Source organism: Oncorhynchus kisutch, linkage group LG6 (genome assembly GCF_002021735.2).
Source record: "Oncorhynchus kisutch isolate 150728-3 linkage group LG6, Okis_V2, whole genome shotgun sequence".
NCBI classification, from domain to species: domain Eukaryota; kingdom Metazoa; phylum Chordata; class Actinopteri; order Salmoniformes; family Salmonidae; genus Oncorhynchus; species Oncorhynchus kisutch.
In genome coordinates, this window is record NC_034179.2 from 11,919,627 (window position 1) to 11,982,479 (window position 62,853).

Below are 62,853 nucleotides of genomic sequence, written 5' to 3' on the forward strand. Positions count from 1 at the left end.
CAATCTGACCCCGTGGTCAGGACTCAGGTGTGGACCCCCTGCACCAGCATCACAAAAACTTGTAGAAACAAAGGATAGAAACAAACCTCAATGGACTGACAATAAAACGGCAATTAGCATTTATGAAAATATAAATATAGTCTAGACGAGCTATATTAAATTAAAGGGATATTTTCCGTGTGTATAATTTTCCATGAAAGCAAAACAATGTCTGCCAGAGAGCGACGGCTTAAAGTATCGTGTTTTCTAAAAGACGTCATAACCCTCTACAGCTAATTGCTGATGCGAGGGGAAAGAACGCTTCTGTTTGATGAAGTCTGGATCAAACTGCCATGTTGGAAAAAGCTCATGGGTTTCATTGTTGAGCTTACTTAATTTTTTATATTGTCATTGAAGTGGCTGTTAACATAAGTGAGCCATAATGTAGCTCTACAACTATATGGTGTTGAAGATCACAACCCATTCTCTCTGAGCAACGTCGTGGGGGGGGGTTTCAACACAGTGACCGACTGGCATCATCACTGTCTCTTACTACAAGGCATTAACCCTTGAAGTGTTAGAAATTGGTCAAATGTCAGCCTTTGCAGGATGTCAATGAATGTATTGCCTGAAATTCAATTGTTCATTTGTCAATAATTTACAACTCAGAGTTACTACTACTGAAGCACCACATAGTTCTAGAAACCTATAAGAATTCTGTGTGGGAATTAAGTTATGTCTCTTTTATAGACTATAGCAGTATATTCTGTCTGTGTAAAGAAACCTTTAGATTGCTGAGTGAACAAAGTCGCAAAGTAAATTGGCTAGCCAGAGTTAATTAGTGGAAACTCCTATAAAGGAAGCAGCAGCCATTATTTCTGTGATAGCAGTGGAAAAGCTGTGTACCCATAGCGTGTTCTACAACACAGCATGTAATATATCACACGTTTATAGGCTCATGATAAACAGAATTAGAGCAAGCAACATTCTCAGATGTGAGTGAATGATTTATAGAGATGTTCTTTTAAGTTTCTAACTTTATGAGTGTAACGGCATCTCGTTGGTAGAAGGAAGAGTGGACAAAAGCGCAGCGTGGAAAGTGTTCATGATACTTTATTCAAAAACACTCAAACAAAAATAACAAACGCGAAAACGAAAGCGTACAGTTCTGTCAGGTACAGACACTAAACAGAAAACAAGATCCCACAAAAACCAAAAGGAAAATTACAACTTATATATGATCCCCAATCAGAGACAATGATAGACAGCTATCGGAACCATGTGTGGTTCCCCTCTGATTGGGAACCACACATGGCCAAAAACAAAGAAATAGAAACATAGACTTTCCCACCCGAGTCACACCCTGACCTAACCAAACATAGAGAATAATAAGGATCTCTAAGGTCAGGGCGTGAGCCAATCATTTGTCTGATTTAAAACATAGGCATCTTTACCACAGACTTTACATTTATATTTTTGTTTTGTTTGTAACTTTCAAATAATCTTTTGCTTATTCCTTGTACTTTTGAACCTTCGTAGCACCTGCCATAATCACGTTGATTTATTTCTCTCCGGACCAGCTTTCTTTTAAAGCGCAATGAATGGTTTGTTTGATAGAGAGGAGAGTTAATATTACAAACAGGATATAGTTCAAAAATAGGATTTGTTTTTTTTTTACCAGTGAGTGTTAATAACTCAGTGTCAGTGTGAAACTTACACAAGGTGATGGTAAGCAGTAATCTTATGAGAGACTAGGGTCTACTTTGATAATAAGTTACATGCTTTGACACATCTTTGTATGAGTTTATCAACAAATGACATTATTTTAACATAATAATCAATTGACAACATTACTTAATGGTACTCATAACTGTTCAAAAGTATCTTTAAAGAATACCTAACGACTGTTAGGCCTATATCTGAGGTAGTGTCCTCATGGGGCCTCTAACTACACGTGGGACAGGGCAGATATACTATAGACAACCAAGGTCCAAAATAGCTGGTTATAATTTCTACCGAACAAGCAGTTCATTATAGCACACAGAGAAGACGCTGACTGCTGATATTTCTGTTTGTTTAAACTTTTACTCGCAGTGAAATGACATTAATTATGGTTTGTGGGATGTTGGTGGTTTGGGGATTATGGAGTCCGTGTTAAAGGGACAGTACAATCAAAATCATGATTTCCTGTGTTTCATACACACTGAGTATACAAAGCAAGCTCTTTTCATGACATAGATTGACCAGGTGAATCCAGGGGATTATTGATGTCATTTGTGTTAAATCCACTTCAATCAGTGTAGATGAATGGGAGGGGACAGGTTAAAGAAGGATTTTTAAGCAATTGAGTATGAGACATTGAGTGTGTATGTGTGCCATTCAGAGGGTGAATGGACAAGACAAAAGATTTAAGTGCCTTTGAAGGGGTTACGGTAGTAGGTGTTTGTGTCAAGAACTGCAACGCTGCTGGGTTTATCACACTCAGCAGTTTCCTATGTGTATCAAGAATAGTCCACCACTCAAAGGACATCCAGCCAACTTGACACAACTGTGGGAAGCATTGGAGTCAACATGGGCCAGCATCCCTGTGGAACGACACCTTGTAGAGTCAGTCAGTATTAGAAAGGTGTTCTTAATGTTTTGTACAGTCAGTGTACAATGGTTAAATGTACATATACAGTGCATTCGTAAAGTATTCACACCCCTCGACTGTTTCCACATTTTGTTACGCTACAGCCTGATTAAATTGTTTGTTTATCCTCATCAATCTACACACAATACCTCAAAATGACAAAGCAGACACAGGTTTTTAGACATTTTAGCAAATTTATTAAAACAAATAAAACAACTGAAATATTACATTTACATAAGTATTCAGACCCTTTACTCAGAACATTGTTGAAGCACCTTTGGCAGTGATTACAGCATTGAGGCTTCTTGGGTATGACGCTACAAGCTTGGCACACTTGTATTTGAAGAGTTTCTCCCATTCTTCTCTGCAGATCATCTCAAGTTCTGTCAGGTTGGATGGGGAGCGTTGATGCACAGCTATTTTCAGGTCTCTCCAGAGATCAGGTTTAAGTCCAGGCTCTGGTTGTTCCACTCAAGGACATTCAGAGACTTGTCCCAAAGCCACTCCTGTGTTGTCTTGGCTGTGTGCTTATGGTCATTATGGTCTCCCAGTCCTTGCCGCTGAAAAACATCCCCACAGCATGATGCTACCACCACCATGCTTAAACGTAGGGATGGTGCCAGGTTTCCTCCAGATGTGACACTTGGCATTCAGGCCAAATAATTCTATCTTGGTTTCATCAGACCAGAGAATCTTTTTTTCTCGTGGTCTGAGAGTCCTTTAGGTGTCTTTAGGCAAACTCCAAGTGGGCTGTCATGTGCCTTTTTACTAAGTAGTGGTTTCCGCCTGCCTCTCTACCATAAAGGCCTGATTGCTGGAGTGCTGCAGAGATGGCTGTCCTTCTGGAAGGTTCTCCCATCTCTACAGAGGAACTCTAGAGCTCTGTCAGAGTGACCATCGGGTTCTTGGTCACCTCCCTGACCAAGGCCCTTCTCCCCTGATTAGTCAGTTAGGCCGGGCAGCCAGCTCTAGTCTTGGTGGTTCCTAACTTCTTCCATTTAAGAATGATGGAGGCCACTGTGTTCCTGGGGACCTTCAATGCTGCAGAAATGTTTTGTTCCCCTTCCCCAGATCTGTGCCTCAACACAATCCTGCCTCAGAGCTCTGCCGACAATTCCTTTGACCTCAAGGCTTGGTTTTTGCTCTGACATGCACTGTCAACTGTGGGACCTTATGTAGACAGGTGTGTGCCTTTCCAAATCATGCCCAATCAATTGAATTTACCACAGGTGGACTCCAATAAAGTTGTAGAAACATTTCAAGAAGGATCAATGGAAACAGGATGCACCTGAGCTCAATTTTTGAGTCTCATAGCAAAGGGTCTGAAAACGTATATAAATAAGGTATTTTTGTTTTTGTATTTTTAATACATTTGCATGCATTTCTAAAAACCTATTTTCGCTTTGTCATTATGGGGTATTGTGTGTAGATTGATGAGGTTTTATTTCATCCATTTTAGAATAAGGCTGTAACGTAACAAAATGTGGAAAAAGTCTAGGGGTCTGAATACTTTCCAAATGCACTGTATTTGATCCTTGATGAAGATGAGCAAAAACAGACTGTATAAAATAAATAATACAAATACTGAGCTAAATTCTCACAAAAAAAGGAAAATGATATTATTTTATAACAATACACTTGCTCAGAGAAAGAGATTTTGTTAAACAACTAATAAAAAATCGAAAAAAAGATAAGTGTCAGAATTCCTGCCACCCCTTAGTTCAATATTCCGGCACCCTCCTTGCAACGATAATGACCCTGAGCCTTTTCTAACATGTTTTATGAGATTGGAGAACACATTGGGAGGGATCTTAGACCATTCCTCCATACAGAATCTGTCCAGATCCTTGATATCCTTCATCTGCGCTTATGGACTGCCCTCTTCAATTAAAACCCCAGGTTTTCGATGGAGTTCATGTCCGTAGTATCAGATATGAAGGTAAGACCCAGATATAGACAACGTTGAATTAACAATGGTTTAATAATCCAACAGGGGCAATAGACAGGTCAATGCAGGCAGGGGTCAGTAAACAAGAGGTGGGGCATCGATACCGGATGGCAGGCAGGGTCAGGGTAGCCAGTGGTCAGGCAGGTGGGCTCAGAGTCAGGACAGGTAAGAGGTCAAAACCAGGAGGGCGAGAAAAAGAGAGACTGGTAAAAGCACGAGCTGAGACACAAAAACACTAGTTGGCTTGACAAGCAAAGACGAACTGGAACCAGACGAACAGAGAACACATGTATAAATACACAGGGGACAATGGGGAAGATGCGCGACACCTGGAGGGGGGTGGAGACAATCGCGAAGACAGGTGAAACAGATCAGGGTGTGACAGTACCCCCCGTCTAGGGGCCGGCGGTGGAAGTCGGCGATGAGGGCTGGGTCCAGGATGTCTCTAGCGGGGACCCAGCCCTCCTGAGTGTTCAACCACAGGGCAGGAAAGGTGGAGCTGGGTCCCCGCTAGAGACATCCTGGACCCAGCCCTCATCGCCGACTTCCACCGCCGGCCCCTAGACGGGGGGTACTGTCACACCCTGATCTGTTTCACCTGTCTCCAGGATGTCTCTAGTGGGGACCCAGCTCCACCTTTCCTGCCCTGTGGTTGAACACTCAGGAGGCATCTCACAGTATACGCCGGATGGCCATCGATGGCCATTGATTGATGTTGTTGCACAAAGCCCAGGGTCCGACGAGAGCCCTGGTGACAGGCAAGCCTGGAGGAATGGGCCCACTCCGGGACCGCAGAGCGGATATCGTCAAGCACAAACATCCGGTTATCTGGGCCCCCCAGGGTTTTGCTGGGACTGCTGCGCATCCCGGACCTGTTTCCCTATACCCCAGCTAAGTGCCGTCGCCAGGCACGAGGTGGGAAGGATGGTCTCTGTCTCCGGGGTGTAAATCTTGGGGTTATAGCTGCGAGACAGGGCATCCGGCTTGACGTTCTTGAACCACGGCCGGAAGAGAGGGAAAAGTTGAACCGGGTAAACAGCAGGGCCCATCTCGCTTGCCTGGAGTTGAGGCGCTTGGCGGTGCGAAGATACTCCAGGTTTTTGTGGTCGGTCCACACAATGAACGAATGTTACGCCCCTTCTAGCCAGTGCCTCCATTCCTCCATCGCCATCTTCACCACGAGAAGCTCCCGATTCCCCACATCGAAGTTCCTCTCCGTGGCGTCGAGACGGTGGGAGAAGAAGGCGCAGGGATGCAGCTTAAGGTCCAGGGCAGAACGTTGGGACAGGACAGCCCCCACTCTGACATCCGAAGCATCGGCCTCCACCACGGGAAGGGTCAGGATGAACCAGGATAGGAGCAGTAGTGAAGCAGTGTTTAAGGTCCCGGAACGCCCGGTCAGCAGCAGATGACCACGTGAAAGGAACTTTGGTAGAGGTGAGCACAGACAGGGGGAGGCCAGGGTGCTGTAACCCCGGATAAAGTGGAGATAAAAGTAGGTGAACCCCAGGAAGCATTGCACCCTGGATGTAGGCTGAGGCGAATCCACCACCGCTCTCACCATCTCGGGATCCATCTGACACTCTCAGCAGACATGATGTAGCCCAGAAAAGGAATGGTGGAGTGATGGAACTCACACTTTTCCGCCTTAACAAACAACTGGTTCTCCAGAAGGCGCTGGAGAACCTGTCGGACGTGGAGCACGTATTCTTGGGGGGAGCGGGAGAAAACGAGGATGTCATCAATGTAGCCGAAGATGAACCGGTTCAGCTTGTCACAGAGAACATCATTCACCAGAGCCTGGAACACGGCAGGGGCGTTGGTGAGGCCAAAGTGCATGACCAGATATTCGTAGTGGCCACTGGCCATGTTGAAGGCGGTCTTCCACTCGTCCCCCTCTCGTATCCGCACCAGATGGTAGGCGTTAAATAGATCCAGCTTGGAGAAAACAGTGGCCCCCTGGAGCAGTTCAAAGACAGAGGAAATTAGTGGTAGCGGATAACGGTTGCAGACAATGTCGAATTAACAATGGTTTAATAATCCAACAGGGACAGGCAATAGACAGGTCTAGGCAGGCAGGGGTCAGTAAACCAGAGGTGGGGCAACAGTACCGGACGGCAGACAGGCTCAAGGTCAGGGGCAGGCAGAGTGGTCAGGCAGGCATCTCAGAATCAGGACAGGCAAGAGGTCAAAACCAGGAGGGCGAGAAAAAGGGAGACAAAAACACTGGTTGACTTGACAAACAAGATGAACTGGCAACAGACCAACAGAGAACACAGGTATAAATACACAGGGGATAAGGGCAATACCTGGAGGGGGGTGGAGACAATCACAAAACAGGTGAAACAGATCAGGGTGTGACACGGACACTGAGATGGCCTTTGCAAAATGTTGATTTTGTGGACAATTAACCATTTCTTTGTGGATTTTCATGTGTGCTTGGGGTTATTGTCTTGCTGGAAGAGCAATTGTATTAGTACATAATACTAAAATGTAAAAAAAAGTTTTTTAAAAAGTGAGTACAATATGTTTTGCATTCACTGTTTCATACAGTCTTTATTGCTCATCTTCATCAAGGGTGGCAATAATTTCGCTCGTGACTGTATATAATTGTATGTTGATTTTCAACATTCAAATGGTAAAATTATAAATTTAGCAAGACAACACAACATCATGTTCCTCGGTAGTCCTTTTACATGGGAATCCTCAAAACATTTACACAAAAGATCCAAAGACTGTTCAGGCTCCTGGTTGAAGAATCATTGAATAGCAGAGCGAATGTGAGAGTCCCATTCCCAGCTAGTATCATGAGGTTTCGTTCCCACTAGTCCCAAAATAGTCCCTGAGGACTTTTCAATTATATGGACCATTCTGTACTATGGAAGGGGGCAATCATAAAGCCAGTGTTTACGTACCCTGAATCTTATGTTCCTTTGATGGAGTCGAGGAGAAGAAGAAGAAGGCTTGGATCTGATGCGAGTAGGAAACACTGTACAATGACATCTGTAATTGTCAACCATCTTTGACATGAAGCATAAGAAACAAAGCTTTAGTGCACCACTACTTTAGTTCAAACTATAAACCAGAATTATAGAGTACTCCAAGTTCAGCCGTGATGAAACGGTTGAGATGTGGCTCAGTTGGTAGACCATGGACCTCTCGTCTCCATGGTTGTCGGTACACTTCCCATGGGGGACCAGTACGAAACAGTATGAAAATGTATGCATTTACTACAGTAAGTCGCTATGAAGAAGAACTTCTACTAAATTACAAAAATGTCAAATGTAGATATACAGAGAAACTTCAATTAATAGCCTGGCTGTTTATTTGCTTAAATCACAACAGGCGCTTATTAGAGACAGGTTTAATTTTGAGCCAGGTGTCTATTTCATTAATGTACACAGCTTTTGCTAATTTGCATAGTTAATTGCTTAATTCCAGCATTCACTTTCAGTATTTGAATCCATTTCTTCATTTCCTGCACTAATGTGTTATCGTGTACACACTGTGTCGCATTTCTTTTCTCTCATGATGACTCCATAAAAAAAGAATAATCCTTGCCAGAATAATTCATCTCCTTTTTTGACTGTGCATTTGTCAGTTCTTACTTTCGTCACTAGAAGGTGATCAGACAACTCCCGAAACCTGTTGATTGTTTTTGTGCTTGCCAGTTAGCTAGCAGTAATAACTAAGCTGTTATTAGCCAATGGCTAGCAGTATCTTACTGGCGATAAAAACGGACGATTTGCCATAATTCTTTCAAGTCATTAATTAATTGTTTAATGTAACAAATCAAACGCTAAACCTCGTAAACAATTCATGGTAATTCATGGTAACCCTGTAAGCAATTAATTTAAACCCGCCTGTATTTGAAACAGGTGTTTCTTTTCTGAAATGTGTGCCATTGCACTGCTATTAAAAGGGATTGGGGGGCTATTTGAGACTGCGTTTATCTTAAGTTTTACATTAGATAGGTCAAACTAAACAGAGGCCTTGCCTTAAGTCTCAAGCATTGTATCTTCAGAAATATGGTTAATTTAGCATCATGCTAGCACAAAGATGGTTAAATATGATTCAAAAATAACTTTAATGTACAACGCTGTAAAATAGTCTTTTGTGATTTGAAGACAAATGGTGGTGTCAGAATATTCCCTCGCCGGCATCATGGAACATGAAACAGGGCTGCTCTGACAGACACTCAGGTAACACCTGACTGTGTGTGTGTGTGTGTGTGTGTGTGTGCGTGTGTGTGTGTGTGTGCGTGTGTGTGTGTGTGTGTGTGTGTGTGTGTGTGTGTGTGTGTGTGTGTGTGTGTGTGTGTGTGTGTGTGTGTGTGTGTGTGTGTGTGTGTGTGTGTGTGTGTGTGTGTGTGTGTGTGTGTGCTTGCGTGCGTGTGTGTGTGTTTGTGTGTGTGTGTATAATGAGTGTGTAATTACACCTTTGACTGTAGCGTAGCGGGGTGGGGCTTTAGAGGTGGGAGGAATTTTGCATACCGTACTAATTTTCCCATGATTCATAGTCATGTTGTGCTGCTAGATACCTGTAGGACCAGATGAGTAAAGGCTCTCTCATTGTCTTAAATCAGGCGGAATCACTCCCATGAGACGCTCGTATCTGTACTAACATAATGCTCTCAACGGCCCACACGGTACAGTAATGGTGATGTGTTGTCTAACTAAGGGTTTCCCTGAGTGTGAGCCTTGATATTAGAAGGCAATACCATTTACTATCCATATACTATAACCAAGAGTACGCCAAGTTAAAGTACAACTGACTCTTACGTCCACCGATATTGACAGATGATGCCAAACTGTAGCCAAGTAGTAAAGAATACATTTAAATCTTCTAGAAGAAAAGGCTTTGATACGCCATAAATGATTCATGTGCTATTTTAAGGGTAACTTTGATTTGTTGATCTTTTATTCAGCAGGTCAGTGGCAGGATTAACAGCCCTGCAGGTCTATGTCTCATGGCTGGGTGCTATGAGGACTGTATACGTCCCAAATGGCACCCTATTCCCTGTATAGTGCACAACGTTTGACCAAGGCCTATAGGGTTATAGTGTGCTATGTAGGGAATCGGGTGCCATTTGGGATGCACCCTAGGTATTTTAACGAGCTCATGGGAGTAACGAAGATAGGTGGTAAATTAATCCTAATGAATATTTTAAAGCCAGGCATATATCAACATTATCAAAGTGGACTAATTGCTGTCTATCCACAAACGTTTTTTTATAATTTTTTTAAACGTGCTTAAACTATGGATCAGAACAGAGCAAATCAGAGACTTAAAGTTGATCTGATTCATAAAAAACAAATGGTTTCTTTCAATGCATTAGGCCAGTGAACTAGAATGTTACAGTATAATGATGCTGTATCTACATTACACTTTCAGGTCATCAATGGCAGGCAGTGTTTTCTTTACTTTACTTTGTATGCCGGGTCTTTGGTGTTGGGATTTTTGATGTATTGCACCTAGGGGCCAAATCAGGAAAACAAATCATATTTCTTTCACAACGATGAGCATCAAACACTTTTCCCATTTTCCTCAGTCGCTATTGAAACATGAACATTGCAACCAGTGCCCTCTATAAAACAGAATGTGACATCAGGCTTTTGAATTCATTAGTCTGATCTGTTTGATATTGTGCAGAAAATGCTGATGACCATGAGAAATACTTAGCCGTCAATACCGACTGTGCAGATGTTTCTGCCGAGGTCAGAATCTAACGTCCTAGGTAAAGCAGGACAGATGTCAAATAAGGATTATTCATGTTGATCATGACATGACGAAAGCAGCCCTTTACACTGCTGGAATAAGGTATAGGTTTTCACAGTCTTTTTACTGTTGTTTTATTTCTTCACCTACCCATTGTTCACCTAATACCTTTTTTGCACTGTTGGTTAGAGCCTGTAAGTAAGCATTTCACTGTAAGGTCTACACCTGTTGTATTCAGCATTTCACTGTAAGGTCTACACCTGTTGTATTCAGCATTTCACTGTAAGGTCTACACCTGTTGTATTCGGCTCACGTGACAAATAAACTTTGATTTGATTTGACATGGGGTTAGTGAGAGAGCTGGGAAGCAGGTATCAAAGGAGGGAGAGGGAGAGTGAATGTCATGCCTACTCCTGCTCCCCCTGTCCAGCACTCGATGGTCTACTAACCACCGGTCCTGGCAACCCATCACTACGCACACCTGGCAACCCTTCATTAACCATTATCACTTCCCTGATTACTCCCTCTATATATAGCACTCAGTTGTCATTTCTCGTCAGGCACTATTGTCTCTGTTTATGTTCTCATGTCCAGACGCTTCTCTTGTTTTTGTATCATTACGTGTTCATTTATATTAAACTCTCCGACTACACCTGCTTCCTAACGCCCTGCGCCTCCATTACAGTGAGAATCAATCGAGCCAACTCCTGTACCGATGCTGATAGAATAGAGTGTAGCATGTGTGAGCCAAGTCCCCGAGGCAGCTCGTTAAACACATTAACCTTATCAGTCCCAAGATTCCAGCAAAATAAATGGACTTTTAATAGATCTGACTTTCATTTACAGTAGCTGCATGTCCAGCCCTTACATTAAAACCTCACAATGAAGTGTTTCAGCATTTTCTTTTCAGAATAACCAGGGCGACAAAAAGAACACTAAACTATTTGCCATAAACAGTTTCATTCATGAGTTTTATTAACAAATGTCAATGAAAAGTAAGGTCAGCCAAAGCAAAAACCTGATAAAAATGGATTTATATGAATGCTATATGAAATTGTTTACTCGCTGGAAAATGAATATAACAACTACCCAGTGACAACTGTGTGGAGTCTGGAGTTTGTGACAGCAACTATGTGAGCTTATAACAGTATTATAGACAATATGTCCTGGGATTTACTATGATCTTCTATGTAGAAGAACCCCTTACTGCCTAACGACTCTTGTATAGCTTGTGAGTCTCAGATTTTCATAGATAGCTTTTAATAGTTTGTAGCTCAAACTATTCGGACTCTTCAGACGTTTTTGTACTCTTTGGTCCCTATAAAATCTGTTTAATTTTTTTGCCTGATTCTGTTTAGTTTTTAGAGCAACTAAATTGGATGCTCTAAGTCCACAACGATGCTTAAACCACATCAGGAGACCACTTTTGATTTATTTTGGGGTGTAGTTACCCTAGCAAGAGGCTGTTGTTTAGCAATGTTTTTGTAGCGCACGTAATGGTAGAGTTATCAAAACGAATACCCACTGGATTGATGCTAATAATCATGATATCATGGTGCCAGGTAAGCATATGCTACTTTGTAGTTAACATTTACTTGAGACGGTTTTTGGGAAAGCTTTTCCATCTACCAGAAGATTTTTTATTTAGCATCATTGCTAACGGCTACACACGGTGGTAGCTGCACGCACCGCACATACACAGACGGTTCCGTGATTTTGTCTGCGTTCTCTGTATCACAGATTTGATAGGGCCTTAGACCCTGCCCAGGGCCCCTTTGGGATACACCCGCCTCACAAACACCGCTCAGCCCCCATTAATCACATAGATTGATACCAACAGAGACATAAGAAATACACTCTTGGGGAAAAAAAAGTGATATCTAGAACCTGTCTCTTTCTCTCTCTCTGTCTCTCTCTCACTCATAGTAATGTCTGAGATAGTTCAGTGTTACTGCATGGATCAACTCCAGCTTTATGGGACTGGCTAAAGCTAAGTGAAGATGAGTGATATGAAAATGACAAAGGAATCACTCTCATACCAGAAACATGCCAGCGAGACAGAAGGAGAGAGAGAAGGAGAGAGAATAGGATAATGAGAAGAAGAAAGAGAGAGAAGGAGAGAGAGAAGGAGAGAGAGAGAAGGAGAGGGAGAGAAGGAGCGAGATCAGGAGAGAGAGGGGAGAGAAGAGAGAAGTAGAGAGAGAGAAGGAGAGAGAGCAGGAGAGAGAGAAGGAGAGAGAGAGAGAGCGCGAGAGAGAGACTCACTCATCAGAGACAGAGGACTGGCACCCAGTCAGCTATACTGTGAGACGAGCCCCATTAACAGATCCTCATGACAGATTTAACACTCCAAAACATCACAGGGGAAGACTGGAGTTGCGTACCAAATGACAGCCTGTTGCCTACATAATGCAGTGCTTTTCACCAGAGCCATATGGGTCCCTGTCAAAAGTAGTTCACTATATTGGGAATAGGGTGCCATTTGGGACACATCCTAGTATCCAGAAGACAGCTTCATATTGCAGTAACCAAAGCAAAGAGAGAAACAATGTGTTGATGAGTGTAAAGACTATAATCTACAATGTAAAAAAAATCTAACTATAATTTGGCAATGAATTTGTATGGAAAGAGAAGTGCAATAATGGTCATAAAAGAATGATGACATGCCAAGGCACACTGTGAACTGTCCTCCAGTTGGACAGGGATATAGACTGTCACTGTAAAACCATTATAGACACAGCACATCATGAAAAAACAACAAGCCGATGATAAACATCAAACCAATCAAAAGCATCATGCTTGTTACCAGGATCAAGTAGTTTGACAAAGATCAATGTCGCTGACATGGTCAGCATGTAGTCTACATAGATCACACTGATGATTAAACGATTTGAGTGAGCAGGAGCCTCCCGCGTGGCACGCCTGCGTTTCTACAGTCTGCATCACTACAGATCCGGGTTCGATCCCAGGCTTGGAGTCCCATGAGGCAGCCAGCGTAGTCCGGGTTAGGGGAGGGTTTGGCCGGCTGGGTTATCCTTGTCCCATCGAGCTCTAGCGACTCCTGTGGAGGTCCGGGCGCAATGCACGTTGACGCGGTCGCCAGGTGTACAGTGTTTCCACCGACACATTAGTTACGGGTTAAGCGAGCATTGTGTCAAGAAGCAGTGCGGCTTGGCGGGGGTCGTGTTTCGGAGAGCGCACGGCTCTCGACCTTCGCCTCTCCCGAGTCCATAAGGGAGTTGCAGCGATGGGACAAGACTGTAACTACCAATTGGATATCACGAAATTAGGGAGATTATTTTTTACAAAAATAAAATAAAATTTCAGTGATCTCAAACTCAAATGTTTTGATGTTAAATACTAAAAACACAGCATCTGCGATCAACTGTTTGTCGACCGACGGCCCGGGGCCACTATGTAGGCTACATAAACCTTATTGTCATCACATACTGCCGGTTGGTCTATGATAGGTCAGTGCTATCTGAACCCTAACTCTAACCTACCCTAACCTTTACCTTAACTTCAATGGGGTAGGGATGTCCCAGGGATCCCGGATAGCAAGGACGAAAGTTCTTTGGACTATAACATTAAAAAAACTAGGCCTACTTGCCAATTTCTGATCAAAAAGTTTCCCTCATAGGGGACAGTGGTAGGCTACTACATTTTGATCGAACAGGATTGGCTGAGGATGATCAAAGAGTAGTTTTGACATGTCTTCAAGCAGGGACGTGAGAGGAGCAATAATTCACCTGGCCTCCGTAGTTCTGTCCTCTCCTCCCCTCCCACTGGGTTTGTGAAAATGTTTCTGGGAGCCAGGGAGGATTGGAGGCGGTGAGGATGGGAGGGGAGGTTGGGTGTCTGACTGGAGCTAAGCTGGCTTTGGTCTGTCTGACAGGTAGTTCTTCTGACTACCACAGGTGATGCAGTACAAACTGCTCGTCTGTCATCGTCGATGTGATTAAAACTGTAAATTCAGGCTGAAGGCTTTAGGGCCCTTTAAGCCCTTATTGTATTTGGAGCCTGGGACGATTTTACATCTGTTGCACAAGGTACTGTCAGCTGATACAGTTGGAGTCGGCAGTTTACATACATTTTAGCCAAATACATTTAATCTCAGTTTCTCACAATTCCTGACATTTAATCCTAGTAAAAATGCACTGTTTAAGGTCAGTTAGGATCACCACTTTATTTTAAGAATGTGAAATGTCAGAAAAATAGTGGAGAGAATGATTTATTTCAGCTTTTATTTCTTTCATCACATTTCCAGTCGGTCAGAAGTTTAAATACACTCAAATTGTATTTGGTAGCATTGCCTTTAAATTGTTTAACTTGGGTCAAATGTTTCGGGAAGCCTTCCACAAGCTTCCAACAAAACGTTGGGTGAATTTTGGCCCATTCCTCCTGACAGAGCTGGTGTAACTAAGTCAGGTTGGTAGGCCTCCTTGCTCGCACACGCTTTTTCAGTTCTGTCCACAAGTTTTCTATAGGATTGAGGTCAGGGCTTTGTGGTGGCCACTCCAATACCTTGACTTTGTTGTCCTTAAGCCATTTTGCCACAACTTGTGCTTGGGGTCATTGTCCATTTGGAAGACCCTTTTGTGACCAAGCTTTAACTTCCTGACTGATGTCTGGAGATGTTGTTCAATTTATCCACATCATTTCCTGCCTCCTGCCTCTATTTTGTGAAATGCACAGCACCCTCACAACATAATGCTGCCACCCCCGTGCTTCACGGTTGGGATGGTGTTCTTCGACTTGCAGGCGTCCCCCTTTATCCTCCAAACATAACGATGGTCATTATGGCCAAACAGTTCTATTTTGGTTTCATCAGACCTGGGGGCATTTGTCCAAAAGTACAATCTTTGTTTTATGGCGGTTTTGGAGCAGTGGCTTCTTCCTTGCTGAGCGGCCTTTCAGGTTATGTCAATATAGGACTCGTTTTACTGTGGATATAGATACTTTTGTACCCGTTTCCTCCAGCATCTTCACAAGGTCCTTTTATGTTGTTCTGGGATTGCACTTGGAAATTGTACAATTACTTGTCATGCACAAAGAAGATGTCCTAACCAACTTGCCAAAACTCTAGTTTGTTAACAAGAAATTTGTGGAGTGGTCGAAAAACTAGTTTTAATGACTCCAACCTAAGTGTATGTAAACTTCCGACTTCAACTGTAGATACTGGGGTTTTGACGTGTAGAAAGTCAATGTGAGAGATTTGTCAAAAATGTTGCTACTTCAGATAATTGTGCAATACATATCATGGTTGCACAATCAGATGCATTTAGCATACAGTAATGCTGGTTTGTTACACATTCAAATGGGAAAAAACATTATCATGTATATAGAGATAGCGTTACATGACACATGGCTGCACATACACACACACACACACACACACACACACACACACACACACACACAGAAAAGCTATCTGTGCTTCCACCTTAACCAACACAAGGTGCGGCATCCGGCTTGTTGGCAGGTTGGTTCTACCTCCATGGCCTTTGTACCGTGACAATCCCAGCGGCAGCGTCAGCAAGACATGGGTCTTCCCTCAGACGGCCTCCCGTCGCCAAGACAACCTCATTCCAGACTCTACAAACATCAGGGCAGACTGGAGCTTAGCATTCCAGAGGAACTCCCGGGAGGCAGGGTTCTCTCTCTTGTTGTTGTTATTGTTTGTTGTTGCTAAGGAAGTGCAAAGCTGGCAGGTCTACTACCTCTACCTACTGTACGGAGGCTATCCCTACTTTATTAAAGCTGATATTGCTGCCTTTGACAGTGTCGTACATGTACTTGCAGAGCTAACCACTATGGGAAAGATGTGTGTTCTTTCTAAGGGTAATCCTTCAGGGAGTATTGCAGAGCGAGGCGTTGTGTGACTTAACAGTTAGTCTTAACAGTTAGTCTTAACAGTGCCATTTAATAAAAGCACAACCCAGAACTCTTTGTGGAGTTAGCTGACTCGACCCAGGGCCTGCTGGGGTAGAGTAGTCTGGTGTGTGTGTGTGTGTGTGTGTATGTGTGTGTTTCGTCATGTTCACTCGGGAGGCGTGAGCATCACAGCCGTTTTGCACAAACACAAACCAGGACCATCTGCAGCTCTGGCTCTGGTCCAAGAGCAATACTAAGACCTGTACACTTTCCCTTCATCTGCTCTCAATAACACACACACACTGCATGCCTGTGATGTCATGGTTCTGGGTGTACATGTAAATGGCTGCCTGCCTCTCTGTGTTTAAACGTCCATCTAGCTACAATGTCAAAGGTTCAGGAACCAGAACCTTGTAATTATGTAGTCATTTACACTCTGGGTGAGTTTTATGACTATAGTGACTTATTCAGCTGGTAGAGAGGCCATTTGTAACCATTACGATTATAGTTCTGGTATAGGCAAGAAACAACATTCACACAGAGAGGTAAAGTATTAATGATACCTCTCCTCTCCTCACCAGCTACAGTTCAAGAATTTACCTCCCCAATAGCTTAATTCAGCAAGGTAATGTTGTTGAGAGGAGCAATGGGAGCATTAGGCACTATCCAGAGAGTTGTAACAGTATTTAGTAGCAGCAGGCCTGAGTGAAGAATACCACAGTCAAAGCCAGAGTTCCCATCCGGTTCGCATGCTGCAATGTTTTTCACAGAACATTTGAAACTTATACAAACCACAGAGCCAGGGCACAGTTTCTGTCACATACCTCTGGCACTCCACAGTCTGATCTGTACAATGTAGAGCAGGACACTTTATGTGTGTGTGTGTGTGCCTATCAACGCACACTCAAGGGTCTCCAAAAGGGTCATTTGGTTTCAATTGTATCTGGCGTGTTGTGTCGACTTCATAGCTGTGAATGAACATAAGATAAATGACCTACACCAGGTTACCATGACACCTAATGGACTTCTGATGTTCCCACTGTGTCATGGTAAAATTTGGGAGCGGGCCTCGCGGTTGAGCGGTTGGCAGTTTAACTGGTATGCTGGGATCCAGAGAGGGCTATTGGGCTCAGATTTTAAGAAAAATTGGCAGGGTTTTTTGTTTTTTCACAATAGAACCTACACATAAAGTCAACGGAATTTTCATAAGCAAGCTGCTTAAGGGATTTGATAGAGTAAGAAAAATATTTCAGGGATATGTTGTATCTAGGCTGTATTCCCCAATCTCAACTAAAAACTGCCCTTCACAGTCCTTTATAGACCATAGCCTTCCTTCAGACTGCCTCACCATCCAGCAGTAAGTCTGGGAAAGAGGGGTCCTCCCTGGCTCTGGCCTTAGACAATAGATGCGGTAAAGAGGTCAATGGAACTCGACCAAAACAATGGAAATGCCATGGGGAAGGTGCGGTGAGATCCCTAATCTCCTCATTGTCCCCCAGCAGAATTAGGCTACATTTAGGCTATTACTTGTGTTTATTTCACTCTATGTTGTGGTAAAAATGGGGGGGGGTTGCCCTTTTTAAGTTTGAGCACCTGTCACCAAAAGGCCTGCGCACGGGCCTGTCTAAATCCATTATATTTGGACATGATCATGAATGGGAAAGATGTCATGCTTGAGCGCTACAGACAGATGAGTCACCCAGGCAGGTTGATGTACCGGGAGAAAGTCGATGTTTAGGTAACAATCACACAGAAATCTGCTGGTACCTGCGCAGAACTGAGGGTATTATTTATTGGTACTGAAGAGGGCTAGACATGCGCAGGGTTAGGGTGACGTTATCCTTAGACACTAATCCTGGGTCAGCTTTGCATTGCTCCGACTTTCAATGCGTGGGGGGGAAGCTGATCCTAGATCTGTATAGGGGCCAACTTCTGCAGAACACTTGTGTCATGTGTTTTTATAACTATCCTAATGCAATCTCCCTTCTCTGAGTGAAATCATATACTTGACTTGAATGTTTGCCATTTGACTGACTGATCTTGACGAAGACTTAACATTCAAATTATATTTAACCAGGCAAGTCAGTTAATGGCTTAGTACAACGTTCTCTTTTCTTATGTTAGATGATCACACGCTGTTCCGTCAAAATTGGTCTTGCATAAATCAAAATGTCTCCCCGGCTTCATATCATAGTTTGAATTAAAGTAAATCAGGGCCAGCTTGCATTATAGTGGTGAATTTTGATGTCAGACAGTTACAACAAATGTTGACTTGAAAATAACTTCCATTCGGTTTCTGAGTGGAAACAGAGAAGGCCCATTTAATAGTCATAAATCACAAAATATCAAACCCTTGAAAATAACAAAACACTAGATATTTAATTGCCAAAGTTCGTTATAGAAATGTCAATAAGCAACACAGATGTACGATGCCGAACTTCACTTTCAAACGGAACACATCTCACAGTACAATAATGTACCAAGCGTTGTTAAGTCAGTCAAAAATGTCTTTCATTGAGTGTCAAGTGACATATAACATGTGGAACGCCGGTTCTCACACACGCACACCTAGTGGTCTGGCTCGAGCATTTCAATGTATGTTGGTCAATACTGCCCCCTGCTGGTCTATGTAGAACAGTCTGCTCGGGGAGGGAGGATTGTTTACATGTGATCGAGTACGGTCGCATGGCTTCCTCTCATGTAGGTATTGTTTTTTATACCTTCATTTAACTAGGCAAGTCAGTTAAGAACAAATTCTGCCTGTTTGCCACTTTCACCGATTATCACGGGTTTTCAGATGACAGCATACCAATTAGATAAAGACTGTCGTGTAGAAGACTATGGTGGTACAGAACCTGACCAAAATCCATTTTTAAATAAGAACAATATCCTATTCCTAGTCTTGAGTATTATTCATGGGGTTAACTGTTAAGTCAATAGGAGGTTTTTACACCCACCAACACAAATTGGGCATTATTCATGTTGAAAAGTTTTATCTATGGAAAAGTGACAGTAAATCAAGTTGATAGTAACTGTAAACACTAGGCTACTATAAGCAAGGGAAACCATATACATGCCTCGGATGACAAACTAGGTTCAATTTCTTTTTTCAGGTTGCATAAAAATACATCAGTACTTCCCATATTTGTACAGTTGCCATGGCAACTCATTTTAGATGCTGTATCACACTTCTCTAGAAGTTCATGTCAGAAGTTTAATACAAATTTAAAAGTTAACAATGTTGCTCGTTTAAAAACTTTCACTGTAATTTCAAATTGCTGTTTTTTTTATTATTATTATGTACTGGGATCCCTATACTGGTAAATTGAGACACAGAAAAAAAGCAAGAACAATTATGTATAGGAATGAATACACCATAAACTTCCCAATCACATACAATCTCCTCTTTTATAACAACATTCTGCAATCAACCCTTTAAACCAGTATTTATTTCCTTGTGAGAAACAATCATGTTGGTCTTTGGCTGAATAAAATAAAAACAGGTAGTACACTGGTGATCTGATGAACTAAGTAGCTGGTACTCAATTCAACCATTAAGGTGATTAGAAAAAGCTTTTATTTCTCACAAAAACTATGATCCACTGTTACCAAGAAGATGTATCATGTATTTGTAGGAAAATTCAGGAAACCGTGAAGACCCATGTTTTTATGCTTTTATGAGATATTGATCAATCAAAAAAGTAGAGGGGGAAAAGGATCAAAATTACTATCATGGCTCCCTTTCTAGTCATCGTCAAAGTTCTGTTGTAAAAGGAAGTTAGCAGCCAAGTTCTCGTTCTTCTCACAGGCAAAGTAGGCCTGTATAACAAGTCCTTCTGGGAATCCTAGGGCTTTTAGCTGAAGAGGAAGCAGACAAAGTCAACATGGAAATTAAATTAACAAAGATCAGAAATTACAGGATTTGCATGACTTGTTCAGATAGATAGATATCTATGTAATGGAGTCATTCGTCTTCAGTTGAAAACAACGCAGTCAGAAATCAACACTTGGCTTTTTGTTATTAGGTTTATTTGACATGGAGAATGCAGATTAACTGACATTTCTGTAAATGTTCCAGATTCAGCTAACTAGCTAATTTTTAACTGTAGCCACATATCAACAGCCATCATGACCTGTGAGATTCCTTCCTTACCCGCTCAATGGCCTCCTTCTCCTGGGGTGTGACCTGGATGTAGTTCATGCCACTTCCAGCCTCCCCACCAACCCCCACTCCACCACCACCACCACCACCACCACCACCTCCTCCACCACCACCCTGTCCCCCCTCCTGGGCTGGCTCGTTCAGCATCTGGATAAACTGCTCTTGGTGGCTGCTGATTTGCTGGGAGGGAAACAAACAAGACATGGTCGTGTTCATTAGGGCACACTGTAGCAAAACATTTCCAACGGAAAAGAACAGCCATTTCTTAAAGGGATACTTCGGGATTTTCACAATGAGGCCCTTTATGTACTTTATTTTTTAAACGTATCCTTTATTTAACTACGCAAGTCAGTTAAGAACAAATTCTTATTTACAATGACCGGCCTAGAGTCAGATGAACTTGTGGATATCATTTTTATGCATCTGTGTCCAGAATGAAGGAAGTTAGTGTCGCATGGTAATGCTAACTAGCACTAGTGCAATGACTGGAAGTCTATGGGTATCTACTAGCATGCTAGTAGATGCCCTGGTCAAAAGTAGTGCACTGTAAAAGGGATTAGGGTGCAATTTGGGACACACAGTGTTTTAGACAGTCTCCCAGTGGGGGTCTGCTGCAATGCCTTCAGGCTCTGATCTCATCACTATGTAGGCCTGAAGAGATGAAGGATACAGAGGGGAATTGATTTGGAAGACAAAACTATCTGGAATTCAGCATTCAACTAGTCTATCTACTGCTCATTTTAACCAGTTCAACTACAAGATTGTGGAATAATAGTCTGGATCATGAATTCAGGAGTATATCGTAAATAGCAGTGTGTGTGTTGTGTCTTTGGTGGCGGTAAGAGTGGAGCAGCAGGCTCCCGAGTGGCGCAGCGGTCTAAGGCACTATATCTCAGTGCTAGATGAGTCACTACAGACCCTGGTTCGATCCCAGGCTGTATCACAACCAGCCGTGATTGGGAGTCCCATAGGGCGGCGCACAATTGGCCCAGCGTCGTCCAGCTTAGGGGATGGTTTGGCCGGAGGTAGGCAGTCAATGTAAATACGAATTTGTTCTTAATAACCGACTTGCCTAGTTAAAGGTTAAATAAACACAAAAATAATAATAATATAATAATAAAAAGAGTAGTGTGCGAGTCATCCATACTTGCAGAAGCTGGGGGTTCTCCCTCCCTATCTGCTGTAGTAAGGCAGGGAGCAGAGAGGGGTTCTGCTGGATGATCCGTCTCATCTGGAGGAACTGAGGCTGGTTAACCAGGAACCCCAGAGGATTGGCTGGATACACAGAGGGGAGAAGAGGGGTTCTGTTTCCACAGTTCAACATTACATGTCCACACAGGTCCTTGTACTATACTGAAATGTAAAACGCAACAACTTCAAATATTTTACTGAGTTACAGTTCATAAGGAAATCAGTCAATTTAAATAAATGAGGTCCTAATCTATGGATTTCACATGACTGGATCAGAAAAGCAGTATCTGGTGGGACCATCATTTGCCTCATGCAGCGCAACACATCTCCTTTAGAGTTGATCAGGCTGTGGAATGTTGTCCCACTCCTCTTTAATGGCTGTGTGAAGTTGTTGAACATTGGTGGAACTGAAACACACTGTCGTACACGTCAATCCAGAGCATCCCAAACATGGCGTCTGGCGAGAATGTACACCATGGAACTGGGACATTTTCAGCTTCCAAGAATTGTGTACAGATCAGATCCTTGTGACATGGGGCCGTGCATATCATAACCCGACCTCCACCACACGGCACTCTGTTTGCAACGTTGACATCAGTAAACCGCTCACCCACAAACCAGGATAAATCTGTGAAGAGCACAATCCTCCAGCATGCCAGTTGAAACCAGGATTAATCCGTGAAGAGCACACTCCTCCAGCATGCCAGTTGAAACCAGGATTAATCCGTGAAGAGCACACTCCTCCAGCATGCCAGTTGAAACCAGGATTAATCCGTGAAGAGCACACTCCTCCAGCATGCCAGTTGAAACCAGGATTAATCCGTGAAGAGCACACTCCTCCAGCATGCCAGTTGAAACCAGGATTAACCCGTGAAGAGCACACTCCTCCAGCATGCCAGTTGAAACCAGGATTAACCCGTGAAGAGCACACTCCTCCAGCATGCCAGTTGAAACCAGGATTAACCCGTGAAGAGCACACTCCTCCAGCATGCCAGTTGAAACCAGGATTAATCCGTGAAGAGCACTCCTCCAGCATGCCAGTGGCGATCAAAGTTGAGTGTTTGCCCATTGAAGTCGCCTTACGACGCCAAACTGCAGTCAGCTCAGGACCCTAGTATGGACGACTAGCACGCAGATGAGCTTCCCTGATACAGTTTCTGACAGTTTGTGCAGAAATGATTTGCTTTTGTAAACCCACAGTTTCATCAGCTGTCTGGGTGGCTGGTCTCAGACAATCCCACAGGTGAAGAAGCCAGATGTGGAGGTCCTGGGCTGGCGTGGTTACACGTGGTCGGTGGTTGTGAGGCTGGTTGGATGTACTGCTACATTCTAACATTGGAGGCGGCTTATGGTAGAGAAGTTAACATTAAATTATCTGGCAAAAGCTGTGGTGGACATACCTGCAGTCAGCACGACAAATGCATGCTGCATCAAAACTTGAAACATCTGTGGCAATTGTGCTGTATAACAAAACATCACATTTTAGAGTGGCCTTATTGTCCCCAGTACAAGGTGCACCTGTGTAACGATCATGCCGTTTAATCAGCTTCTTGATAAAGCCACACCTGTCAGGTGGATGGATTATCCTGGCAAAAGAGAAATGTTCACTAACAGGGATGTAAACAAATTTGTACACAACATTAGAGAGAAACAAACTGTGTATGGAATATTTATGGGATCTTTTATTTCAGCTTATTATCCTCCAGTATGACAAACCGCTTACGGCATGGAACAATCGATCCAGTGCAACATGGAGGTCATCTCAGAATCTAGCTGATGCTGAGAATGGTCAGTCAATATGTTACCAGTTTCTTATTATTTCAGAGAGAAAAAAAAGAGAATAAAAATGCATCAAATGTTTTCTTAGTGTCCACAGCATACATACAAGTGTTGTTACCCAGTGTAGAGGCATGCGCGCCCACCCACACTCACCTCCTGTTGCAACGCTGGCGGGGGTTGTCATACTGCCTGTGTTGAGAGCTGGAGTTCCTCCACCCACAGAGGGCACCACTGGGTCAGCACCCGCATGGCTCTCCTCCCCAGCTGGGATCCCCTGAAGAACACACACACGACAACGTTCGCTACCGCATTAGCGACCCAACGTGAGAATTGTCCGACTGTGGAGGAATCTAGCTTCCAGCTCTAAGTAACATGTGGATGAAAACCATCATAAAATAGAAAACCTGAAGTACTTGAAAAACAAGGGGTATTTTGTTTGTTTTACTATGAAATAACCAGTCAATATCATGTGTGACTCATTTCAGGAAACTCGGCGTATGGCGCACGACACTACTTCACAGGAGAGGTATTTGAACGTAAACATAATTATATAAAAATGTGTTTTTTTTGTCGTTGCAGAAATGCCTACTGGAACATGTGAACTTTCATTTTCCATAATAAACTTGTATGCCATCTGTAAATACTAATAAAATCGTTAAATTACGAAACTAGATGATTTAGCCACGGAAAAAGCCAGGAACCTTCCCGCTAGCCATGATTGGCTGAGATAATGGATGGGCTGGACATGCCGAGAGATGAGTTCGGATTGGTCTGCCATGTAGCACGCTTCTGTCTATAGCATGAGCTGCTCAGTATGTGTAGATAATCCTTTCCACTGCAGCTTTTTTGAAAGATATCATGAATAACCACAAAAGTGTTGTTTCTGATGACAGTGATGGGGAAGAAATGGCAATCACAGAAGTTGAGTTTTGAAATCAGTCAAATGCCCGGTGGAAGAGTATGATAGCTAAGGAGATGGAGATAATTTTGGCATTTTGATTGCAAATATGTGGAGGGAGTTGAAAAGAGAACACAGAAGGCTGTTGGATAAAACACCTGTCTCCAGATAACATCTTCAAACTAAGGGCAACCACGGCATCGTGACAGAGGAAAAATCGTTAATTCATACGGGTAAGAATCTAGATAGCTACATTTTCAGATATTATACACATCTAATTTTGTCAGAAAGTCATTAATCATTCATTGCAAGTTAAAGTTAGCTAGCTTGCGTTGCCTGGCTCGCTAGCGTTACATGTATGATCTCTGAAATGATATTATTTAACATTGAACCTAGTTAGTTAGCTTTAGCTACCTGCAGATTCAAGCTTGGTGGCTAGCTATGACAATCAGTTTTTATTGCTAGTAGTATGGGTTGGAACTATTGCCCCATTCAAAACAACTGGCAAGTCGGAAATCTCTGACTTCAGTGCGTTCAAGACAACTGGGAACTCTTGGGGGTTCCCAGTTGGTAGCTAGCTACCTACTTGTCTAAACTTGTCTAAACAAAATACTCAAATTCTCTAGATGATTACATGACCCATCCGGTTAGCCAAGTGTGTCTGTGGGTTATTACGGCCATCTATTGTATTTAACGAAGATGTGTATACGTCTAGACAATAGTTACCCATCCATTAAGCTAGATGTGGCTGGGGGTTGGTTAGAGCATTTCTTTCACATGACCATTCACACTGAATAAAAAGGCGTGTCAGACTAGAGAAGTGTATGGTGTGATGGGGAGATACTGTTAGCAGGTACTCCACAGCTGTCTGGGTTGTTAACCTCTTGAACCTCTGGGGGCAGTATTTAATTTTTGGATGAAAAACGTTCCCGTTTTAAACAAGATATTTTGTCACGAAAAGATGCTCGACTATGCATATAATTGACAGCTTTGGAAAGAAAACACTCTGACGTTTCCAAAACTGCAAAGATATTATCTGTGAGTGCCACAGAACTGATGCTACAGGCGAAACCAAGATGACATTTCAAACAGGAAATGCCCCAGATTTGGGAGGCGCTGTGTTCCAATGTCTCCTTATATGGCTGTGAATGCGCAAGGAATGAGCCTACACTTTCTGTCGTTTCCCCAAGGTGTCTGCAGCATTGTGACGTATTTGTAGGCATATCATTGGAAGATTGACCATAAGAGACTACATTTACCAGGTGTCCGCTTGGTGTCCTCCGTCGAAATTATTGCGTAATCTCCAGCTGCATGCATTTTTCCATTTGGTACAGAGGAGAAACTAAACTGCCACGAATGATTTATCATCGAATAGATATGTGAAAAACACCTTGAGGATTGATTCTAAACAACGTTTGCCATGTTTCTGTCGATATTATGGAGTTAATTTGGAAAAAAGTTTGGCGTTGTAATGACAGAATTTTCGTTTTTTGTCTTAGCCAAACGTGATGAACAAAACGGAGCGATTTCTCCTACACAAATAATATTTTTGGAAAAACGGAACATTTGCTATCTAACTGAGTCTCCTCATTGAAAACATTCGAAGTTCTTCAAAGGTAAATGATTTTATTTGAATGCTTTTCTTGTTTTTGTGAAAATGTTGCCTGCTGAATGCTAGGCTTAATGATATGCTAGCTATCAATACTCTTACACAAATGCTTGTGTAGCTATGGTTGAAAAGCATATTTTGAAAATCTGAGATGACAGTGTTGTTAAACCTGTTAAGCCTACCCACTACTTTTTCGATCATTCTGTTAAAAATCGCGCAACATTTCAGCGTCCTACTCATGCCAGGAATATAGCATATGCCTATGATTAGTGTGTGTGGATAGAAAACACTCTCACGTTTCTAAAACTGGTTAAATCACGGCTGTGACTATAACAGAGCGTGTGTTTCATCGAAAAGCGCAAGAAAAACTGATCACTGAAAAAAATATCAATGCGCCACTTGCGTGTATTGTCTATGGGAGACCAAATTAAATGGGGCTGAGATTGCAAGTCCTACAGCTTCCACACGATGTCGCCAGTCTTGTCAATTGCCTGGACGTTGTTTCTTGGTCAAACGAAGGAGACCACTTTCCATCCGGTCTCCGACAGGAAGTTTTGGAAGAGAGATTCCCGAACATGATTTGAAGACGTGGAGCTATTGAATACACATCGCCCCGTGATCAATTTGATAGATTATTAAAGTTTACTAATACCTAAAGTTGGATTACAAAAGTATTTCGAAGTGTTTTGTGAAAGTTTATCGTCGACTTTTTTAATAAAAAAAAATGGCGTTGCGTTTTTTAGTTTTTTTCTGAATCACACAGTTTCCATAGATGGATATTTTGGGTATATATGGACCGATTTAATAGAAAAAAAAGTGTATTTGTGTAGCGCCGGCTACGCTAATTATTTTGTTTACGTCGCATTCAGGTATTTCGGGGTGTTGCATGCTATCAGATAATAGCTTCTCATGCTTTCGCCGAAAAGCATTTTAATAATCTGACTTGTTGGCTAGATTCACGAGTGTAGCTTTAATTCAGTACCCTGCATGTGTGTTTTAATGAACGTTTGAGTTTTAACGAGTGCTATTAGCATTTGGCGTAGCGCATTTGCTGATGGCTAGATGAGACGTCTGCGCGTCGGGTGGGCTTAAGAGGTTAACAAAAGGCTAAGCTTGTGAGCCAATATATTTACGGTCCCGGATACGGGATTGCTCGTCGCAAGAGGTTAAAGCTGTGTGTGTGGGCTTACTGTTAGCAGGTACTCCACAGCTGTCTGGGTTGTTGAAGCTGTGTGTGTGTGTGTGTGTTTACTGTAAGCAGGTACTCCACAGCTGTCTGGGTTGTTGAAGCTGTGTGTGTGTTTACTGTAAGCAGGTACTCCACAGCTGTCTGGGTTGTTGAAGCTGTGTGTGTGTGTGTGTGTGTGTGTGTGTGTGTGTGTGTGTGTGCTTACTGTAAGCAGGTACTCCACAGCTCTGTCTGGGTTATTGAAGCTGGCTCTGAGCGCTGCCACTACCTGCTCCCTCTCGTAGCCCATCAGCATCATCTCTGTCACCATGTTCTCATACGATTGGCCTGTCACTGAAGAGCAGGAAGAACAAACCAACCAGACAGCATTTTGATCTGAGAGATTCTGTAAGCTTCAGATGACATCATTCACTAGGATAAACATAGCCTAATAAAAACAGATTGTGAGGCAGAGCTATGCCTTTCACTTCTTTATCTATATAGGGAAGACTACCAAGACACATGGCCATATACCCATCTATTAGAGGACAAGGTAAAGGATAGTCAATCACATATACACTCAATAATGTTCACTTATATCAGGAAGACCATTTACCCAGAGCAGAAGTTGCCTCCTCGAACATGTTCACATTTGTCAATAGACCAGAGGAACTGAAAGAGAAGGAGCGTGACACTGATGAGTACTGTTCAAGTAGTACATCACATGGTCTGCCCTGTACTAAAATACAACCACAAAGAGATGCATTCATCCTTCTATAAGCTCAGACACTAGCAACATGTCTACTGGCCTCGTCTTAGGAGAGAACACACACCGCACGTCCATCTGCCGTTCGTTCAGTGTGTTTCAGGGACCACCCACCGGTGGGCGACTGCCGACATTTTTACACATGATTCTACATGTAGAATCAGTTCGCAAATGACGGCTGGCACTCTGTTCAGAGGTGCTAAGTAGTCTCAGCTGGCAAACGCTACCGGCGTGTCTGTGCCTTTGCATGAGGCTACCGTTGAGATGGACCGGTAAAAACAGCCTCCTATTAATGGCTGCCAGCTGGGCTGTGGTCTTCAGGCCGAGGTAACATCGACAGCATCCCCAATGGCACCTTACTCCCTATGTAGTGCACTATATAGGCAACAGGGCTCTGGTCAAAAGTAGTGAACGATATAGAAAATAAGTTGTCATTTGTGACACAGCAGTGACTGCCAAACCAGACCTACCTGGTGGGGGTTGATGCTGGTGCTGAAGTGCTGCAGGGCCTCTCCTCGGCTGGTTTGGACCCCTCTGGTGGGTTATCTGAGCCTGGCGAGGCAGCCGTGGGTACAGTGGGGGCTGTAGTGCTGGAGGAGGTGGTGGCGGCAGAACTGGAAGGCTGGGCAGCTGCTGGGGCTGCTTTAGGCTACAGAGAGAAAGGGGACGCCCACAGCGCTCGGTTTTTGTTTCTTTCCAAGGCATCTTTTAAAAGAACACTTATGCCTATAAGTGATACAGTAACAATGATTTAACCAATATGGATCGTGTCATGTAAGAAGCCTGTGATCTGCTTTAGGCTACATACAGACATGGACACATTGGGAATTACTGTGAAGCAGTATTCATTTTAGGTGACTTTCACTTTGTGAGGTAGCAAGTTCCTTTTTTACTAAGCAAAAACACAGCAAGAAAACAAGCTTGCTAGCCTCGTAGGCTACTCATCTTGCTTAAAGTTAGATTTTTCCATCAATATAGGATCAGATCCAAGACTCAAAGATATGCAAATAAACAGCCATCTTTACCATTCAATCTTTCAAGGACACTACCTGCTGCCAACTATCAGACACTCAAACTGCGCAGAAGTGACATATTGTAGCTCAGTGTGGTAGAATATTCAATCATTGGATGAACTGTTGCTGCACCTGTATGCATGGGAAGGGGGGCTGTAACACTGATTCCAATCGACTCTGCACAGTGGGATGCAATCTGCATTCTGTCAGTGTGATATCGAGGTGTGTGACAGCTAATTTTGGCACTTATTTTTTTTTTATTTAGTCATTGACTATAATATCATTAAGTCTTATTCAAATGACAAAAAGGATTTAGTTTACAGTGGCAAGAAAATAATGTGCGAACCCTTTGGAAATGCCTGGATTTTTGCATAAATTGGTCATAAGATTGTGATCTTCATCTAGGTCACAGGAATAGATAGTCTGCTTAAAATAATAAGCAATTATACGTTTCCATGTCTTTACTGAACACATCGTGTAAACATTCACAGTGCAAGGTGGGAAAAGTATGTGAACCCTTGGATTTAATAACTGGTTGACCCTCCTTTGGCAGCAATAACCTCAACCAAACGTTTTGTGGTTGCAGATCAGACCTGCAGAGCTGCTGGCAAAATGCACGAAAGTGCTGTTTGAATGAATGCTTATGAGCCTGCTGCTGCCTACCACCTCTCAGTCAGACTGCTCTATCAAATCATAGACTTAGTTATAATATAATAAACACACAGAAATACCAGCCGTTGGTCATTAATATGGTAGAATCCGGAAACTATCATCTCAAAAACAAGACGTTTATTCTTTCAGTGAAATACGGAACCGTTCCGTATTTGACCTAACGGGTGGCAGGTAGCAGCAGGGTGCATTGCACAACCTTCAATGTCATGTTATGTCATAATTATGTAAAATTCTAGCAAATTAGGAGGCCCAAACTGTTGCATATACACTGACTGTGTGCAATTTCACCTGGTTAATATTGCCTGCTAACCTGGATTTCTTTTAGCTAAATATGCAGGTTTAAAAATATATACTTCTGTGTATTGATTTTAAGAAAGGCATTGATGTTTATGGTTAGGTACACATTGGAGCAAAGATACGCACCGCATCGATTATATGCAACGCAGGACAAGCTAGATAAACTAGTAATATCAACCATGTGTAGTTGACTAGTGATTATGATTGATTGTTTTTTATAAGATAAGTTTAATGCTAGCTAGCAACTTACCTTGGCTTACTGCATTCGCGTAACAGGCAGTCTCCTCGTGGAGTGAAATGTAATCAGGTCGTGTTAAGGGAATTTTTATCAATGATGACTAATTAAGTATACATTTCAATCAGGACTGACTCGTCCAAATGCTGTTATGTTACTGTACATGTATGAATTTGCTCTCTTGCTCCCAGTATTGAATATAATGTAGTCAAGAGTTTGGAACAATGACGGTCTGTTCCTTGGTACAAATCTCCAGATGGCAGGGACGGACTATCTCCAGACTGTCTAGAATGCTTATCTACACTGACTGACCTTGGCTCTAGGCGAGGAGGGAAGGCTTGAGAACTATAGGGCCTTTCTACCAGTGTCAAGAAGAGACGGAACATTTAGAAAACGCTGGCGTCATTTTCAGTTTATAACCTGTGGTAAAATGTGTATGAACTCAGTACTCTCTTGAATTAAAGGCTGTTACTTGACTTGTAAGACCGGGGCTCTGTCCATTCTTATAAAATAAGGGTCTTACAAACCCTTATGCATTGACAGAGTGTTTCATTTTGATTGGGAATTAAAACAGAGGAATAAAATTCCTTCAACAGGTGGTTAGAGCGTTGGACTAAACTAAGGTTGCAAGATTGAATCCCCCAAGCTGACAAGGTAAAAATCTGTCGTTCTGCCCCTGAACGAGGCAGTTAACCCACCATTCCTAGGCAGTCATTGAAAATAAGAATGTGTTCTTAACTGACTTGCCTAGTTAAATAAAGATTAAATAAAAAAGGTGTAAATTTTTTTTTTTAACCGGTGTCCAAAAATACCGATTTACGATTGTTATTTAAAACTTGAAATCGGCCCTAATTAATCAGCCATTTCGATTAATCGGTCGACCTCTAGTCTTGTGAACTGCTCTCGAGATCATGCCACAGCATCTAAAATCAGGTTGAGGTCAGGACTCGGACTGGGCCACTCCAGGTGTATTTTCTTCTGTTGAAGTCATTCTGCGTTTTGGGTCGTTGTCCTGTTGCATCACTCAACTTCTGTTGAGCTTCAATTGGTGGACAGAGTCTTACATTCTCCTGCAAAATGCCTTGATGGACAGAAAAATACATTTGAAAGTTTATGATAGCAAGATGTCCAGGCCCTGAGGTAGCTCCCTTCACCATACTCATCCCTAAAGCCAACACCTCATTTGGCTGCCTTTCGTCCCAGTTCTCTGCTGCCTGTGACTGGAACGAATTGCAAAAATCGCTGAAGTTGGAGACTTTTATCTCCCTCACCAACTTCAAACATCTGCTATCTGAGCAGCTAACCGATCGCTGCAGCTGTACATAGTCTATTGGTAAATAGCCCACCCAATTTTACCTACCTCTTCCCCATACTCTTTATATTTATTTACTTTTCTGCTCTTTTGCACAACAATATCTCTACCTGTACATGACCATCTGATCATTTATCACCCCAGTGTTATTAATTGTAAAATTGTAATTATTCACCTACCTCATGCCTTTTGCACACAATGTATATAGACTCCCCTTTTTTTCCCTACTGTGTTATTGACTTGTTAATGGTTTACTCCATGTGTAACTCTGTGTTGTCTGTTCACACTGCTATGCTTTATCTTGGCCAGGTCGCAGTTGCAAATGAGAACTTGTTCTCAACTAGCCTACCTGGTTAAATAAAGGTGTTCTCAACTAGCCTACCTGGTTAAATAAAGGTGTTCTCAACTAGCCTACCTGGTTAAATAAAGGTGTTCTCAACTAGCCTACCTGGTTAAATAAAGGTGTTCTCAACTAGCCTACCTGGTTAAATAAAGGTGTTCTCAACTAGCCTACCTGGTTAAATAAAGGTGTTCTCAACTAGCCTACCTGGTTAAATAAAGGTGTTCTCAACTAGCCTACCTGGTTAAATAAAGGTGTTCTCAACTAGCCTACCTGGTTAAATAAAGGTGTTCTCAACTAGCCTACCTGGTTAAATAAAGGTGAAATAAATAAAACTTTACAGTTGGGATGAGGTTTGTTGTTGTGCTGTGCCTTTTTTTCTCCAAACATAGTGTTGTGTTCCTTCCAAACAACTCAACTGTAGTTTCATCTGTACACAGAATATTTCGCCAGTAGCGCTGTGGAACATCCAGGTGCACTTTTGAAAACTTCAGATGTGCAGGAATGTTTTTTTTTCAGACAGTAGTGGCTTCTTCCGTGATGCCCTCCCATGAACACCATTCTTGTTTAGTGTTTTACGTATTGTAGACTCGTCAACAGACATGTTAGCATGTCTTTAGCTGACACTCCAGGATTCTAGGACTGCTCTTGCAGTCATCTTTGCAGGACGGCCACTCCTAGGGAGAGTAGCAACAGCGCTGAACTTTCTACAATTATAAACAATTTGTCTTACCGCGGACTGATTAACATCAAGGCTTTTAGAGATAATTTTGTAACCCTTTCCAGCTGTATGCAAGTCAGCAATTCTTAATCTTAGGTCTTTTGAGATCTCTTTTGTTCGAGGCATGGCTCACATCAGGCAATGCTTCTTGTGTTTTTTATAGGGCAAGGCAGCTCTAACCAACATCTCCAATCTCATCTCAGTGATTGTACTCCAGGTTAGCTGACTCCTGACTCCAATTAGCTTTTGGAGAAGTCATTAGCCTAGGGGTTCACATACTTTTTCCAACCTACACTGTGAATGTTTAAATTATGTAATTTTTTGTCTATATTGAATACAATAATTTGTGCGTTAGTGTGCTTAAACTGTTTGTCTATTGTTGTGACTTTGATGAAGATCAGATCAAGAAAAATTTGATGACCAATTTATGCAGAAATCCAGGTAATTCCAAAGGGTTCACATACTTTGCCACTGTAGTTGTCAAAATTACAAAAACACTGGGCCATTTTAATCAACTAAATTACCTTTCATTTGTATTGTATCATTAACCAATAGTAAACAAATCAGTGTTTCCCCTATATTAATCTAGAAGCGGTGGGCCGCCGTTGCTAAATCGTGGCCACCACTCCAAAAAAAATACATTTAAAATACTTTAAGTGTAAATTTCAACTAATAATAAGACAGTCGGGAGAACGTCAAATCTCATGGCATCCCCATTGGAAATGTGCTTAAATACAAAAAATTCTCTCCACACCATGCCAAAATGTGTAGGATTGCAGGAAATTAATAAATAGTCAACAAAATGGCTACAGGGACTGAGTTGGCCATTGTGTGTGGAGTCAGTATAATATTAAATACAATCTTTCTTTGTGCTCTTCTATTTATCATGAGTTTTTGTTCCACCTTGCTATTTTTAGTATTACATTCATAACTGCATTTAGAGCTGGCAAGAAAGTCATTTAACTGACAAGTCTCTCTCGACACTTCTTCAAAGTATTTGCAAAGTAGTATGGGTTGCATCTCAGTCACATTGTCATCGTTATCAACGGTCCAACAGCCCAACGTTATTTACTCAATAAATAGTTTGCTATGCATTTGTTTGTGTCACCAAAATGTTTGCATACAGGCTACAGGGCCACGTTCAGTTGCAAAAACAGAGCTGAGGTTATTCCTTATTCAACATGTCAGACAGCAAAGTTTGTTCTACAAAGCTGAAAGTTACCAAACGTTACATCCCGCTGAACGCAACCCAGGTTGTTAGCAATAGCTAGCTAATGAGATAACATGACTGAACAAGGCGTAGCCTAAACAAATGGTTAACAATCCGGGCCGCAAATAGCCTCGTTTTAGAATGGCCCACAATATGCTTTATGAATGGAAAATGCGGCCAACCAATGTAGCGGAGGTATTATGGGTCATATGTTTTGAACAGTAATGGCTAGAATCAAGCCGCTTTCTCTGAAGAGGTAGACTTAGCTAGTACATTGCTACAGAACCTGGCTAAGAAATGCAGTGAGGAAAGTGTGAGGGTTGCGCAAGACTAAAAATGTAAATACTTTTCTATACTCAAGCGAGGGAAAAACAGGTAGTGCCTTGAGAATGAATTCACACCCCTCGACTTTCTCCACATTTTGTTGTGTTAAAGACAATTTAAAATGAGTACAACGTGGACCCTCCCACTGGCCTACACACAATACCCCATAATATCAAAGTGGAATTATGTTTGGAAATTAATTAAAAATTAAAAGCTGAAATGTCAAGTCAATAAGTATTCAACCCCTTTGTTATGGCAACCCTAAAGTTCAGGAGTAAAAATGTGTTTAACAAGTCACCTAATAAGTTGCATGGACTCACTGTGTGCAATAAGTGTCTACCTCATCTCTGTAGCCCACAAATACAGATAATTGTATGGTCCCTCAGCTGAGCAGTGAATTACAAAACACAAAGACCAAGGAGGTTTTCCAAAGCCTCGTTCCAATGGCACTTATTGGTAGATGGGGCAATAAGTTTATTTTTTTAAAGCAGACATCAAATATCCTTTTGAGCATGGGGAAGATACACCATCCAAAGTGTAGTATCTATACACCCAGTCACTACAAAGAGACAGGTGTCCTTCCTAACTATGTTGCCGGAGAGGAAGGAAACCACTCCGGATTTCAACATGACGCCAATTTGACTTCAAATCTAAATGCATTTCTCACATGCTCTGAATACGACAGGTGTAGACCGTAGTGAAATACTTACAGCCCTTAACCAACAATGCAGTTAAGAAAAATGTGTGAAGTAAAAATAGATAAGAAAAAAATCAAATAAATAATTGAAGAGCAGCAGTAACATAATAGTAGTGAGGCTATATACAGGGGGTACCGTTAGAGACAATGTGGAGGCTATATACAGGGGGTACCGTTAGAGACAATGTGGAGGCTATATACAGAGGGTACCGTTAGAGACAATGTGGAGGCTATATACAGGGGGTACCGTTAGAGACAATGTGGAGGCTATATACAGGGGGTACCGTTAGAGACAATGTGGAGGCTATATACAGGGGGTACCGTTAGAGACAATGTGGAGGCTATATACAGGGGGTACCAGTACAGAGTCAATGTGGAGGCTATATACAGGGGGTACCAGTACAGAGTCAATGTGGAGGCTATATACAGGGGGTACCGTTAGAGACAATGTGGAGGCTATATACAGGGGGTACCGTTAGAGACAATGTGGAGGCTATATACAGGTGGTACCGTTAGAGACAATGTGGAGGCTATATACAGGGGGTACCGTTACAGAGAATGTGGAGGCTATATACAGGGGGTACCGTTAGAGAGACAATGTGGAGGCTATATACAGGGGGCACCGTTAGAGAGACAATGTGGAGGCTATATACAGGGGGTACCCTTACAGAGACAATGTGCCGGTTAGTCGAGGAAAGATGTACATGTAGGTAGTTATTAAAGTGACTATGCGTTGATGAACAAACAGAGTAGCAGCAGAGTAAAAGAGGGGGGTGGGACAACGCAAATAGTCTGGGTAGCCATTTGATTAGCTGTTCAGGAGTCTTATGCATTGAGGGTAGAAGCTGTTAAGAAGCCTTTTGGACTTATATTGGTACTCCGGTACAGCTTGCCGTGCAGTGGCAGAGAGAACAGTCTGACTAGGGTGGCTGGAGTCTGACAATTTTTAGGGCCTTCCTCTGACATCGCCTGGTATAGAGGTCCTGGATGGCAGGAAGCTTGACCCCAGTGATGTACTGGGCTGTACGCACTACCCTCTGTAGTGCCTTGTGGTCGGAGGCCGAGCAGTTGCCACACCAGGCAGTGATGCCAGGCAGTGATACCAGGCAGTGATGCAACCATTGCTCTCATTGCTGCTGGTGAGTCCCTGATCCACCTCTACGCAGACGACAACATTCTGTATACTTCCGGCCCTTCTTTGGACACTGTGTTAACAACCCTCCAGGCAAGCTTCAATGCCATACAACTCTCCTTCCGTGGCCTCCAATTGCTCTTAAATACAAGTAAAACTAAATGCATGCTCTTCAACCGATCGCTACCTGCACCTACCCGCCTGTCCAACATCACTACTCTGGACGGCTCTGACTTAGAATACGTGGACAACTACAAATACTTAGGTGTCTGGTTAGACTGTAAACTCTCCTTCCAGACCCATATCAAACATCTCCAATCCAAAGTTAAATCTAGAATTGGCTTCCTATTTCGCAACAAAGCATCCTTCACTCATGCTGCCAAACATACCCGTGTAAAACTGACCATCCTACCAATCCTCGACTTTGGCGATGTCATTTACAAAATAGCCTCCAATACCCTACTCAACAAATTGGATGCAGTCTATCACAGTGCAATCCGTTTTATCACCAAAGCCCCATATACTACCCACCATTGTGACCTGTACGCTCTCGTTGGCTGGCCCTCGCTTCATACTCGTCGCCAAACCCACTGGCTCCATGTCATCTACAAGACCCTGCTAGGTAAAGTCCCCCCTTATCTCAGCTCGCTGGTCACCATAGCATCTCCCACCTGTAGCACACGCTCCAGCAGGTATATCTCTAGTCATCCCCAAAACCAATTCTTTCTTTCTTTGGCCGCCTCTCCTTCCAGTTCTCTGCTGCCAATGACTGGAACGAACTACAAAAATCTCTGAAACTGGAAACACTTATCTCCCTCACTAGCTTTAAGCACCAACTGTCAGAGCAGCTCACAGATTACTGCACCTGTACATAGCCCACCTATAATTTAGCCCAAACAACTACCTCTTTGCCAACTGTATTTAATTTTAATTTATTTATTTATTTTGCTCCTTTGCACCCCATTATTTTTATTTCTACTTTGCACATTCTTCCATTGCAAAACTACCATTCCAGTATTTTACTTGCTATATTGTATTTACTTTGCCATCATGGCCTTTTTTGCCTTTACCTCCCTTCTCACCTCATTTGCTCACATTGTATATAGACTTGTTTATACTGCATTATTGACTGTATGTTTGTTTTTACTCCATGTGTAACTGTCGTTTTATCTGTCGAACTGCTTTGCTTTATCTTGGCCAGGTCGCAATTGTAAATGAGAACTTGTTCTCAACTTGCCTACCTGGTTAAATAAAGGTAAAATAAATAAATAAATAAAAAAATGGTGCAGCTGTAGAACCTTTTGAGGATCTGAGGACCCATGCCAAATCTTTTCAGTCACCTGAGGGGCAATAGGATTTGTCGTGCCCTCTCCACAGCTGTCTTGGTGTGTTTGGACCATGATAGTTTGTTGGTGATGTGGACACCAAGGTACTTGAAGCTCTCAACCTGCTCCACTACAGCCCCGGGAATAAGAATGAAGGCATGCTCGGTCCCCCTTTTCCTGCAGTCTGCAATCATCTCTTTTGTCTTCATCACTTTGAGGGAGAGGTTGTGGTCCTTGCACCACGCGGCCAGGTCTCTGACCTCCTCCATATTGGCCGTCTCATTGTCGGTGATCAGGCCTAACAGTGTTGTGTCGTCGGCAAACTTAATGGTGCCTGGCCATGCAGTCAAGACTGAACAGTGAGTACAGGAGGGGACCGAGCACACACCCGAGGAGCCCCTGTGTTGAGGATCAGCGTGGCAAATGTCTTGTTACCTACCCTTACCACCTGGGGGCGGCCCGTCAGGAAGTCCAGGATCCAGTTTCAGAGGGAGATGTTTACTCCCAGGGTCGTTAGCTTAGTGATAAGCTTTGAGGGCACTATGGTGTTGAACGCTGAGCTGTCATCAATGAATAGCATTCTCACATAGGTGTTCCTTTTGTCCAGGTGGGAAAGGGCAGGGTGGAGTGCAATAGAGATTGCATCATCTGTGGATCTGTTTGGGCAGTATGCAAATTGGAGTGGATCTAGGGATTCTGGGATAATGGTGTTGATGTGAGCCATGACCAGCGTATCAAAGCACTTCATGGCTACAGATGTGAGTGCTACGGGTCAGTAGTAATTTAGACAGGTTACCTTAGTGTTCTTGGGCACAGGAATTATCAAACCTGCCAACCCTGTCCAACTTTTTAAGAGTACCAGCTGCGTGCAAAAAATTGTAGATTCAACTCGCTCGCGTAGCACGTGCCGAATTGGGGTTCTTCCCCCCCCCCCCCCCGACTGCTCGTGCTGTTTGGGTCTGATCACTTTTAAAACACGGTTCCTAATGAACACTAAAAGCAAAATCATTTTTGAAAACATAATAAAAACAAATGATCACGTTGACACAGACCGCAAACTGACTAGACAAAGCTTAAGTAGGCTACCGCAAAGGGAATCTGAACACTGTTCGCTAGAAGGGTCAGGTGTTTCAGCCTATGTAAAAGGTGCCTATTGGATTTGTATTTATTTGCATAAATAATTTCAGATTTCCGAAATTGATAAAATCTCAAATCTAGTGCAAAGGCCTTTTAGAAGCATTGCCTCTATAGTTAATACCGGACACTCATTCATTAAAATCGCTCAGTCTTCTAAACTCCCGACATTTAATGCCAAGATGTTTCCATTTATTTTTTATTAAACTTCTGTAATGCTTTTTGTGACGTGGATCATAATTAGTTAGTCTCAGGTTGCGTGATCCTCGTAATGTTACGTGGAAAATACAACTAATGGAATGCAGAATTAAATGTATATCACACTCGCACAAATATATATATATTTTTTTCTTTCGTATTTGCATTTAATTTATTTCACTAGCGAGTGAACTGCTGGCACGGAGTTGAAAAGGGATTTGTCCATGTGTTTACGTACAGCTGACAGTTGGCAAAAATCAGCATCACAACAAACAGGAGGGGCAAACACGGAGTAGCTACGTCAAATAATAATGTATTCATCTCCATGTCCGTTGACACAAACTCCGTACATGTCGGTGTGTTGCAGCTCGAGAATCGGGATGTTAGATTTACCCAGTGAATTATTTTTTTTATTAAAATGTTAAATAAATAACAAATTACATTTCTGCTTACTATTAAAATCGGATCTCGTACCTGCGTTCATGGACAGAGAATAGCGTAGTTGGTACGCAAAATGCGTGCATGTTGGCAGGTCTGGACTATAGTGGCCTGCTTGAAACATGTTGGTATTACAGACTCAATCAGGGGCAGGTTGAAAATGTCAGTGAAGACACTTGCCCATTGTCAGCGCATGCTCGGTGTACACATCCTGGTAATCCGGTCTGGCCCTGCAGCCTTGTGAATGTTGACCTGTTTAAAGGCCATACTCACATTGGCTACTGAGAGCGTGATCACAGTAATGCAGAACAGCAGATGCTCTCATGCATGCTTCAGTGCTGCTTGCCTCGAAGTGAGCATAAAAGGCATTTAGCTCATCTGGTAGGCTTGTGATACTGGACAGCTTGCGGCTGTGCTTCCCTTTGTAGTCTAATAGTTTGCAAGCCCTGCCACATCTGACGCGTGCCGGTGTAGTACAATTCAATCTTAGTCCTGTATTGATGCTTTGCCTGTTTGATGGTTCGTCAGAGGGCATAGTGGGATTTCTTAAGCATCCAGATTAGAGTCCCGCTCCTTGAAAGCGGCAGCTCTACCCTTTTGCTCAGTGCGGATGTGGCCAGGAATCCATGGCTTCTGGTTGGGGTTTGTACGTACAGTCACTGTGGGGGCGACGTCATCGGTGCGGTGCATTTATTGACGAAGCCAGCGACTGATGTGGTGTACTCCTCAATGCCATAGGAAGAATCACGAAACATATTCCAGTCTGTGCTAACAAAACAGTCCTGAAGCTGAGCATTTGCATCATCTGACCATTTCTTTACTGACAGAGTCACTGGTGCTTCCTGCTTTATTTTTTGCTTGTAAGCGGGAATCAGGAGGATAGAATTATGGTCAAATGAAGAGTGAGGGAGAGCTTTGTATGCGTCTGTGGAGTAAAGGTGAACTAGAGTGTTTTTTCCTCTCCTCTGATTGAACATTTAACATGCTAGAAGAAATTAGGAAAAACAGATTAAAGTTTCCCTGCATTAAAGTCCAAGGCCAAATCACATCTTCAAAATCAAATGTTATTCCTCACATGCTCCAAATACAACAGCTGTAGACCTTACAGTGAAATGCGTACTTACAAGCCCTTAACTATTTCTTGAACTGCGTTGTTGGTTAACAAAATATTCACCAAATAAACCAAAGTAATTTAAAAAAATCAAAAGTAACAAAGTAAAATAACAACGAGGCTATATACAGGGGGTACCAGTAACGAGTTAATGTGCAGGGGTACAGGTGAGTCAAGGTAATTTGTACATGTGGGTAGGGTAAAGTGACTATGCATAGATAATAATAAATAGTGACTAACAGCAGTGTAAAAACAAAGAGAGGGGGGGGGGGGCAACGTAAATAGTCCAGGTGGCCATTTGATTAATTGTTCATCAATCTTATGGCTTGGGGGTGGAAGCTGTTAAGGAGCCTTTTGGACCTAGACAAGGCACTCCGGTACCGCTTGCCGTGCGGTAGCAGAGAGAACAGTCTAAGACTGGAGTCTGACAATTTTTTGGGCCTTCCTCTGACGCTGCCTAGTATACAGGTCCTGGATGGCAGGAAGCTTGGCACCAGTGATGTACTGGTACGCACTACACTCTAACTTTAAAACAGTTACAGAGTTTAATGGCTGTGATAGGCAAAAACAACATTGTAGTTACTCCACAATATTAACCTAATTGACAGAGGGAAAAGGAGGGAGCATGTACAGTATTAAAACAATTCAAATCATGCATCCTGCTTGCAACAAAGCACTAAAGTAATACTGCAATGTGGCAAGGCAATTAACCTTTTGTCATGAATACAAAGTTATGTTTGGGGCAAATGCAATACAACATATTACAGAGGATCACTCCATATTTTTAAGCACAGTGGTGGCTGCATCATGTTATGGGTATGCTTGCAATCATTAAGGAATAGGATGTTTTTCAAGATAAAACATGTACTTAATGGCGCTAAGGACAGGAAAAATGCTAGAGGAAAACCTGGCTCAGTCTGCTTTCTACTAAACACTAGGAGATTAATTCCCCTTTCAGCAGGACAATAACCTAAAACAAGGCCAAATCTACACTGGAGTTCCTTACCAGGAAGGAAATAAAAGTTGCTGGGTGGCCGAGTTACAGTTTTGACTTAAATCTGCTTGAAAATCTATGACAAGAACTGATGTAGGCTAGGCGTGTGCGCCCAATGCTGAACAGAACTGAGCATCTGTGCTGCTAATATTAATTGTGCTCGTCACTGAAAAGCGCTCAATCTCTCCAAAAACTATTGTTCAGTCCACTGAGATTTTAGTCACAGGGATAATAGTCTCGTTTCAGTCAACTAAAATTAAAAATCATTTGTTTAGTAATTTTTTCCTGGGCCTATTTAGTCAGTTATAATCTCGTCAATTGCCACTGAAAAGAAATTGATATTCGATTAATATTTGTCACAATTTTTGTTGACTAAATTAACACCGGTGTGACAGGCCTAGGAAATCTACATCACACACACACGTCTAATGACATGGAAAGTTAATTAAGTCCATCTGCCAATATCAGTGGGTGCCACAGTATGTGTGTTATGGTCTGGTGTGTGTGTGAAAATGGTTTTACGATGCAAAAACAGTTCTGTGCCATCTACTCTTAAATTCTCCACCACAATAAAGGCCAGATCTCAACCCCTTTAATACCTTACCTTTGCCACCATGACAACCACAAAGTTCTTCTCATCAATCTTATAGTCCTTGATAGCAGTGTCATCATTTAGGATTTTCCCTGCAAGGAACAAACATGAAGATTAGAAGTCAACCGATTAATTGGAATGGCCGATTAATTAGGTCCGATTTCAAGTTCATAACAATCGGAAGTCAGTATTTTTGTACACCGATTTGGCAGATTATTATAATATTTTTTTTACACCTTTATTTAACTAGGAAAGTCAGTTAAGAACACATTCGTATTTTCAATGACGGCCTAGGAACGGTGGGTTAACTGCCTCGTTCAGGGGCAGAACAACAGATTTTTACCTTGTCAGCTCGGGGGATTCAATATTGCAACCTTACAGTTAACTAGTCCAACACTAACCACCTGCCTCTCATTGCACTCCACGAGGAGCCTGGCTGTTACGCGAATGCAGTAAGCCAAGGTAAGTTGCAAGCTAGCATTAAACCTATCATAATCGCTAGTTAAACTAGTAATATCAACCATGTGTAGTTATCTAGCGTGTCCTGCGTTGCATATAATCGATGCGGTGCGTATCGTTGCTCCAATGTGTACCTAACCATAAACATCAATGCCTTTCTTAAAATCAATACACAGAAGTATATATTTTTAAACCTACATATTTAGCTAAAATAAATCCAGGTTAGCAGGCAATATTAACCAGGTGAAATTGTGTCACTTCTCTTGCGTTCATTGCACGCAGAGTGTGTATATGCAACAGTTTGGGCTGCCTAATTTGCCAGAATGTTACGTAGTTATAACATAACATTGAAGGTTGTGCAATATAACAGAGGAATATTTAGACTTATGCATGCCACCTGTTAGATAAAATACGGAACGGTTCCGTATTTCACTGAAAGAATAAACGTCTTGTTTTCGAGATGATAGTTTCCGGATTCGTCCATATTAATGACCTAATGCCTTTCTGTGTGTTATTATGTTATAACTAAGTCTATGATTTGATAGAGCAGTCTGACTGAGCGGTGGTAGGCAGCAGCAGGCTCACAAGAATTCATTCAAACAGCACTTTCGTGCGTTTTGCCAGCAGCTCTGCTGTTTATGACTTCAAGCCTATCAACTCCCGAGATTAGGCTGGTGTAACCGATGTGAAATGGCTAGCTAGTTAGCGGGGTGCGAGCTAATAGCGTTTCAAACGTCACTCGCTCTGAGACTTGGAGTAGTTATTCCCCTTGCTCTGCATGGGTAACACTGCTTCGAGGGAGGCTGTTGTTGTGTTCCTGGTTTGAGCCCAGGTAGGAGTGAGGAGAAGGACGGAAGCTATACTGTTACACATAAGAACATCAAATAGTCAAAGGTTAATGGAATACAAATGGTATAGAGAGAAATAGTCCTATAATAACTACAACCAAAAACTTCTTACCTGGGAATATTGAAGACTCATGTTAAAAGGAACCACCAGCTTTCATATGTTCTCATGTTCTGAGCAAGGAACTGAAACGTTAGCTTTCCTACATAGCACATATTGCACTTTTACTTTCTTCTCCAACACTGTTTTTGCATTATTTAAACCAAATTGAACATGTTTCATTATTTATGTGAGGCTAAATTGATTTTATTGATGTATTATATTAAGTTAAAGAGTTCATTCAGTATTGTTGTAATTGTCATTATTACAAATAAAAAATGTCATTTAAAAAAAATATATACACCAAAAATTAAATCGGCCGATTAATCGGTATCGGCTTTTTTGGGGGGGGGGGGGGGGGGGGGGGGGGGGGGGTCCTCCAATAATCGGCGTTGAAAAATCATAATCGGTCGACCTCTAATGAAGATAGTTATCAGCCAACAATGCTTCAAGAACCCTGACATTCTATGCCAATGAAATTCACAGAAGCCTATCCCTGGGGAGAACTCTGCTATCCTGTCACCTATAAGTTAAGTCATAGTGGTGAAGAAACATTAAAAGATGTACTATGCTGAAATCGCTCCACCATTTCCTAGTTACTAAGAATCTAACAGTTCGACCTAAATTCAGTTTATTTACAAAACAAGCAACTATAGTGTAGATAATCATTATACCATCTAAACCACTGTGAAATATTTTTCATAACCAAAAATAGTATTTGAAGCTGGTGTAGAAAACCAAAAATTAAACAAAAACTAAACTTAAGACCGGGAAACATATAAATAGTGTACATAGAGACAGCTCTACCACAGACTTTCTTTAATAACAGATCTATAACTTACATCTATGTGAATTTGTTCCAAGTCTCCCAAAAAGTCACATTTCGCACATTTTTTTAATGTCACATACACGGACTGAATACTATTTCTGCATTCCCATAACATAATTATACAGATCAAAAATATCAAAAACGCAACAAGCAACAATTTAAATGATTTTACTGAGTTACAGTCAATTGAAATAAATTCATTAAGCCCTAAACTATGGAATTCACATGACTTGGCAGGGGCACAGCCATGGGTGGTCCTGGTAGGGCATAGGCTAACCTACTAAATCAAAATACATTTTTCCCCACAAAGGGTTTTATTACAGGCAAGTTTCATCAACTGTCTGGGTGGCTGGTCTCAGACGATCCCGCAGGTGAAGAAGCTGGGTGTGGAGGCCCTGGGCTGTTGTGGTTACACGTGGTCTGCAGTTGAGGCTGATTTGACGTACTGCCTAATTCTCTAAAATGGCGTTGGAGGCGGCTTTTGGTAGAGAAATTAACATCTCTGGCAACATTCCTGCAGTCAGCATGCCAATTGCACACACCCTCAAAACTTGAGACATCTATGACATTGTGTTGTGTGACAACTGCACATTTTAGAGTGGCCTTTTTATTGTCCCCAGCACAAGGTGCACCTGTGTAATGATCGTGCCGTTTAATCAGCTTCTTGATATTCCAGTGTCTGCTGGATAGATTATCTTGGCAAAGTAGAAATGCTCACTAACAGGGATGTGCACAACATTTTTGATAAATAAGCTTTTTGTGCATATGGAACATTTCTGTGATCTTTTGTCTCAGCTCATGAAACATGGGACTAACATTTTATGTTGTGTTTATATTTTTTTGTTCAGTATACATGAAAACATTGAGATGACAACCTGTGTACTGACATACTTATGCAGCTCTCTTGTCAGTGTGGCACAAGGCAAACCAACAGGAGACATGTAATTATATTATGACAGCACAACGATTTATTACGCTTAAAAAAATAAAAAATAAAAGTCCTTATACTGCCAGACGAAATGTAGAGTAGGGTAATAAAATACAAACTGTACCTGCATATATCAATTTCTGCCCTGCAACCGGAAAACCATCGTTTCCCTTCTCATTCTCAATTCTTTCCTTTAAGGTTTTTACCTGTAAAGAAAAAGAGTAGACAAAGTATAAAGGGATCGAAGTCCATTGTGAGAAATACATGTTGTCAAACCTAGAGCTGTCGTTAGATAGCTAGCTATATGGATCAATGATCTGAACCATTACATTTTCCAAATAGGTAACAAACTATTCAACTGCTTCATAATTAGCTATCTACCGAGCTACGTGTGACTAACGTTAACAAATTAACGTTAGCTAGCTATAATAGATGACTAATATTACTAGCTAGCTAACTAGCTATAAAACAAACCCAAAAGTTGCCGTTTTGAATAAATATCTATTGTAAACATAAATTGCAACTATGCATGACAAAAGTGATTTAACTAGACAGCGTCAACTAATGAGCTCGCTAGTTGAGATTGATAAAGTTCAGCTAATTTAGGTAGCTAACGTTACTAGCTAAAGCTAGCATAAATCAGTCAACGTTAGTTACTATTTCCTCAAGTTTCAGATCTGTTTTTGCATCATAAAATCGCAATAAGTGTATATGAAGCAATTTACTACTTTACGTTAAAGACTATTACTAATTCACTACTTGAATGGGGACTTGAACATGTTTAAATTGCTTCGCTACCTACAGTAGTTATCCATGTCAAACTAGCTAGAATGTGTGCTAGCTAACGTTAGCCAACGGTAACTTAGCCGAAGCCACCCACCCCCTTCAACAAATGCATCTCAACTCACCGTCTCCTCTTCGTCTATGTCGATTTTAAATGTCTGCTGCTGGAGGGTTTTCAAAGTGATCTGCATTTTCGCGATGAGCAATTTAGCTTAGGTTTCTTTACTTATTTCACCACGTACTCTTTCCGAGGGTGTAGGTCGACTCGTTACTATTCCCGCTAGCTCATCACAACCTGTCCGGCGCCATTACGCTTTTGGCTTTTCAGTGCATAAACAAACCTGACTTTGCACAAAAAGACGAGTAGGCATGTGCAACTGGTGACGCGAGGGCGACATTGCAAGAAACATGGGAAATTGAGTATTCATTTGAATTAATCCGTCCATTCATTAATTCATACATGCATTCATTGTTAGCAGCGCATCACAGATAAAAAAAATAAAAAAAACTTGTTTTGAGTGCATCATCATCAACACCAGCATCATCGGCGCATCCATGATCTTTCCCGATCGATGGAATACTTTTTTTGTTTCTTCGCGACTAAAGATTTGAAGCTAAATTAACGCCCTCGGGTTTAATTTTCTCTCAAGTTAAATAGTTACCTACTCACTAGCTTTTAGGCAGGTGTGTGTCTTTAACAACATTAGCGTCAGCAACAATAGTGGAATCGGCGGTTCGCCTTCAAAATAAATCACCCATTGAAACATGCAAAAAGGATAAACATTGTGAAAACATGCTACAATTGGACTAGATAATGATAAACAAGTTTGGAATGTTATATAAATTCAACAAAAAAACAATTATGAATCAAATTGACCCCCAAAAAGTAAAAATATGTTGAAAATGCAATGTGGATGCATTTAAATTCAGAATTGCATTGGGCGCATGCGTATACGCACTGTACAGCCTAACCTATGGATTGAGCATCCATGAAATGGGGTATAAACCTACACAGTGACACCCACAGAACACAACAATACGGAATATGCATTTAGATCTTCTTGTAATTGAATGACTGTTTCATTTGCAAATTTGAGCAGATGGTGCTAACAGTGTATATCCTTCCTGTATTTTCTGCACCTTCTGCTTAGTAGTTTACATTCGAGCACTGTTGCGTTTTGGCCTCATGCGATTTTTTTAGTTGTTGGACTATTTAGCTAACCATCCTAGAACATTTTTTTTAACTTAACCTTTTTTTAACTATGCAAGTCAGTTAAGAACACATTCTTATTTACAATTTACAAAAATCTCATAATAAATTAGGTGTTGTTATTGGTGTAACAGTAACGTGATAGTATGCTATTATATATGTATGCAGAATACTAATGAATCATTATGTGATCTTCCAAGACATTGATTCAGCTTTGATTTTAACTTTACTAAACGAGCACCACTGTGAGAAGTGGCGAAGTGACGCTCCGGTGCGCTATGGCAGCACTACAGTATACCTACCCCCTGCAGTTCGCTACACAGAACGAGCTCATTTAAGCGCACCAGCCACACCTAGTCTATTATTTTTCCTTGTGCAAACTTTGGTGATGCAAAAACGAGAGACCACAAGTGTGGCTGTTTTATGACAATCTGGGAATATGTAGCCCAGGAAATATTCTGGTTGGTCTCAGGGAATGTAAAATAGTTAGGGAGACTTCTTAAACGGTATTGAGTGAAGAAGCGGCAAATGTGTTGAATGAGCAACTAATGAGCATTGAGACTGGAGAACCTGACAAGTTTGATTAACTTATCTTATATCTTTCAGTCTAATTCGGCTATTTAGTTACTTTTGCTCTTCAGCAGAAGTAGTCAGGACTAACTGTCCTCTTCAAGGTTAGCTGGAATTTAGCCCGAAAGGATTTCAAAAATGTGATTGGTTGACTATAGGCCTGTGACATTGGCCTACTTCTCGTCTTGCGCACCGCTAATATTAGATCTCAACAATAATGGGACAAGTGTTAATCACCAGTACCACATCCTTATATGCTATATATATTTTCATACAAGCAACATGAATGCAAGAGACAGGTTGGAATGTCTGACTGGAATACGGGACAATTTACCTTTTGTTCTACATTTGTGGTGTATGAATTTGTTGATAAAATGCGGGACATTGTTTGGTTGCGGGAGGTGGAATAAAGGGCCAAAATGGAGGACTGTCCCGCACAATTTGCGTCACCCTACTATGGGTCTCAACAAGTAGGTTGATACCCCAATTTCATTGGTGCACAATCTATATGTCAGTCTGTACAGTGCTAAATTAATGTTCATTACACACAATAGACTAACTGGGGAGGTGATTGTCCACAGTCAAAGTCCCGAAATAAGATTATGCTTATATTTGTTCAACTCTACAGCGTTGTGTTCTGTGGGAGTCATTGAGAAGGCTGATACCCAGTGGTGGAAGTAACGAATTACAACTACTCACGTTCCTGTAATTGAGTAGCTTTTCTGTGTACTTGTACTTTTGAGTATTCTTTAAAGGCTGTACTTTTACTTAAGTACATTTTTAATAAAGTACATTTTCAAAACTATCTGTTACAGAGTACAATCTAGAAAAAGGATACACATCATGGCACATAAAATCTGCGCCTTTTGTAGCAGCTAGAACTTTTATTTAATTTGTATTATTAACTCAATACAGGAAGTACATGTGGGAACACAAGTATATATGAAAAATACACAATGGACAATTGGGCTAGGGGCGGGGCTAGGGGGTACAATACACATTACACAAGGACCTTAAGGGACATACTGTCAAGAGTCCGTGTGCAGCAGGTAGGACGGAGTCAGGCAGGACACAGAACTGAGTAACAACGTACTTACTCTGAAAATCACAAACAAATTCCATACAGGGAAAAATATTCCAGCTCGACACAACAGAGCGACTACTTAACAAAGAACAAACACGCACAAAACCATGTGGGAACCAGAGGGTTAAATAGGGAATAAATTCAAACGTAATGGAAACCAGGTGTGTAAAAGCAAGACAGAACAAATGGAAAAAGAAACGTAGATCGGTGGCGGCTAGAAAGCCGGTGACGTCAACCGCCGCCCGAACAAGGAGAGGCACCAACTTCGGACCAACTTCGTGACAGTAGCCCCCGCCCCTTGACGCGCGGCTCCAGCAGTGCGCCGACACCGGCCTTGGGGACGACGAGGCGCAGGACGATCTGGGTGGAGACGGTGAAATTCCTGCAGTAAGGAAGGGTCCAGGATGTCCTCCACCCAGCATCTCTCCTCCAGACCATACCCCTCCCACTCCACGAGGTACTGAAGGCCCCTCGCCCGACGCCTTGAGTCCATGATGGCTCGCACAGTATATGCCGGGGCCCCCTCGATGTCCAGGGGGGGCGGAGGAACCTCCCCTACCTCAGACTGCTGGAGCAGTTGAGAGCCAGACCCGGATGCACCGGGGCCTCACTGCGGTGGCAGTCGGCGCTCGCCTTCTGCCGCCTGATGGCCCGCTGCAGGCGCACATGGGCAGCGTCCCATGTCTCCTCCGAGCGCCAAAACCATTCATCCACCGCAGGTGCCTCGATCTGGCTCTGATGCCACGGTGCCAGGACCGGCTGATAACCAAGTACACACTGAAAAGGAGATAGGTTAGTAGAGGAGTGGCGGAGGGAGTTTTGGGCCATCTCTGCCCAGGGGATGAAAGCCGCCCACTCTCCCGGCCGGTCCTGGCAATAGGACCACAGAAACCTACCCACATCCTGGTTAACTCTCCACCTGCCCGTTACTCTCGGGGTGAAAACCTGAGGTGAAGCTGACCGAGACCCCCAGGCGCTCCATAAACGCCCTCCAGACTCTAGACGTGAACTGGAGACCCCGATCAGAAACTATGTCCTCAGGCACCCCGTAGTGCTGGAAGACGTGGGTGAACAGGGCCTCCGCAGTCTGTAGAGCCGTAGGGAGACCGGGCAAAGGAAGGAGACAGCAGGACTTAGAAAACCGATTCACAACGACCAGGATCATGGTGTTTCCTTGTGACGGAGGAAGATCCGTCACGATATCCACGAGAGGTGTGACCACGGTCACTGTGGAACGGGAAGGGGTTGTAATTTCCCTCTGGGCAGGTGTCTAGGTGCCTTGCACTGGGCGCACACCGAGCAGGAGGAAACATAAACCCTCACGTCCTTAGCTAAAGTGGGCCACCAGTACTTCCCACTAAAACAGCTCACTGTCCGACCGATGCCAGGATGACCAGAGAAGGGTGACGCGTGGGCCCAACAGATCAAACGATCGTGGACATCAGACGGAACGTACAGACGCCCAACTGGACACTGGGTGGGAGTGAGCTCTGTACGTAATGCCCACTCTATGTCCTCGTCCACCTCCCATACCACCGGTGCCACCAGGCAAGAAGCCGGAAGTATGGGAGTGGGATCCGTGGACCGCTCCTCTGTGTCATACATCTGGGACAGTGTGTCTACCTTAGCATTCTGGGAACCTGGTCTGTAAGAAAGGGTGAAAACAAAACGGGTGAAAAACATGGCCCACCTTGCCTGGCGAGGGTTCAGTCTCCTCGCCGCCCAGATGTACTCCAGATTGCGGTCGTCAGTCCAAATGAGGAAAGGTGTTGTGCCCTCTCAAGCCAATGCCTCCACGCCTTCAGAGCCTTGACAACAGCCAACAGCTCCATAGCTCTGCCGGGCTGAGCTTCTTCGAAAAGAAAGCACAGGGGCGGAGCTTTGGTGGCGTACCCGAGCGCTGAGACAGCACAGCTCCTATCCCAGCCACACGTCCACCTCTACTATAAATGCCATGGAGGGATCAGGTGACCAAAAGCCCTGTCCGCCCCAGCTGACCACTGCATTCGCACCGATCCCCCCTTCAGCAAGGAGGTAATGGGAGCCACTACCTGACCAAAGCCCCAGATAAACCTCCGGTAGTATTTGGCAAACCCCAAGAACCGCTGCAGTCGGGCAATTACGCACGGCTGAAATGCGTTCATTTTCCATCTCCACCCCTGACTCTGACAGGCAGTATCCTAGGAAGGAGACGGACTGTTGGAAGAACAGACATTTCTCAGCCTTGACGTACAGGTCATGCTCCAACAGTCGACCAAGCACCTTGCGCACCAGGGACACATGCTCGGGCGCAGGTAGCGGAGTATATTAGAATGTCATCTATATACACCACTACACCCTACCCGTGCAGGTCCCCGAAAATCTCAGCTACAAAGGATTGGAAGACTGATGGAGCATTCATCAACCCGTAAGGCATGACGAGGTACTCATATTGCCCAGAGGTGGTACTAAATTCCGTCTTCCACTCATCCCCCTCCCGGATACGCACCAGGTTGTAAGCGCTCCTGAGATCCAATTTTGTGAAGAAGCGAGCCCCTTGTAATGACTCTGTCACACTGGCAATGAGAGGCAGTGGATAACTGTACTTAACCGTGATCTGATTTATACCTCTATAGTCAATGCACGGGCGTAAACCTCCATCCTTCTTCTTCACAAAAAAAGAAACTCGAGGAGGCAGATGAAGTGGAGGGCTGAATGTATCCCTGTCCCAGAGATTCTGAGACATATGTTTCCATAGCCGCAGTCTCCTCCTGTGACAGAGGATACATGTGACTCCTGGGAAGTCCTGCGTCTACCAGGAGATTTATTGCACAATCCCCCTGTCGATGGGGTGGTAGTTGAGTCGCCTTCTTCTTACAGAAGGTGAGAGCCAAATCGGCATATTCAGAGGAGGGTGGAGACCTGGTTTGGACTTTCCACCGTAGTCGCACCTATGGAAACACCTACACACCTCCCTGAGCCCTCCCTGACGTGACCATCCCTTAAGAGCCCTCTGTTGCCACGAAATAGTGGGGTCATGATAGGCCAACCAGGGAAGCCCCAACACCACAGGAAACACAGGAGAATTGATCAGAAAGAGACTAAGTCTCTCCTCATGACCCTCCTGCGTTATCATACATAGTGGAGCTGTGACCTCCCTAATCAGCCCCGACCCTAAAGGACAACTATCTAAGGCATGTACAGGGAAGGGCACATCAACAGGAACAATAGGGATCCCTAATCTAAGTGCAAATGACCGGTCAATAAAGATCCCAGCTGCGCATGAATCTACTAGCGCCTTATGCTGGGAAAACTCAGGAAATTTTATACATACACAATGCCACCCGAACAAGGAGAGGCACCAACTTCGGAGGAAGTCGTGACACATACACATACACTTATAATTCTAACAGCTTGTTTTGTTAGCAGAGTATTTCATTGTCTTAAAATGCAGTTCAATTTCTTTTTGTAAGGTAAGAACATTTGCTTTTTTGTTTGTACATTTACATTTGTGAATATGAAATGTGGCCAAAAGAATAATTAAATGAATTACATTAAAATGTTTCAGCTTATTTCTATCATAGGTAAAGAATCCAAACGGTACATCTCTCCACAATTAGTGTAAGATCTTCATAAAAAATGTGTTCAATTATAAATCTACTGATGTCTTACCACAGTTTTCTTATATGACTACAATGGCAAAAAAAGATGCAACACTGTTTCTTAGTGGTCATTACAAATGGAACAATTTGAGTTGATGTTTTCCTTAAACTTCTTTATTTTGTAGCAGGTAGAACTGTTCACTTCTTTGTCAGTGACAAGTTACATGACCAGATGGACCAATATAATTCAATTTCACCGCATCGCACAAAACGGCCCAATCACAGCTGTGCATGTAAACCAAATGATGATCCGTAGCAGGATTGTGTAACAGTAAAAAAAACAAAAAAACGTAGCTACATGCCATGAAAAAAGAAGGTTGTCTAATCAACTTGAAAAACAAATTGAGCAGGTTCAGGAGACAATACAGACACATGCGGGGACAGTGGCCGGGTCTTCTGAAGACCACGAGGAAGGAAATCCCTGACCACATCTCAAAAAACACAAGCAGAGAAGAGGAGACAGTGTAACTATGGAATGTAAACCCTACTCACCAAAGATGGTGGAGGTGGCTGCCTACATTTACTCTGCTTCAAACTTGAGGAAACATGTAAGTTAATGGTACGAAAAGTAAAGTTATAAATATATTTTATCGCCATGAATGTCGTTTGTTGTGTAGGCTATGTAAATGTAGCTAACAAAGTGTTGCTATTAGCCAGTTGCATTCAATCTGTAGCATAATGCTAACGGTAGCTAGCTCATCCTGTTGCTAGCTAGTTAGAAGCTAACCCTGACCAATGTCTTTACACAGCTGAAGGAACTATATATAAGCTGTAGTGCGGGCTACCACCTCATTGACATTATGGTGGCTAGTAGCTAGCCATCCCCATAATTTAAGATGTTGGTGATAGCTAAACCCCGTTATTTCTATCTCTACTTTGCACATTATTCCACTGCAAATCTACAATTCCAGTGTTTTACTTGCTATATTGTATTTACCTTAAATAAAGGTGAAATAAAAAAAACGTGAAATGAATGAACTTGTGAAAATAAATTAAATAAATCATTTTGAGACCTGGGATTTGTAGGTGTGTGCATTCTTGTTTGTTTGCTTATTACCTAGCTATATCTGGTTGGATCACTGAGTTTCAAATAATAGCCAAAAATCATGTTTGGTAAAACTATAGTTCTTATAACTGGGGAAAAGAAAGAACAATATTCCCCAATATCCGTATGTATTTGAAGAGTGACATTATTCAAAACACCTTCTTATAGCTGACAGTCTGCACTTTAACCCCATTGTCATTGTATATTTAAAATCCAATGTGCTGGACTACAGAGCCAAAACAAAAATGTTGTCATTGCCCAAATATGTACAGATTGCACTTTAAGTGCTGGTTTAAGTTCATTTGTATAAAACCAAACTGGTCAGGCTATATACATTTTGCCCAGACTGATACAGTCATTTTGTCCACAGAGGAAACATCCATTAAAGATGACAAACTACAGTATGTTCACCTCTGCAACCACATACAAACGAACCAAGGAACTATCAAACACCTCTTCAACTTACAAGCAAGCAATGATGTCTGATGATGGCAGTGGGAGGAGCCAGGTGCATCTCACAGGCAACCGTTGACAAGCTTGTCATTCATTTGATCTGTGATGGCCGACAGCCATTCTCTTTGGTCAAATAAGCAGCTTTTAAAGAGTTGGTAACCACTCTGCATCCTCAATGCAAAGTCATCTCCAGACCTACTGTTCGTTCAAGAATACATGAAGCTGCCAATCACATGAAGAAGACGGTTATGACATAACAGGGTAAATTATGTTGCCACCACCACTGATTGTTGGACAGCTCATCAAAGGAGTTACATAGGGGTCACATGTCACTGGATAGATGAAGAAACTCTGGTGAGACGTTCTGCTGCACTTGCTTGCAGGAGATTGAAAGGTTCCCACACATATGATGTGCTTGCAGGTGCCCTCTGACATCCATTATGCATACAGGATCAGGGGGAAAGTGGTAAGAACCACAACAGACATTGGATCAAACTTCATCAAAGCATTCAATGTTTTTGGTGAGCAGAGCCAGGAAGTCGAGTCAGCAGACCGAGACTCAGATGCTGAAGAGCCAGCAGAGCAGGTTGAATACCAAGACACCTATTCCATCCTGGAAAATGACAGTGGCCTAGAATATCAACTCCCTCAGCATCAACGGTGTGCATGTCACCTGCTGAACCTCATTGCAACAACAGATACTGCGTTGGCAGAAACAAATAGTGATGGCTACAAAAGGTTGTCCAGGTGGTCTTTTGCCAAATGCCATGTGGAATATAACGAGGAGGTCAACCTTAGCTGCTGAAGTTGTAGAGAATGAGTGCAAACTGCAGATGATCCGTCCAAATCAAACACGTTGGAACTCAACTTACCTGGCTGTGGAGAGGATCACAGGTATCATACAAGAGAAGGGGGAGGATGCCATAAGAAATGTGTGTGAAGAATTAAATGTGAAAATGTGAGTAGCAATTCTTTGAATCAATGTAATGTTTTCCTATTACAGTACTATTTATTGTCCATGAAATGTTAGAATTCTAAGAGGTATTACATTTACCTTACCTTATCTTTCAGGCTGAGTCCGGCAGAAATGTCCTTCTTGAATGTGTACTGCAAAGTTTGGTCTCAGCTTTGAACATTCTACAGTCTGAGACCTCACACTCAACGTCAACAAAACAAAGGAGATGATCGTGGACTTCAGGAAACAGCAGAGGGAGCACCCCCCTATCCACATCGATGGGACAGTAGTGGAGAAGGTGGAAAGTTTTAAGTTCCTCGGCGTACACATCACAGACAAACTGAAATGGTCCACCCACACAGATAGCAACAGCGCCTCTTCAACCTCAGGATTCTGAAGAAATGTGGCCTGTCACCAAAAACACTCACAAACTTTTACAGATGCACAATCGAGAGCATCCTGTTGGGCTGTATCGCCGCTTGGTACGGCATCTGCTCCGCCCACAACCATAAGGCTCTCCAGAGGGTAGTGCGGTCTGCACCACGCATCACCGGGGGCAAACTACCTGCCCTCCAGGACACCTACACCACCCGATGTCACAGGAAGGCCAAAAATCATCAAGGACAACAACCACCCGAGCCACTGCCTGTTCACCCCGCTATCATCCAGAAGGCGAGGTCAGTATGTGTGCATCAAAGCTCGGACCGAGAGACTGAAAAACAGCTTCTATCTCAAGGCCATCAGACTGTTAAACAGCCATCCCTAACATTGAGTGGCTGCTGCCAACATACAGACTCATCTTTAGCTACTTTAATAATTAATAATTGGATGTAATAAATGTATCACTAGTCACTTAAACAATGCCACGTTATATCATGTTTACACTACTCATCTCATATATATATACTCTTCTCTATACCATCTACTGCATCTTGCCTATGCCGTTCGGCCATCGCTCATCCATATATTTATATGTACATATTCTTAATCATTCCTTTACACTTGTGTGTATAAGGTAGTTGTGAAATTGTTAGTTTACTTGTTAGATATAACTGCACGGTCGGAACTAGAAGCACAAGCATTTCGCTACACTTGCATTAACATCTGCTAACCATGTGTATGTGACCAATAAGATTTGATTTGATTTGACACGCATATGGGGTGGCTGCTGCCAGTGATCTTCTTACTAAAAACAAAACTTCAAAGGCTGGAAGCATCTTGCCAAATGTGCCTACCACTTATCAGAGCCATTCAGAACGGTCTCCAAAAGCGCTTTGGAGAAATGATGGAGTAGCCACAGCTTATTGCTGCTGAAATCCTTCTGCCAAAGTTCAAGACGTCTTGGACTGACAAAGCTGATGTCATCACAGCCGGTATGATTTCTTTACTCCGAATGGTTTTAACCTCATTGTCCATTGATGATATATTTGTCTTTAGTTGTTTTTTGTTATGTGTTTTATATTTTTCATTATTTAAGTTGCATTACAGATGCTGAACAATAACCTTTGCATATAACTAAACTCAGCAAAAAAAGAAACGTCCTCTCACTGTCAACTGCATTTATTTTCAGTAAACTTAACATGTGTAAATATTTGTATGAACATAACAAGATTCAACAACTGAGACATAAACTGAACAAGTTCCACAGACACGTGACTAACAGAAATGGAATAATGTGTCCCTGAACAAAGGGTGGGTCAAAATCAAAAGTAACAGTCAGTACCTCAGACCTTGTATATTCCAGGATGAGATTGTAAAAGCTTTGTGTTCCATTGTGTCTAGTGTTGCTATTTGTGTGGTTTAGGCCCGGACCATTAGGTGTGAGCAGAGCATGCTGAGCGTCTGGTGCATGCCTCTTGGGTCGCAGGATGGGGCTTGGGTGGGTGTATTAGTGGAGGTTGGACCTGTTGCTCTACTCAAGGTCTGGGCATGTGCAGCTGCCATGTTGAGGTCCTTGCTGTAGGGGCAGGGGACATGGGCGGGGGCAGAAGGGCAATAGGTCTGATCTTGGGGGGCCTATATAGGGTGTGGCCAAGGTCTCAGCTCACACACACATTGTATTTTTCTCTCTCTCTCTCTCCCTCTCTCTCTCTGACACGCGCGCACACACACACACACACACACACACACACACACACACACACACACACACACACACACACACACACACACACACACACACAGTTATGTTCTTCTATCCTTGTGGGGACCTAAAATTGATTTCTTTAACCCCTAATTCTATCCCTAACCCTTACCATAACCATTGCCTTTACCATAACCCTAACTTTTAAAAAAAACTACTAGGGAGTACAGTGCCTTGCGAAAGTATTCGGCCCCCTTGAACTTTGCGACCTTTTGCCACATTTCAGGCTTCAAACATAAAGATATAAAATTGTATTTTTTTGTGAAGAATCAACAACAAGTGGGACACAATCATGAAGTGGAACGACATTTATTGGATATTTCAAACTTTTTGAACAAATCAAAAACTGAAAAATTGGGCGTGCAAAATTATTCAGCCCCTTTACTTTCAGTGCAGCAAACTCTCTCCATGTCACGCCCTGGTCTAAGTATTTTGTGTTTTTCTTCATGTATTGGGTCAGGCCAGGGTGTGGCATGGAGTTTTTGTATTGTGGTGTGTTTTGTCTTGGGGTTTTGGTGTGTATGTATTTGGGATTGTAGCTAGTGGGGTTATCTAGCAAAGTCTATGGTTGTCTGGAGTGGTTCTCAATCAGAGGCAGGTGCTTATCGTTGTCTCTGATTGGGAACCATATTTAGGCAGCCATATTCTTTGAGTTTATCGTGGGTGATTGTCCTTAGTGTCTTTGTTCCTGTCGCATTGTTAGTTGACACAAGTATAGGCTGTTTTGGTTTTCGTTACGTTTATTGTTTTTGTGTTTATTCATGTTATGTTTGTTTGATTAAACATGGATCGAAATCTACACGCTGCAGTTTGGTCCGACTCTCCTTCACCACACCTAGAAAGCCGTAACACTCCAGAAGTTCAGTGAGGATCTCTGAATGATCCAATGTTGACCTAAATGACTAATGATGATAAATACAATCCACCTGTGTGTAATCAAGTCTCCGTATAAATGCACCTGCACTTTGATAGTCTCAGAGGTCCGTTAAAAGCGCAGAGAGCATCATGAAGAACAAGGAACACACCAGGCAGGTCCGAGATACTGTTGTAAAGAAGTTTAAAGCCGGATTTGGATACAAAAAGATTTCCCAAGCTTTAAACATCCCAAGGAGCACTGTGCAAGCGATAATATTGAAATGGAAGGAGTATCAGACCACTGCAAATCTACCAAGACCTGGCCGTCCCTCTAAACTTTCAGCTCATACAAGGAGAAGACTGATCAGAGATGCAGCCAAGAGGCCCATGATCACTCTGGATGAACTGCAGAGATCTACAGATGAGGTGGGAGACTCTGTCCATAGGACAACAATCAGTCGTATATTGCACAAATCTGGACTTTTTTTTTTGCCATTTCTTAAAGATATCCATAAAAAATGTTGTTTAAAGTTTGCCACAAGCCACCTGGGAGACACACCAAACATGTGGAAGAAGGTGCTCTGGTCAGATGAAACCAAAATTGAACTTTTTGGCAACAATGCAAAACGATATGTTTGGCGTAAAAGCAAAACAGCTCATCACCCTGAACACACCATCCACACTGTCAAACATGGTGGTGGCAGCATTATGGTTTGGGCCTACTTTTCTTCAGCAGGGACAGGGAAGATGGTTAAAATTGATGGGAAGATGGATGGAGCCAAATACAGGACCATTCTGGAAGAAAACCTGATGTAGTCTGCAAAAGACCTGAGACTGGGACGGAGATTTGTCTTCCAACAAGACAATGATCCAAAACATAAAGCAAAATCTACAATGGAATGGTTCAAAAATAAACATATCCAGGTGTTAGAATGGCCAAGTCAAAGTCCAGACCTGAATCCAATCGAGAATCTGTGGAAAGAACTGAAAACTGCTGTTCACAAATGCTCTCCATCCAACCTCACTGAGCTCGAGCTGTTTTGCAAGGAGGAATGGGAAAACATTTCAGTCTCTCGATGTGCAAAACTGATAGAGACATACCCCAAGCGACTTACAGCTGTAATCGCAGCAAAAGGTGGCGCTACCAAAGTATTAACTTAAGGGGGCTGAATAATTTTGCACGCCCAATTGTTCCGTTTTTGATTTGTTAAAAAAGTTTGAAATATCCAATAAATGTCGTTCCACTTCATGATTGTGTCCCACTTGTTGTTGATTCTTCACAAAAAAATACAGTTTTATATCTTTATGTTTGAAGCCTGAAATGTGGCAAAAGGGCGCAAAGTTCAAGGGGGCCGAATACTTTCGCAAGGCACTGTATATACCCACTAGAGACGCAGTATGTACCCACTAGAGACACAGTATGTACCCACTAGAGACACAGTATGTACCCACTAGAGACACAGTATAGACCTACTACAGACACAGTATAGACCCACTAGAGACATAGTATAGACTTACAAGAGACACAGTATAGACCTACTAGAGACACAGTATATTTCAGTCAGAGAGTATAGACCCACTAGAGAGACAGTATAGACTTACTAGAGAGACAGTATAAACCTACTAGAGAGACAGTATAGACCTACTAGAGAGATAGTATAAACCTATTAGAGAGACAGTATAGACCTACTAGAGAGACAGTATAAACCTACTAGAGAGACAGTATAGACCTACTAGAGACACAGTATAGACCTACTAGAGACACAGTATAGACCTACTAGAGACACAGTATAGACTTACTAGAAGAAACAGTATAGACCTACTAGAGACACAGTATAGACCTACTAGAGACACATTATAGACCTACTAGAGACACGGTATAGACCCTCTAGAGACACAGTATAGACCCACTAGAGACACAGTATAGACCTACTGGAGACAGAAAAATCTACCCCCTTTTTCTCCCCAATTTCGTGATTGTGATCTTGTCTCATCGCTGCAACAGCAGAATGGGCTCAGGATAGGCGAAGGTCGAGTCATGCATTCTCTGTAACATGACTCGCCAAACTGTGCTCCTTAACATCCGCCCACATAACCCGGAAGCCAGCTGCACCAATGTGTCGGGGGAAACACCTTTCAACTGACGACCAAAGTCAGCCTGCATGCGCCCAGCCCGCCAGATGGCATCGCTAGAGCGGGATTAGCCAAGTAAATCCCCCCTGGCCAAACCCTCCCCTAACCCGGACGATGCTGGGGCAATTGTGCACCGGCCTATGGGACTCCTTGTCACGGCCGGTTGTGACACAACCTGGGTTCGATCCCAGGCTGTTGCCTTAGGCATCCTGAGTGGTGCAGCGGTCTATCGTAACCCTAACCTTAAACCAATTCTAACCCTAATTGTAACAGGGGAAATGTCCCCACGAGGGAGAATTTTCCATGTTTAACTATCCCTGGATACAAGAACCCCACACACACACACACTCTCTCTTACTTCCTCTCTCTCTCTCTCTCTCTCTTTCTCCCCCCACACTCCCCTGTTTCATTCATTGGATAGCGGTGCCTTAAAGCATCAGGATTCCTTCTATCCCTCTCTGTCTGTCTCTAGGGGTCGTCAGTCTGCTGTCGGCCCCTCAGAAGTGGTGAGCTTCAGAGATTACTACTCCTGATCCCCCATGTCTTGGAGATATTTTTAAAGATGATGTTAGACCTGTGAAATACTAAGCTGAGAGTAAGACTTTGATTTGGATGTAGTAAGAAAAGAAACCCAACGCTTAAACGAGGTGGTTTGACGAGCGACTCATTGACGAATAAACAGCTGTCTTTTAACACTACAAGTATATCATATTCTAAAATGCCAAAGGCTACTTTTTAATTAGTAATTGATTATTATTATTATTATTTTTACATAGGCCTACATTTCCCCACTGTTTCTGTGTCCCAAATGTATCCGCTGTTGTTTATCATGTACACGACTAGCAGTCTTGCGTTCCTCTGGGATTGTGGTTTGGATCAGTTGAACTCAGTTCCACAGAGTTGATGAGCGAGATGTGAGTGAGTGAGAGAGAGAGAGAAGCCATGATCATGTAATGGGTGGAAGGGTGGAACACAGAGCTGCAGACCACTGGGATGTCGCCTCACTCCAGAGCTATTTCCTGTGGACAAGCTGTTTTGACAAATATGGGCTGCTCTGAGTGTAGACTCTCCATGGCAACCATCCAAGAGGACAGCCTACATAGAGCATGGTCAAATCAAATGCATTTTGAGTAAAACTATGATAGATATTGACATCAACAAGAGGCAGAGCAGAAGTGGTCAATATGGGGTTGAGACTGGCATATCTAGTATTGGTATTTGGTTCATCAAAATATTAGAAGGGTTCAATGAAAATTCTGTATTTAAGGTTGATATATACTTCAAAGTGCACAAGACTTCACTCTCATATCTTACTCTCACTTCGATAAGGTCAGGTCAGTTGATGCGATCATGTCGCAGTAAAAAGATGTGTCAGTGGTGTTTGCACCAAAGACGAGTAGTAAACAATGGCTGTATAATACAAACAGATAGTTCGAAGAACTCTCGCCTGTCCAAGAACAGCTCATATTTCTGGTAGCTACAGTACTGGCTGTTGTCTTTGTCCTTTCTCTCTTCTCTGGCCACTCTCTCAGACAGATAAAGAGGGAGCCCCAGCCTGGCTTTGTCCGTTGGTTTCAAAGCCTAAACGACTGCCTGTCACATTCTTTTATCTGAGACTGAGGTGAGGGATTCAGGCTTGCGTCCCAAAATGGCACTTTATTCCCTACGTAGTGCACTACTTTTGACCAAAGCACCTATGTACCTTGGCCAGAAGTAGTGCACTATATAGGGGATAGGCTGCCATTTTGGATGCATCCTCACTACGGCTTCTCCTGTCAACCTTCCCTTTGTCCTCTGCTGCCCAGGGGTGGCTGCATCCCTCCACTAACACAAGATTGACGATGCATAAAGACATTTGATCTAACAAAAGATTGCCACTGTCTCTGACAGACACATTCAAACAAGCCACATGTACTACAGCAAATAAAAGGTATTTGGTATTATTATCCATGTCTCGGCAATCATCCAAAAACAATAATTACACTCAAAGGTGATGAGAACTCATGAGGGTTGGGATGAGTAAATACTATGTAAATAATGAATGATCAGTGCAAGGAATTAACATTTATTGGCTGGCATATCCGTGATTGTGAAACACTTAAGTATTATTTTATCTCACTGAATCGCATCGGTTCTGCCCTTGAAAGCCAAGCATTCATGTTTGCAAATTGCTTTCCTGGGAGCTTGCTTACCTTTATTTGACTATGCAAGTCAGTTAAGAACAAATTCTTATTTACAATGACGGCATACCGCAGCCAAACCCAAACCCGGACGACGCTGGGTACTCCCTATGGGGCTTCCAATCACGGAATGGAATCGAACTAGGGTCTGTAGTGACGCCTCTAGCACTGAAATGCAGTGCCTTAGACCGCTGCACCACTCCGGAGTCCCTTAGAGCTTATTCATTTACAATTCATGACATCTGTCGTGATAAGTATACTAATAGATACGCCTGTACAAAGGGCTGTTTTTGGTGTGTCAATAACCTGAAACAATGGTATGGTGTCCTATTCAAAGTATTGGGTGGATTGACCTGGAATTTCTGGGAATTTGTGACAATGGAGAATATACTGATCCTGTGGTGTCAAAAGACACCAGATATATCTGATTGGAAACAACAGATGCACAAAGTGGAACTATGATCCATGACAACAAACACAATGTACCGTTATCTGATAACTTTATTAACAAGTTAAAAAAAGACAATGAATTACAATATTTACAGAATATCCAGAGATCAAATGGAATACAATTGTAAACAATCATTCTAGGCCCACCTTTAGGAATCAGATTTTCACAGGAGAAAAGGCAAAATGGAGAATCTAAAGTAGTAAAACTATAGAGAACAGTCTGAAGAGAGGAGAGAAACGTAATGAAGACAAACTAAATATATATATTATATATATATATAATATATATATTACACACACACATACAAGTATCCAGTGTGTTATGACAAGCAGGGATTAAATTGGGAGGTGGGAGGAAGGGGTGTGACCAACAACCAATAGTCCCACCACCTTCAGGGTACAGTGACAGTTCAATAGATTTCTATGAAAAATTTACCAATTTTGGGGGACAGAGAGACAGGACAGTTTCATCACCTTACAAAATCCATATTTAACCCCTGGTTTTAAGTGGAGCGGCTGCCACTTTAAAAGCTTATTTCCTCAAACAAACATTTCTCTAACGGTTGTCTAAAAAGCTAGGCTAATAGGACAAGGGGTAAAAGACTCAGCACCCCCCCCCCCCCCCCCCCCCCCCCCCCCCAGTTGTTTTTAAGGTACAAAAAAATAAACGATATTTCTTATCAACCAGACGTTGTACAACAGCTTATTATTAACATTTTGA

General features: G+C 42.6%; 1 protein-coding gene and 1 long non-coding RNA gene across 4 annotated transcripts; one reads left to right on the top strand and one right to left on the bottom strand.

Annotated features, from left to right (window-relative positions):
• Positions 1–18,452: 18,452 nt before the first annotated feature.
• LOC109892325 (UV excision repair protein RAD23 homolog B-like) lies at positions 18,453–46,133 on the bottom strand. 2 transcript variants are annotated; one of them, XM_031826199.1, is made up of 11 exons: positions 45,539–45,916; positions 44,755–44,836; positions 41,482–41,561; positions 28,195–28,373; positions 27,575–27,630; positions 27,185–27,312; positions 23,437–23,557; positions 22,905–22,964; positions 21,461–21,588; positions 20,305–20,493; positions 18,453–20,009 (listed from the first exon to the last, which is right to left on the bottom strand). In XM_031826199.1, the coding sequence occupies exons 1-11, from the start codon at positions 45,602–45,604 to the stop codon at positions 19,896–19,898; spliced, it is 1,203 nt and encodes a 400-aa protein (XP_031682059.1). In that variant the 5' UTR covers positions 45,605–45,916; the 3' UTR covers positions 18,453–19,895. The 2 variants fall into 2 exon arrangements, with proteins under 2 accessions (XP_031682059.1, XP_020340378.1); XM_020484789.2 differs by lacking the exon at positions 22,905–22,964 and having other exon boundaries at positions 45,539–46,133.
• A 6,032-nt stretch (positions 46,134–52,165) lies between these two features.
• Positions 52,166–55,980, top strand: LOC116374342 (uncharacterized). 2 transcript variants are annotated; one of them, XR_004210181.1, is made up of 3 exons: positions 52,166–52,466; positions 53,334–54,374; positions 54,488–55,980. It is a non-coding gene; the product is annotated as an uncharacterized LOC116374342 (long non-coding RNA). The 2 variants fall into 2 exon arrangements; XR_004210182.1 differs by having other exon boundaries at positions 52,166–52,477; positions 54,488–54,662.
• The last annotated feature ends 6,873 nt before the right edge of the window (positions 55,981–62,853 follow it).

Coding starts and splice junctions, on each gene's coding strand:
- LOC109892325 (XM_031826199.1), bottom strand. CDS start 45,604: ATGCAGATCACTTTGAAAACCCTCCAGCAGCAGACATTTAAAATCGAC. Junction 44,837..45,538: donor ACATAGACGAAGAGGAGACG/GTGAGTTGAGAT, acceptor TTTTCTTTACAG/GTAAAAACCTTAAAGGAAAG. Junction 41,562..44,754: donor GCAGAAATTGATATATGCAG/GTACAGTTTGTA, acceptor TGTTCCTTGCAG/GGAAAATCCTAAATGATGAC.